Source organism: Lampetra planeri, chromosome 45 (assembly GCF_965212315.1).
Source record: "Lampetra planeri chromosome 45, kcLamPlan1.2.h2, whole genome shotgun sequence".
NCBI classification, from domain to species: Eukaryota; Metazoa; Chordata; class Hyperoartia; order Petromyzontiformes; family Petromyzontidae; genus Lampetra; species Lampetra planeri.
The window spans coordinates 7965089-8037177 of record NC_136151.1 but is presented as its reverse complement, the minus strand read 5'-3'; the positions used below and the strand labels follow the sequence as shown (position 1 = coordinate 8037177).

General features: G+C 47.0%; 2 protein-coding genes across 2 annotated transcripts in view; both read right to left on the bottom strand.

Moving 5' to 3' along the window:
- Nucleotides 1-18527, bottom strand: part of LOC144733196 (prolyl 4-hydroxylase subunit alpha-1-like) — a 20283-nt gene extending 1756 nt beyond the window's left edge. Inside the window, exons 1-6 of the mRNA XM_078614988.1 lie at nucleotides 18362-18527; nucleotides 12862-12940; nucleotides 8561-8657; nucleotides 4692-4843; nucleotides 2347-2484; nucleotides 329-661 (exon numbers count right to left, since the gene is read on the bottom strand). Coding sequence (XP_078471114.1) covers nucleotides 329-661; nucleotides 2347-2484; nucleotides 4692-4843; nucleotides 8561-8657; nucleotides 12862-12928 — 787 coding nt within the window. The 5' untranslated portion in view covers nucleotides 12929-12940; nucleotides 18362-18527. The remainder of the gene's footprint in view (nucleotides 1-328; nucleotides 662-2346; nucleotides 2485-4691; nucleotides 4844-8560; nucleotides 8658-12861; nucleotides 12941-18361) is intronic.
- Nucleotides 18528-27296: 8769 nt separating this feature from the next.
- LOC144733223 (E3 ubiquitin-protein ligase TRIM11-like) lies at nucleotides 27297-61444 on the bottom strand. The gene is made up of 6 exons (XM_078615018.1): nucleotides 60859-61444; nucleotides 60299-60394; nucleotides 52932-53165; nucleotides 52051-52073; nucleotides 51563-51666; nucleotides 27297-28245 (listed from the first exon to the last, which is right to left on the bottom strand). The coding sequence occupies exons 1-6, from the start codon at nucleotides 61414-61416 to the stop codon at nucleotides 27701-27703; spliced, it is 1560 nt and encodes a 519-aa protein (XP_078471144.1). The 5' UTR covers nucleotides 61417-61444; the 3' UTR covers nucleotides 27297-27700.
- Nucleotides 61445-72089: the final 10645 nt, after the last annotated feature.

Genomic DNA, 72089 nt, shown 5'->3' with positions numbered 1-72089 from the left:
CTCACCCCACCCGCTCACCCACCCGCTCACCCACTCGCTCCCTCACCCACCCGCTCACCCACTCGCTCATTCACCCACCCACTCACCCACCCACTCGCTCACCCACCCGCTCCCTCACCCACCCGCTTATTCACCCGCTGAGCCACTCGCTCACCCACTCGCTCACTCGCTCATTCACTCACTCATTCACTCGCACATTCGCTCATTCACTTATTCACTCGCTCACGTACTCGCTCACCCACCCGCTCACCCACCCGCTCACCCACCCGCTCACCCACCTGCTCACCCGCCCGCCCACCCCCCCACCCCCCCCTCACGTCACTCGTACCCAGCTTGAGCAGCTGCTTAGTGAGCGCGTACGCTTCCTCCGTCTTGCCCTGCTGAAACGCCACGAAGCTCAGGTGGTCCAACACGTCCACCTCATCCACCACCGTCGCCCCCGTCAGCCACTCCACCCCCTCCACCGCCGATCCTCCACCCCCCGGTGTCGCCTCCGCTTGTCCACCCTCCGCCCCATGTCTCTCCCCCCCTCCTCCTCCGTGCATCATGCGCAGCGCCTGCCGCATCCAGAGCTGCGTGTGGCGGTAGTCGCCCTCCGTGTAGGCGACGCGGCCCAGGTCGTAGCAGTCGCGGGCAGACAGAGCGTCGCGGTACATCGCACCTTGGACACGCGCACAGACACACGCACACAGGGAGAGAGACCGTGGGTGAGGGTGGGGCGGGGTGGGGAGAAGGGTTACGAGACTCGGAGACTCGGGGATTGGAGACTCAGAGACTGAATGAGCGAGCGAGCGAATGAGCGAGGGGTGAGCGAGTGGGTGAGCGGGTGAATGAGGGAGCGAGCGAGCGAATGAGCGAGTGGGTGAGCGAGTGGGTAAGCAGGTGAATGAGTGAGCGAGCGAATGAGCGAGTGGGTGAGCGAGTGGGTGAGCGGGTGAATGAGGGAGCGAGCGAGCGAATGAGCGAGTGGGTGAGCGAGTGGGTAAGCAGGTGAATGAGGTGAGCGAGCGAATGAGCGAGTGGGTGAGCGAGTGGGTGAGCGGGTGAATGAGGGAGGCGAGCGAGCGAATGAGCGAGTGGGTGAGCGAGTGGGTAAGCAGGTGAATGAGTGAGCGAGCGAATGAGCGAGTGGGTGAGCGAGTGGGTGAGCGGGTGAATGAGGGAGCGAGCGAGCGAATGAGCGAGTGGGTGAGCGAGTGGGTAAGCAGGTGAATGAGTGAGCGAGCGAATGAGCGAGTGGGTGAGCGAGTGGGTGAGCGGGTGAATGAGGGAGCGAGCGAGCGAATGAGCGAGTGGGGTGAGCGAGTGGGTAAGCAGGTGAATGAGTGAGCGAGCGAATGAGCGAGTGGGTGAGCGAGTGGGTGAGCGGGTGAATGAGGGAGTGAGCGAGCGAATGAGCGAGTGGGTGAGCGAGTGGGTAAGCAGGTGAATGAGTGAGCGAGCGAATGAGCGAGTGGGTGAGCGAGTGGGTGAGCGGGTGAATGAGGGAGCGAGCGAGCGAATGAGCGAGTGGGTGAGCGAGTGGGTAAGCAGGTGAATGAGCGAGCGAGCGAATGAGCGAGTGGGTGAGCGAGTGGGTGAGCGGGTGAATGAGGGAGCGAGCGAGCGAATGAGCGAGTGGGTGAGCGAGTGGGTAAGCAGGTGAATGAGTGAGCGAGCGAATGAGCGAGTGGGTGAGCGAGTGGGTGAGCGGGGTGAATGAGGGAGCACACAGGGAGAGAGACCGTGGGTGAGGGTGGGGCGGGGTGGGGAGAAGGGTTACGAGACTCGGAGACTCGGGGATCGGAGACTCAGGGACTCGGGGATTGGAGACTCAGAGACTTAGAGACTCAGAGACTGAATGAGGGAGCGAGCGGGTGAGCGAGTGGGTGAGCGAATGGGTGAGCGGGTGAATGAGGGAGCGAGCGGGTGAGCGAGTGGGTGAGCGAGCGGGTGAGTGAGCACACAGGGAGAGCGACGGTGGGTGAGGGTGGGGCGGGGTGGGGAGAGGAAGGGTTACGGGGTCCAGAGACTCAGGGACTCAGGGTTTAGAGACTCAGGGACTCAGGTTCTGAGACCCGGCCCAGGCAGTAGCAGCCACAGACATAGAATGTCTCACAGAGTGAGTCTCTTTCGATGTAAAGCTGTCCGTGACTGCGGGGATTCATCTTCTTGGTTCTTTCGGTAAAGTCGCCACGTAGAAGGGAAATCATAAAATAATAAAAATGAAATCTATTATATTCTTTTATGATGTTGAATATTTTTTTTATTTTATTATTTCCCTTCTACGTGACTTTACCGAAAGAACCAAGAAGAAGAGTGGGTCTCTTTGTGATCCTGCGAGTACGCTCTTGTGCGCGCGAGTACCTGGTAGGTTCCCGTCTGCGATGTCGCGCGTGCGCAGCCTGTACGTGTCCTGGAGACGCATCAGAGCCTTGGCTGCCCCCGTCACGTCCTCCTCGGTGGGCAGCCGCAGACGCTGGGCGGATATGTTCGCTAGGAACTCTGGGTGAGAGGGAGACGGAAACAAACCGCAGCTCTGGGTGAGTGAGCGAGCGGGTGTGTGAGCGCGTGGGTGAGCGAGTGGGTGAATGAGCGAGTGGGTGAATGAGCGAGTGGGTGAGCGAGGGGGTGAGCGAGCAAGTGAGCGAGTGGGCGAGAGGGTGAATGAGCGAGTGAGCGAATGACCGATTGGGTAAGCGAGTGGGTGAGCGGGTGAATGAGTGAGTGAGTGAGCGAGTGGGTGAGCGAGTGGGTAAGCGAGTGGGTGAGCGAGTGGGTGAGCGAGTGGGTGAGCGGGCGAATGAGCGAGAGGGTAAGCGAGTGAATGAGCGAGCGGATGAACGAGTGGGTGAATGAGCGAGCAAGTGGGTGAGCAAGTGGGTAAGCGAATGAGCGAGTGAAGAAGCCAGCGAGTGAATGAGCAAGTGGGTGAGCGAGTGGGTGAATGAGCGAGTGAGCAAGTGGGTAAGCGAATGAGCGAGTGAGGTGAACGAATGAGCGAGTGAATGAGCGAGTGAGTGAATGAGCAAGTGGGGTGAGCGAGTCGGTGAGCGGGTGAATAAGCGAGTGAGCGAATGAGTGAATGACTGAGTAAGCGAATGAATGAGCGAGCGAGTGAATGAGCAAGCGAGTGAATGAGGGAGCGAGTGAATGAGCGAGTGAATGAGCGAGTGAATGAGCGAGTGAATGAGCGAGCGAGTGCAAGCTGAGTGATTGAGCGAGTGAGTGTAAGCTGAGTGAATGAGTGAGTGTAAGCTGAGTGAATGAGTGAGTGTAAGCTGAGTGAATGAGTGAGTGGAAGCTGAGTGAATGAGTGAGCGAGTTCAAGCTGAGTGAGTGAATGAGTGTAAGCTGAGTGAGTGAGTGAGCGAGTGAGTGTAAGCTCAGTGAATGAAAGCTGAGTGAATTAGTGAGCGGGTGTAAGCTGAGTGAGTGAGTGAACGCTGAGTGAGTGAGTGTAAGCTGAGCGAGTGGAAGCTGAGTGAATGAGTGTAAGCTGAGTGAGTGAATGAGTGAGTGAGTTTAAGCTGAGTGATTGAGCAAGTGAGTGTAAGCTGAGTGAATGAGTGAGCGAGTGAATGAGTGAGTGAGTGTAAGCTGAGCGAGTGGAAGCTGAGTGAGTGAATGAGTGGAAGCTGAGTGAGTGAGCGAGCTTAAGCTGAGTGATTGAGCGAGTGAGTGTAAGCTCAGTGAATGAAAGCTGAGTGAATGAGTGAATGAGTGTAAGCTGAGTGAATGTGTGAGTCTAAGCTGAGTGAGTGAGTCTAAGCTGAGTGAATGAGTGAGTCTAAGCTGAGTGAATGAGTGAGTCTAAGCCGAGTGAGTGTAAGCTCAGTGAATGAAAGCTGAGTGAATGAGTGTAAGCTGAGTGAATGAATGAGTGAGCGAGTGTAAGCTGAGTGAATGAGTGAGTGAATGAAAGCTGAGTGAATGAGTGTAAGCTGAGTGAATGAGTGAGTGAGCGAGTGTAAGCTGAGTGAATGAGTGAGTGAATGAAAGCTGAGTGAATGAGTGAGTGAGCGAGTGCGGCTTGCTTGCTACCCACCTGTGGCCGGGTTCATGATGGCTGAGTGAATGAATGAGTGAGTGAGTGAGCGAGCGAGTGAGCGAGTGAATGAGTGAGTGAGTGAGTGTTAGCTAAGTGAATGAAAGCTGAGTGAATGAGCGGGTGCGGCTTGCTTGCTACCCACCTGTGGCCGGGTTCATGATGGCTGAGTGAGTGAATGAGTGAGTGAGTGAATGAGTGAGTGAATGAGTGAGCGAGCGAGTGAGTGAGTGAGCGAGCGAGTGAGTGAGTGAGCGAGCGAGTGAGTGAATGAGTGAGTGAATGAGTGAGTGAATGAGTGAGCGAGCGAGTGAGCGAGTGAATGAGTGAGTGAGTGAGCGAGTGCGGCTTGCTTGCTACCCACCTGTGGCCGGGTTCATGATGGCTGAGTGAGTGAATGAGTAAGTGAGTGAGTGAGTGAATGAGTGAGTGAGCGAGTGAGCGAGCGAGTGAGCGAGTGAGCGAGCGAGTGAATGAGTGAATGAGTGAATGAGTGAGCGAGCGAGTGAGTGAGCGAGCGAGCGAGTGAGCGAGTGAGTGAGCGAGTGAGTGAGCGAGCGAGTGAATGAGTGAGTGAGTGAATGAGTGAGTGAATGAGTGAGCGAGCGAGTGAGCGAGTGAATGAGTGAGTGAGTGAGCGAGTGCGGCTTGCTTGCTACCCCACCTGTGGCCGGGTTCATGATGGCCGTGTCGTCCAGCGTCCGCCATTGCTGCCCCAGCCGCTTGAGTAGCCGGTAGGCGTTGACCGGATTGCCCAGGAACCCTTCCGGGTCGAGGGTCGCGGCGCGGCGGACTTCCTGTATAGACTCCGCCCACCTGCGAGGGAGAGCGCGGGGAGAGCGGTGGGGGGGGGGGGGGACGGTGGGTTTTGTGGGTGGCTGGGTGTGTGGGTGGGTTGGTGGGTGAGTGGGTGAGTGAGTGGGTGAGTGGGTGGGTGGGTGGGTGGGTGAGTGGGTGGGTGGCTGGGTGAGTGAGTGAGTGAATGAGTGAGTGAGTGGGTGGGTGAGTGAGTGAGTGAGTGGGTGGGTGGGTGGGTGGGTGGGTGAGTGAGTGAGTGAGTGAGTGAGTGAATGAGTGAGTGGGTGGGTGGGTGGGTGAGTGAGTGGGTGGGTGAGTGGGTGGGTGAGTGGGTGGGTGAGTGGGTGAGGGGGTGGGTGGGTGGGTGAGTGGGTGAGTGGGTGAGGGGGTGGGTGGGTGGGTGAGTGAGTGGGTGGGTGGCTGGGTGGGTGAGTGAATGAGTGGGTGGGTGAGTGAGTGGGTGGGTGAGTGAGTGGGTGGGTGAGTGAGTGAGTGAATGAGTGGGTGGGTGGGTGGGTGAGTGAGTGAGTGGGTGGGTGGGTGGGTGAGTGGGTGGGTGAGTGGGTGGGTTGGGTGGGTGAGTGGGTGGGTGAGTGGGTGAGTGAGTGGGTGGGTGAGTGGGTGAGTGAGTGGGTGGGTGAGTGGGTGGGTGAGTGAGTGGGTGAGTGGGTGGCTAGGTGAGTGGGTGGGTGGGTGAGGGGGTGGGTGGGTGGGTGGGTGGGTGAGTGGGTGGGTGAGTGAGTGAGTGAGTGAGTGGGTGGGTGGGTGGGTGTGTGGGTAGGTGGGTGGGTTGGTGGGTGGGTGAGGGGGTAGGTGTGTGGGTGAGTGAGTGAGTGGGTGTGTGGGTGAGTGAGTGGGTGGGTGGGTGGGTGGGTGAGTGGGTGGGTGGGTGGGTGAGTGGGTGGGTGAGTGGGTGGGTGGGTGGGTGAGTGAGTGAGTGGGTGGGTGGGTGAATGGGTGGGTGGGTGGGTTGGTGAGTGGGTGGGTGGGTGAGTGGGTGGGTGAGTGGGTGGGTGAGTGGGTGAGTGGGTGGGTGAGTGGGTGGGTGAGTGGGTGGGTGAGTGGGTGGGTGGGTGAGTGGGTGGGTGAGTGGGTGGGTTCGAGTGGGTGGGTGCGTGAGTGAGTGGGTGGGTGAGTGGGTGGGTGGGTGGGTGAGTGGGTGGGTGAGTGGGTGGGTGAGTGGGTGGGTGAGGGGGTAGGTGGGTTGGTGGGGTGAGTGGGTGGGTGAGTGAGTGGGTGGGTGGCTAGGAGATGTGAACTACATCGCCTGGTATGCAGGAGGTTGTGGGTTCAATCCCGACCCTGATGTCTGCTGCTGTGTATTTGGAGATTGCATGCGGCGACATGTAAACTGCCTTGCCCGGTGTACAGGAGGTCGTGGGTTCGATCTCGACTCTGACAATGTCTGTGTATTTGGAGTTTGTGTGTCTCTCCCCCCGCAGTCGCTGATGACGATGCTGCTGATGACAATGCTGATGATGACAATGCTGCTGATGACAATGCTGCTGATATTGATGTTGCTGATGACGATGCTCCTGATGACAATGCTGCTGATATTGATGTTGCTGATGACGATGCTGCTGATGACAATGCTGCTGATATTGATGTTGCTGATGACGATGCTCCTGATGACAATGCTGCTGATATTGATGTTGCTGATGACGATGCTCCTGATGACAATGCTGCTGATATTGATGTTGCTGATGACGATGCTGCTGATGACAATGCTGCTGATATTGATGTTGCTGATGACGATGCTGCTGATGACAATGCTGCTGATATTGATGTTGCTGATGACGATGCTGCTGATGACAATGCTGCTGATATTGATGTTGCTGATGACGATGCTGCTGATGACAATGCTGCTGATATTGATGTTGCTGATGACGATGCTCCTGATGACAATGCTGCTGATATTGATGTTGCTGATGACGATGCTCCTGATGACAATGCTGCTGATATTGATGTTGCTGATGACGATGCTCCTGATGACAATGCTGATGATGACAATGCTGCTGATATTGATGTTGCTGATGACGATGCTGCTGATGACAATGCTGATGATGACAATGCTGCTGATATTGATGTTGCTGATGACGATGCTCCTGATGACAATGCTGCTGATATTGATGTTGCTGATGATGATGTTCCTGATGACAATGCTGCTGATATTGATGTTGCTGATGACGATGCTGCTGATGACAATGCTGATGATGACAATGCTGCTGATATTGATGTTGCTGATGACGATGCTGCTGATGACAATGCTGCTGATATTGATGTTGCTGATGACGATGCTCCTGATGACAATGCTGATGATGACAATGCTGCTGATATTGATGTTGCTGATGATGATGCTCCTGATGACAATGCTGCTGATATTGATGTTGCTGATGACGATGCTCCTGATGACAATGCTGATGATGACAATGCTGCTGATATTGATGTTGCTGATGACGATGCTCCTGATGACAATGCTGATGATGACAATGCTGCTGATGACGATGCTGCTGATGACGATGCTCCTGATGACAATGCTGATGATGACAATGCTGCTGATATTGATGTTGCTGATGACGATGCTGCTGATGACAATGCTGATGATGACAATGCTGCTGATGACAATGCTGCTGATATTGATGTTGCTGATGATGATCATGATGCTGCTGATGACGATGCTGCTGCTGATGTTGCTGCTGATGATCATAATGTTGATGCTGCTGATGCTGCTGATGACAATGCTGTTGATGCTGCTGCTGATATTGATATTGCTGCTGATGATGTTGCTGATGATCATAATGTTGATGCTGCTGCTGATATTGATGTTGCTGCTGATGATCATGATGTTAATGCTGCTGCTGTTGATGCTGCTGCTGATGATGACGATGCTGCTGATATTGATGTTGCTGCTGATGATGTTGTTGATGATCATAATGTTGATGCTGCTGCTGATATTGATGTTGCTGCTGATGATGTTGTTGATGATCATAATGTTGATGCTGCTGATGACGATGCTGCTGATATTGATGTTGCTGCTGATGATGTTGTTGATGATCATAATGTTGATGCTGCTGCTGATATTGATGTTGCTGCTGATGATGTTGTTGATGATCATAATGTTGATGCTGCTGATGACGATGCTGCTGATATTGATGTTGCTGCTGATGATGTTGTTGATGATCATAATGTTGATGCTGCTGCTGTTATTGATGTTGCTGCTGATGATCATGATGCTGCTGATGATCACGATGCTGCTGCTGATGATGACGATGCTGATGATGATGATGCTGCTGATATTGATGTTGCTGATGATCATAATGTTGCTGATGCTGCTGCTGCTGCTGCTGATGCTGCTACTGCTGATGCTGCTGCTGATGCTGCTGCTGATGATGTTGCTGATGATCATAATGTTGATGCTGCTGATGACAATGCTGTTGATGCTGCTGCTGATATTGATGTTGCTGCTGATGATGTTGCTGATGATCATAATGTTGATGCTGCTGCTGATATTGATGTTGCTGCTGATGATGACGATGCTGCTGCTGACGACGATGCTGCTGATGATGATGTTGCTGATGATCATAATGCTGATGATGACGATGCTGCTGCTGCTGCTGATGCCGCTGCTGCTGATGCTGCTGCTGATGCTGCTGATGATGCTGCTGATGATGCTGCTGATGATGCTGCTGCTGATGCTGCTGATGCTGCTGCTGCTGCTGCTGATGCTGTTCTCACGCTCTCAGGCTGTGCAGGCGTCTGTGCTGCACGGCGATGTACGAGTCGAGAGCGCGCAGGAGGTCCGATTCGGTGTCGAGCAGCTCGCTCATGTGTCCTGAGACGGACGGAGACAGAGGGAGGGAGTTGCAAAAACACAACAACACACAGAGACACACACAGAGACACGCACAGAGACACGCACAGAGACACGCACAGAGACACGCACAGAGACACGCACAGAGACACGCACAGAGACACGCACAGAGACACGCACAGAGACACGCGCAGAGACACGCGCAGAGACACGCACAGAGACACACGCAGAGACACGCACAGAGACACGCACAGAGACACGCACAGAGACACGCACAGAGACACGCACAGAGACACGCACAGAGACACGCACAGAGACACGCACAGAGACACACACAGATACACACAGAGACACCCACAGAGACACCCACAGAGACACCCACAGAGACACACACAGAGACACGCACAGAGACACGCACAGAGACACGCACAGAGACACCCACAGACACACGCACAGAGACACGCACAGAGACACGCACAGAGACACACACACAGAGACACACAGACACACACACAGAGACACACACAGAGACACGCACAGAGACACGCACAGAGACACGCACAGAGACACGCACAGAGACACGCACAGAGACACGCACAGAGACACGCACAGAGACACCCACAGACACACGCACAGAGACACGCACAGAGACACGCACAGAGACACGCACAGAGACACGCACAGAGACACACACAGAGACACCCACAGAGACACGCGCAGAGACACGCGCAGAGACACGCGCAGAGACACGCGCAGAGACACGCGCAGAGACACGCGCAGAGACACGCGCAGAGACACGCGCAGAGACACGCACAGAGACACGCGCAGAGACACGCGCAGAGACACGCACAGAGACACGCACAGAGACACGCACAGAGACACGCACAGAGACACACACAGAGACACCCACAGAGACACACACAGAGACACACACACAGAGACAACAACAACAACCGCCATTCGCCACTAAGTGGCGGTGACGTCACCACGACGCTTGTGCCAGGCCACGTGCACCTTGAGGCTACCACGTGAAGTGTTGAACGCCCGCTGGCAGGAGGTCACAGGGCAGACCCTGCAGGTGCCATGGGTTGACTGCTGTGCCAGGCTAGGTGCAGGAGGAGGAGGTCACGGGACAGACCCAGCAGGTGCCATGGGTTGACTGCTGCTGTGCCAGGCTAGGTGCATGAGGAGGTCACGGGACTGACCCAGCAGGTGCCATGGGTTGACTGCTGTGCCAGGCTAGGTGCATGAGGAGGTCACGGGACTGACCCAGCAGGTGCCATGGGTTGACTGCTGCTGTGCCAGGCTAGGTGCATGAGGAGGTCACGGGACTGACCCAGCAGGTGCCATGGGTTGACTGCTGCTGTGCCAGGCTAGGTGCATGAGGAGGAGGTCACGGGACAGACCCTGCAGGTGCCATGGGTTGACTGCTGTGTCAGGCTAGGTGCATGAGGAGGAGGTCACGGGACAGATCCTCCAGGAGCCATCGGTTGACTGCTGCTGCTGTGCCAGGCTAGGTGCATGAGGTCACGGGGCAGACCCTGCAGGTGCCATGGGTTGACTGCTGCTGTGCCAGGCTAGGTGCATGAGGAGGTCACGGGGCAAACCCTGCAGGTGCCATGGGTTGAGTGCTGCTGTGCCAGGCTAGGTGCATGAGGAGGGCACGGGACAGACCCTGCAGGTGCTGTGGGTCTACTGACTGAGATGACCGGTAGATGCACCACCACCAGCTGTACCCCCCCTACTGTGCCAACTTGCTGCGTTTTATCCACCCGGCGCTCCGCTCGTTGTTGTGAGCGTTGCTCCTCCGCCCTCCGTTGTTGTTGCTGGAGGGCGACAACCTCCAACTGCCCAGTAGCCTCAAGGTGCACCTAGCCTGGCACTGCCTAGCAGCAGCAGCGTCCTTCACGAGCCTCCTCCACAGAGGCCGATCTTGACACCGCTGGTACCGCTCATCGGCAAGTCCACTCAGCTCCACAAACACACACAGAGATTCATATTCTTGGTTCTATCGGTAAAGTCGTCACGTAGAAGGGAAATAATAAAATAATATAAAACAATAAAAATTCTCACGACGTTTCGACTGCAACACAAGCAGCAATCGTCATCAGGTGTGAAATCCACGACAAGAAAATTTGAAAAAAAAAATTATTGCCGTGGACTTCACACCTGATGACGATTTTAGATTTGAAGCTTTTCGTGACTGCAATGATTCATGCTCTTAGTTTTTTTCGGTGAAGTCACCGTGTAGGTAAAAAAATGAAATGAAAATTAATAAAAATAAAAGAATAAGATACAGATATTTTGCTGTGACGGTTTCACCTGAAGACGGAAGCTTGTGTTGCCTCCGAAACGTCGTGATTTTTATTGTTTTATTTTTATTAATTTTAATTTCATTTTTTTACCTACGTGACTTTACTGATGATGATTGCTTGTGTTGCAGTCGAAACGTCGTGAGAATTTTTATTGTTTTATAATTATTTTATTTTATTATTTCCCTTCTACGTGACTTTACGGAAAGAAAGAACCAAAAATATGAATCCCTGCAGTCACGAACAGCTTGAAATCAAGACACACACAGAGATGTACAACAGGGTGCTAAAACAAAAAATGTGTTTCAGGCTTCTGAGAATCTGCAACGACAGATAAGAGGAATGTGCCTCCGGGCTCAGGAGACCACCTGGGTAAGATGGCGAAACAGGCGGGGAGACTTTTTCGACCTTTTGAAGTTATTAACGTGACATTCCTTCCATTGGAACCTCATTTTCCAGTAAAAAATATGATAATTGTTTTTTTACCCTTCTATCTGGCAACAAAACTGACACCTTTTTTTACAAGGAGTCATGTTTGCATAGACCACAATACCTGCAGCCATAATGCAAAAAAAACATAACTGATAATATATGCACTGTCCTTGAAGTTGATTGGTCCACACCCGAGACAGCTTTCAACTTCAAGGACAGTGCATACATTATCAGAGTTATGTTTTTTGTTTGCATTACGACCGCAGGTATTGTGGTCTATGCAAACATGACTCCTTGTAAAAAAAAGGTGTCAGTTTTGTTGCCAGATAGAAGGGTAAAAAAACAATTATCGCGACATTCGCTATTGAGTCTGCAACTTTGGAGTATTATTATCCGTTATTTTTCCATTAAAAAAAACCGATAGTCGCCATATAAGCGTTAAAACATTGTTTTGCAGCACCCTGTATTGTACATCATCTGGAGCAGTGGTTCTTAACCGCTTACCAGAGGTCGCAACCGGGTACCCGATACCCGTACCCTACCCGATACCCGGCTACCCGTACCCGTCTGGGTACGGGCACGGGTACCCATTTGCGACCCTGGTGCGGCCAGGTACGGGTAGGCCGTGAGTCACTGGTGAGTCACCGTTTGTCACTCATTTCGGGTAGGGTACGGGTAGGGAACGGGTACCCGTACCCGGCCGGGTACGGGTATGGTTACCTATTTGCGACCCTGGTGCGGCCGGGTACGGGTAAGGAATCAAAACCCGTTTGCGACCTCTGCCGCTTACTGCAGCAGCCTGGACCCACCCTCCACACCCCACTCCACCTTGGTTCCCGGTCGTAAAAAAACAAAAAAAAACAAAAAAAAATAAAAAATGATAATGTTCATAGATAAGTTTGAAGTAACAAAGTGGCTGTGCTCGTGTGCTCGCGTGCCCGTGCTTAATTTAACGTTTTTGATTATTTACCTTCGAAAAAAGAAAGAAATCCGGCTAACAGCGCTTGCCCCGACAGTCTGTTAAAGGCTACACAAGGGACCTTTGTCTTTGTTTGTGTGCGTTTGTGCGTGTTTGCGTGTGTTTGCGTGTGTGTGTTTGCGTGTGTGTGCATGTTTGTGCGTGTATGTGTGCGTGTATGTGTGCGTGTTTGCGTGCGTGTTTGCGTGCGTGTGTGTGCGTGTGTGTGTTTGCGTGCGTGTTTGTGTGCGTGTTTGCGTGCGTGTTTGTGCGCGTGTGTGCGTGCGTGCTTGTGTGCGTGTTTGTGTGCGTGTGTGCGTGCGTGTTTGTGTGCGTGTGTGCGTGCGTGTTTGTGTGCGTGTTTGTGTGTGTGTGTTTGTGCGTGTTTGTGTGCGTGTTTGCGTGCGTGTTTGCGTGCGTGTTTGTGTGCGTGTGTGCGTGTGTGCGTGTATGCGTGTGTGCGCGTTTGCGTGTTTGTGTGTGCGTGCGTGTTTGTGCGCATTTGCGTGCGTGTGTGCGTCACCTATTGATGTGAACACCTCCATCAGCGCAGGCCGAAACACCAGCACAAGCAGCAACAGCCGAAGCATGATGGCCAACTCCTGAAACACACGGGACAGACACACAGACAGGGAAAACAATTCAGCAAATCGTCGCAACTGCTACTACTACTGACAGCAGACACACACAGGGACAGCTGCCACTGGGGGTGCCCCTAGGCTATAGGATCACACAGCAGCAGTAGCAGCAATCATCACTACCCCTACTACTACTCCTGACAGCAGACTCACACACAGGGACAGCTGCCACTGGGTGTGCCCCTAGGCTATAGGATCACACACATCAGCAGCAGCAATCATCGCTACCCCTACTACTACTACTGGCAGCAGACACACACAGGGACAGCTGCCACTGGGGGTGCCCCTAGGCTATAGGATCACATAGCAGTAGTAGCAGCAGCAGTCATCGCTACCCCTACTACTACTACTAACAGACTCACACACAGGGACAGCTGCCACTGGGTGTACCCCTAGGCCAGGGGTCGGCAACCTGCGGCTCCGGAGCCGCATGCGGCTCTTTTGAACCTTGACCGCGGCTCCGGGGCGGATGCTAGCGAGGGGAGGAGGCGCACTGTGACACCTGCTCTGGCGTTGCCGCTGCTGACAGGTCGCCGCTCCGCTCCACACTGCCCGCCCGGTGACAGGCAATAACGTTGCCGTTGCTTTGTCACATGTTTGGAAGAAGTAAAAACCTTCCTGGGCAGCAAAGAGCTCACCTTTGCTGAGCTGGAACAGCCAGAGTGGCTGGAAAAATTACATTTTATGGTAGACATGACAGCACATCTAAACACGCTAAATACAACCCTTCAGGGGAAAGGAGGCACAGCCCTGCACATGCTGGAGGAGGTTTTGGCATTCGAGCGCAAGTTGACAGTGTTTGTCAAAGATTTACAGAGAGGTACACTGTCTCACTTTCCCTCTTTGAGAGAGTTCAAACAAAGTCATGATACGATAAATTTGGAATATTTCAAGTCTGCAATCACCACAATGCAAAGTTCGTTTGGGAAACGATTCTGTGAGTTCAGAGAGGAAAAAACGACATTATCCTTCCCTGTCACTCCCCTGGCGATCGATCCATCCCTATTGAATATGACTGCATTTGCAGGTGTAAGTCAACCTGATCTTGAGATGGAACTGGCCGATATAGCCGACAAAGATATATGGGTGTCCAAGTTCAAATGCTTGACCGCTACTCTTGAGGATGTTGCCCGTCAGAAGGCCATTCTGGCTCAGAATCATAAATGGAGTGATATTGAAAACCTTCCCAAACAGGACAAACTTGTATTCGAAACATGGAATGCCATCCCCAACACTTATATAAACATGAAAAAGTATGCATTTGCAGTCCTGTCGATCTTCGGCTCCACATATGTATGTGAGCAGGTCTTCTCCAACATGAACTATATTAAAAACAAACATCGATCACGCCTCACAGATGACAGCTTGCAAGCCTGTGTGAAAATGAAGGTGACGTCTTACAGCCCTGATGTGCAGACACTGTGCACTGAGGTTCAGGAGCAAAAATCCCATTAACCAGGTAATTTAGCTATTAATTTGCAAAAATATATTTTACATTGTTAAGTGAAAAAGTCCTTTTTTTATTCAGATTGACAGCTGACTGCACGATCCTGTATATAGCAATAAGGTAAGAAACAATATATGCAGTGTTATATTTGTTTTAATAGTTGCAATGGTTTTGCGGCTCCCAGTTTATTTTTTCCTTCGGAAACGGGTCCAAGTGGCTCTTTATGTCTTAAAGGTTGCAGACCCCTGCCCTAGGCTATAGGATCACACGGCAGTAGTAGCAGCAGCAATCATCGCTACCCCTACTACTACTACTGGCAGCAGACTCACACACAGGGACAGTTGCCACTGGGGGTGCCCCTAGGCTATAGGATCACATGGCAGCAGTAGCAGCAGCAATCATCGCTACCCCTACTACTACTACTACTGGCAGCAGACTCACACACAGGGACAGCTGCCACTGGGTGTGCCCCTAGGCTATAGGATCATACGGCAGTAGCAGCAGCAGCAATCATCGCTACCCCTACTACTACTAACAGACTCACACACAGAGATAGCTGCCACTGGGTGTGCCCCTAGGCTATAGGATCACACATCAGCAGCAGCAATCATCGCTACCCCTACTACTACTACTACTGGCAGCAGACTCACACACAGGTACAGCTGCCACTGGGTGTGCCCCTAGGCTATAGGATCACACGGCAGTAGTAGCAGCAATCATCGCTACCCCTACTACTACTACTGGCAGCAGACTCACACACAGGGACAGTTGCCACTGGGTGTGCCCCTAGGCTATAGGATCATACAGCAGTAGTAGCAGCAGCAGTCATCGCTACCCCTACTACTACTACTGGCAGACTCACACACAGGGACAGCTGCCACTGGGGGTGCCCCTAGGCTATAGGATCACATAGCAGTAGTAGCAGCAGCAGTCATCGCTACCCCTACTACTAACAGACTCACACACAGGGACAGCTGCCACTGGGTGTGCCCCTAGGCTATAGGATCATACAGCAGTAGCAGCAGCAATCATCGCTACCCCTACTACTGACAGCAGACTCACACACAGGGACAGCTGCCACTGGGTGTGCCCCTAGGCCAGGGGTCGGCAACCTACGGCTCCGGAGCCGCATGCGGCTCTTTACGGGCTGTTTCTTGACAATATGTACGTATGTACAGTATGTACTCAGATGCATTGCGGCTCTTGAAATACTGAATTTTGTACCGAATTGGAAAGAAATGGCTCTTCTTGTTATTTTGGTTGCCGACCCCTGCCCTAGGCTATAGGATCACACATCAGTAGTAGCAGCAGCAATCATCGCTACCCCTACTACTACTGACAGCAGACTCACACACAGGGACAGCTGCCACTGGGTGTGCCCCTAGGCTATAGGATCATACGGGGCAGTAGCAGCAGTCATCTCTACCCCGACTACTACTACTGGCAGCAGACACACACACAGGCACAGCTGCCACTGGGTGTGCCCCTAGGCTATAGAATCACACATCAGCAGCAGCAATCATCGCTACCCCTACTACTACTGGCAGCAGACTCACACACAGGGACAGCTGCCACTGGGGGTGCCCCTAGGCTATAGGATCATACAACAGTAGTAGCAGCAGCAGTCATCGCTACCCCTACTACTACTCCTGACAGCAGACTCACACACAGGGACAGCTGCCACTGGGTGTGCCCCTAGGCTATAGGATCATACAACAGTAGTAGCAGCAGCAGTCATCGCTACCCCTACTACTACTACTGGCAGACTCACACACAGGGACAGCTGCCACTGGGGGTGCCCCTAGGCTATAGGATCACACATCAGTAGCAGCAGCAGCAGTCATCGCTACCCCTACTACTACTCCTGACAGCAGACTCACACACAGGGACAGCTGCCACTGGGTGTGCCCCTAGGCTATAGGATCATACAACAGTAGTAGCAGCAGCAGTCATCGCTACCCCTACTACTACTACTGGCAGCAGACACACACAGGGACAGCTGCCACTGGGTGTGCCCCTAGGCTATAGGATCACACATCAGTAGTAGCAGCAGCAATCATCGCTACCCCTACTACTACTACTACTGGTAGCAGACTCACACACAGGGACAGCTGCCACTGGGTGTGCCCCTAGGCTATAGGATCATACGGGGCAGTAGCAGCAGCAATCATCGCTACCCCTACTACTACTAACAGACTCACACACAGAGATAGCTGCCACTGGGGGTGCCCCTAGGCTATAGGATCATACAGCAGTAGCAGCAGTCATCGCTACCCCTACTACTACTCCTGACAGCAGACTCACACACAGGGACAGCTGCCACTGGGTGTGCCCCTAGGCTATAGGATCACATAGCAGTAGTAGCAGCAGCAGTCATCGCTACCCCTACTACTACTACTGGCAGCAGACTCACACACAGGGACAGCTGCCACTGGGTGTGCCCCTAGGCTATAGGATCACACGGCAGTAGTAGCAGCAATCATCGCTACCCCTACTACTACTGACAGCAGACTCACACACAGGGACAGCTGCCACTGGGTGTGCCCCTAGGCTATAGGATCACACATCAGCAGCAGCAATCATCGCCATCGACACAAACACCATCACGATCATCATCATCATCAGCACCACGGTGTTGGAAATGACGCTGCTGATGATGACACTGCTGAGTGACGCTACTGCTGATGCTGCTGCTACTGCTGATGATACTGCTGCTACTGCTGATGCTGCTGATGCTGCTACTGCTGATGATGCTGCTGCTACTGCTGATGATGCTGCTGCTACTGCTGATGATACTGCTGCTACTGCTGATGCTGCTGATGCTGCTGCTGCTACTGCTGATGATGCTGCTGCTACTGCTGATGCTGCTACTGTGTGACGCTGCTGCTGATGCTGCTGCTACTGCTGCTGCGGCTACTGCTGATGCTACTGCTGCTGATGCTACGGCTACTGCTGATGCTGCTGCTGTGTGACGCTGCTGCTGATGGCACTGCTGATGAAGTTGCTGATGACACTGCTGATGACACTGCTACTGCTGTTGAGTTTATGCTGATGACGCTGCTGATGACGCTGCTGCTGACGCTGCTGCTGATGACGCTGCTGCTGATGACGCTGCTGCTGATGACGCTGCTGCTGATGACGCTGCTGCTGATGACGCTGCTGCTGATGACGCTGCTGCTGATGACGCTGCTGCTGATGACGCTGCTGCTGATGACGCTGCTGCTGATGACGCTGCTGCTGATGACGCTGCTGCTGATGACGCTGCTGCTGATGACGCTGCTGCTGATGACGCTGCTGCTGATGACGCTGCTGCTGATGACGCTGCTGCTGATGACGCTGCTGCTGATGACGCTGCTGCTGATGACGCTGCTGCTGATGACGCTGCTGCTGATGACGCTGCTGCTGATGACGCTGCTGCTGATGACGCTGCTGCTGATGACGCTGCTGCTGATGACGCTGCTGCTGATGACGCTGCTGCTGATGACGCTGCTGCTGATGACGCTGCTGCTGATGACGCTGCTGCTGATGACGCTGCTGCTGATGCTACTGCTGCTGCTGCTACTGCTGCTGCTACTGCTGCTGATGCTACTGCTGCTGCTGATGCTACTGCTGCTGCTACTGCTGCTGATGACACTACTGCTGATGACACTACTGCTGCTGACACTGCTGCTGACACTGCTGCTGCTACTGCTGATTGTGAGGATGATGCTACTGCTGCTGCCATTTGATCGTCAAAGTAACTTTTCAAACTTTTTTTCACCCCTCCCCCTATAGGCCTCCGACGGGCTCTCGGGCCCCCCGCGCTCGCCTAGAATCCCCTACCGACCAGGGCGACAGGCCCCGGGCACCCCGGTGACCGGCGAACGCCGCCGCGAACGCCGTAACTTTTTTGTTAATTTAAATTAATTCAACGATTTTGCGCAACGTTCAAAGTTTACCGAATTGAAGTCCCGATCGCCCGCGCGCCGTCTTCGGAAGCGTTCACACGAAGCCAACGCCTGCTGATTGCTGCCTGCTGATTGCTGCCTGTTGCCTGCTTCTTGCTGCCTGCTGTTGCGTGACCTGAAGCGACTGAGCAATGGTGGATGTGGTGGTGAGAGGGGGGGAGAGGAATCGATTCCTCCGATAAATTCGAAGCAATTCGATTCCGTGGAATCGACGCAACATGCGGGGGGGGGGTTAGTGGCGGTTGGTGGTGCAACTCCTCGACTTACGAACACTTTTAGCCCCTCCCACCCTCCTCCCCAATGCGTTCCATTTTCCATTTCTTAGGTTTTTTCGGTAAAAGTCACGGAGGTAAAACATTTAAATTAATAAAAGTAAAATAAAAATAAAATAAAAATCACGACGCTTGTGTTCCCTCCGAAACGTCGTGATTTTTATTTTACTTTTATTAATTTTAAATTTTCACCAACGTGACTTTACCGAAAAAACCTAAGAATATGAATCCTTGCAGTCACGAAAGTTTCAAATCTAGAATTACGTTCCATTCATTGGCTACCACACTCCGATAAGCTCTTCCCCCCCCCCCCCCTTTAACTTGTATTTAAGAACTTGTATCTTGGATTCTTTGCCTCACTTGATGCAGCAAATCTGGCTGTGACGGTCCCACATGATGACGGAGACTTGTGTTGCCTCCGAAACGTCGTGATTTATTATTTTATTTTATTTCTGTTATTACTTTTATTAATTTATATTTTTTACTCCACGTGACTTTACCGAAAAAACCTACGATTGTGATTCCTTGCAGTCACGAAAGCTTCAAATCCAGAACAAATCAAGTTCAAGTTCATGTATTAGCTATAGCCCTGTGAGCCATTCGGCTCTTGAATCGGGTGCAACCGCAACAAACAAAAAACAAAAACATGAACAAAAAACATCTTAAAGTGACTACGTGACTGAGTGCAAACAGAAATCCAAGAAAAGACAGCAAAATATTGCAGAAAAAAATCACAGTACACCAACGCTGTGTGCAAAAATCCCAGTGGGATGCAAGTCAAACAACCAACAACAACCACAAGACAACTTAGATTAAGGCCATCAGTCTAACTCTGTACTACAACAACACAAACATGGCTAAACCAATATACAAATGTTGGCAGGGGGGTGACAGATTTCAGAAATGATACGGGGTAGGGAAATCTCATCTCTCATCACTATAGGGGCCGTCCATAAATGACGTCACGCGATTTTTGACGATTTTTGACCCCCCCCCCCCCGAGTCACACGGCGTCACAAAAAGTGAGACCCCCCCCTCAAATATGACGTCACAAAGCTCTGCCCCCCCCAAAATAAAACATGCTTCAAATCGCTTTAAACTATTGTCATTGTAGTGCGTATTTAATGTGGCACTGCACAATGATGTTGTAGGAGAAAACATGTATTAAAAAGTCTATTTAATTAAGTAGAACGTGTTGTATATATTTATTTAAAGTTGCGCATTTTTATGTGACGTCACATTTCTCAAACCCCCCCCCTTCTCGTCACACATCGTCACAAATGTCTGACCCCCCCCCCCCCCCCAGGTGCGTGACGTCATTTTATCTCTCATCATTGCATTTCTCACTGCTTTATCTTTAGTAATATATTTTTACCCTTTTAACTGGTACAAAAACTGACACCTTTATACAAGGCATCATGTTTGCAATAACGACAACACAAGCAGTCAAAATGCAAACAAAAATAAACAACTATGAACAAAAAACACACTGATAATATATGCATTGTCCTTGAAACTGATTAGCCCACACCAGAGACAGCTTTCTTTTGAGCCTAGTCTCAATTGGTGCCTTTTGGCGTCCTCTGGTCGAGCACCAATTGAGACAAGGCTCAAAAGAAAGCTGTCTCTGGTGTGAACCAATCAGTTTCAAGGACAATGCATTTATTATCAGTGTGTTTTTGTTTGAATTTTGACTGAAAGTATTGTGGTTAATGCAGACATGAATCCTTGTAAAAAGGTTACAGTTTTGTTGGCAGAAAAAAGGGGAAAACCCCCCTATTATTATATTTTGGTACCGGCAAAGGAGGCCTAAGAATGTAGGTGAAGAACAGGTCTGTCGGAAAGACAAGACACCTGAGGACGGCTGCTTGCGTTGTGGCCAAAACGTCGTGAGAATTGTATTTTATTATGTTTTATTTTTATTATTTTATCATTTCCCTTCTACGTGACTTTACCGAAAGAACCAATAAGATGAATCCCTGTAGTCACGAAAGCTTTAAATCGAAATTTAATGGAGCAGTAGACAATGGGGGTAGGAAGGGGGTAGAGATCGGGGGAGAAAGAGGGGGGTAGAGATCGAGGGGGGGGGGCATTGCACCTTCCTACACACATCCACACTACTGAAGGTAGAGGTTGACACGAAAACACAAATCAAGCCGCCATCTTGAACATCGCGGCAGAGAGGCGGCCGTGCGCTGCCATCTCAGAGGCGCCGCGTGGTGTGCATCCTGCTGCTGAGCAGCTGTTTTGCGGGAAGGAGCCGCAAGGAGAGGACGCCGACGCTGCTGCTGCTGCCGGGGCGGGAGCACCCCCGTCCTGGCTCGTGTGCGAGACACCGGAGCAGTCGCGGGAGGACGCCGCGCTCACCGTCCGAGTTCTTCGAGGCGTCTCAAGTCACCACCCTGCCGTCCTCGGCTCGCTGCAGCCCCGGGCAAGTCGTGACGATATGCACCCGGCCCTAACACACACCTCACCCATCTTGCTTGTGCCGGGGTGCGATTGTTTGTTATGTCTCGAGCATGCGGAGCGCGGGTCGGGCTGTGTGTGTGTGTGTGTGAGGATGGACGCGCTGTCTGCTTGTGTTTGCTCTGTGTCAAATAGTGTTTATGCGTTGCGGCATGGGGATGTTATCTTGATGGCGAAGTTAATTATTAATTCGGTTGCGTCGAGTGTCCCGCGCTGTTACCATCCCGTGGGTTGCCGTGTGCGACTTGGTTATTTTGATGATTTTTTTTGCTGCAAGGTACGACAGGGTTAACGGTGTGTGTCTGCCTGCAGCTCTGCTTGCGATTGTGCATAATGTACGACCTGTGTGGAACTTTGCTGCTTGTAATCGCGATATGCGACTGCACGTACTGTAGAGACTGTCTTTCTGTACGGATACGGAGTGCGCTACATTGTTTGACCATTGGGTTCGGGATTGTTATTAGTTGTGCGTACCTGTTCGGAAATTGGTCGATTCGTGGGGGACCCTAATTTTTGGTTGTATGGGTGTTCGTGCACACGAGCTTGCATGTGTGTTCATAGGAAATTGCGAGTGTTGAGAGACGAGGGTGTTGTTGGTGGCTCTGCCGTGAAGGGTGATGGGGCCGTAAATTACCGCCAAGTGGCGTCGCTCTTTCCGTTGATTGCGTGCGGCCAGGGGATGCATTGCGAGTTGGTGTGTATGAGCAATGTGTCTTGGTCAACTATGGGTTAAAAATTCCCCCGATATGACTGCTGTGCGCAGCGAGCTGCGGCTATGCGTCGTATCATTGGGGGTTGTTAAAACGTGACAGGGGATGTGTGTTGTGACCCCCAGCAAGGGGCAGCTGGGGTGCACGCACGGGAAAAACTGGTGGTCGCACGTAGGGCCGCCATTTTGGCTAGCGCGGGAAATCGCGGGGATGCGCTCGGCGCATGGGGCCGCCATTTTGAGCGCGAGGGGAAAACCTCGGTGGGGCGCTTTGCGCGTGACGCCGCCATTTTGAGGGGATGCGGTTAATGGATCTCATCCCTTGACTCTCGTGTTGCGCTCTAACTTGTGTGCGTGCATTGCGTGTTGTGCGCAATGCTGGCGTGTTGGCGCCCATCGGGGTAAAGGGAGCATAGTGGCCCGTGTCTGACTAAGGGGGGGCGTGTCATTGCACCAGCATTTTGGGACTGAGCTGCTGGCTGGGTTCTATTCTGGGGCAAATATTTCACCAGTATACGCCTGCCATTGTTGAGTGGGGGATGCACGAGTTGTGGTCACATCGGCCTATGACCGATGGCTGACCTGGCAGCCCGGAGGCGAGACACTCCGTGGTATGTCTCAAACTAATGGGCCGTGTGCTCATATGGCTCGGGAAGTCGGGGTTCCGTCATGCGGTGGCAGACTGTAAACCTGGTGGGCCGGGGGCTCACGGAATTCAGGAGTAGAGGTTCCGTTACGTTGCAGCGAATGGGGAGACCTGGCTAGCATGGGGCGGGGATTCCCCTTGCGGGTCCTCCAGCGGGAAGGGCCGCGGATTTGTTCCGCTCTGGGTTATGACGTTATTGAATGTATAGGGGAACTAGTCCTGAAAATCCTATTCGGGGATGTGGATATTGTGGGGGTTCAAGCGAATGGAATATGGCCTAGGTTAGCGGAATGCGACGGGTCCGAGGTAATTGCTAGGATGGCAGTGCGGACACGTGCTAGACAGCGGGTTCAGCCTATTGGTGATAGTAAGCCTAATTTGTTCAGAATACGTGTTGGGGAGTGCGACTCCATATCGTCAAGATATTGGCTAGGGAACATTGCCCCGTGGGGGGTCGATGGGGTCTGGCCTTGCCAAGGGATGAACCTTCCCTTGTCTGTAAAGCGTCACACTATAAGATGCTGGGGTGTGTCCATTGGTGATGGGATAGTACGGGATGGAACGTGGCTGAGTCATTGCGATGTGCCATTGTCTCGTCCCCGAAATTGCACTGGTCAAGTGGATGGCCAGTGAATGTTGCTGTGGTTGGACGACCACGGTGCGGCCGAAGGCAGGTTAAATGTTGCCGCTGGGGAGCGTGGCTCTCTCCACGCGAGGGTGTGCGGCCGGGGGCTGTGTTGAGAGTGACAGTGGGTAGATGCTGTGTACGTGAGATGTCTGTGCTGGTCCTCAAGAGAGGACTGCTGATGGGCAAGAGCAGGAAAATGTTTGTTGTCACGTGTAAATAATATTTTTTAGTTAAAATGTAGATACTGGGGCGTCCATCGCGTCGATTTTTGGGTATTTATTGGGTTTCTCCTTACGCGGGGCGGATTTCGATCATCTCCACTACCCTGGGGCCGGGTGGCTGTCGTGTACGACATGCGGATGTGCGTTTCGTGGTGCTGTGCCTCAGGGGGTTGGGTTCTCTTTCTCGTCACAGATCTTCGGCGCCTGACACACTGGGTGTCACCAGTTGTATTAACCGGATGTGGACTTGAAGGGGGAGTGGAGCGCCTGTTCGTCACTCCTGCTCTACCAGTTGTTCTCTGAAGTTGGACTTGAGCCAGGCGGATGGACCAACAACACGGACACGCATTCCTGATTATGCGCGTCTGCCGTTCTTGCATGTCGGTGACCGTTGTTGTGCATTACTTTCTATTCGTAAATTCTTCTTGCTTGTTGCACGGAGGACGGGCCGGTGTTCCGTACCGGATCCTGATCCCTTCCCTTTCGTTAATTGTGTTTGTCGTTGTACTCTCCATTGTGTCTGGGGTGATTCCTGATTGTGATGCCGTCCTATTGCAGCCGGGATGGCTGGATTTTTCATCAGGGGGGGGGTCATGTAATGCGAGCATAAATGGGGTTGCTGCTGGGCTCTGGCCCAATCACACGGCCCGGGGTATTGGGGGCGGAGCCCGGTATGGGGGGCGTGTGGGAGGGGTCGCCGTTCACCTCGGCTCCAATGGGAAGCGAGGTGAATGGGGGTGGAGCCAGCGGGGCAGTATGGGAAGGCCGGATCTGACGATCCGGAAGGGGAGGAGTCAGGGTCACGTGGGAGAGACGATATAGAGGGGAGCCCGGAAGAGATCGGGGTCAGTTGGTGGAGTGAAGAAGCGGGACCACGTTGGGTGGCCGCAGCGCCATCAGCCACGTGGCTGATGGGGCTTCGGCGGCACACCGTCGGCCAGCGGTGTGCAGAGCGGGGAGGAGCGGAGCGACTGACGGGAGAGGAGCTGATGGGAGAGCGCGTGCGGGGCGCGCGCGAGGAGGAGCTAACGGAGGAGCGTGCGGGGCACGCGAGAGGAGCGTGCGGGGCACGTGAGAGGAGCGTGCGGGGCACGCGAGAGGAGACGCTGGTCCCTTGTCAGGACCAGCAGGGTGTGAGGACGAGTGGAGGAGCTGAGGAGGAAGTGCGTGCGGGGGCGCGCGCGAGACGACGCTGGTCCGCGGAGACCAGCGGGGTGCGGAGAAAGAACTTGAATTAAAGACCAACGGAGACCAGCAGTGCCTGACGGAGTCTTTTATTACAATAGGATGGGGGGTAGTAGGTTAGGGAGTGGCAGGTGTCGGGTAAGAGAGTGTTGGGTGCAGGTGAGTGGGTGGTGGTCATCATTACCAAGCGTTGCCATGTCATTATCATCATCATCGTGCTCTTCATCATCATCCATCAGTCAGGATCCATTCATCATCATAGCTCATGGTGACGAGGAACAAGCAAACTGACTGAGAGTGCAGCTATAAATACCACGAGATGCGCCATGGAATGTGGCCCAAGGCTACAGACAGCACTTACCTGTGAAGGCGTGAGCTGAAGATTTACAAACTGTGCCCGGTTTTAATCTCCAATACTATAACATCTATACAAACAAAACAACAGTAACCATCCCAAAAAAATACATGTTACACAAGTCAGTCTCAGCTATGAGAGAGTCACATTCACAGCCTAGATGACAATCTTGACAATAGATTTTCAGATTTTATTTTTTATTCACCCAGAACACATTGACCCTTGACCCACAATACAATGTGATTACAATTCACAGGTAACCCAGAACACAATCAAGTCTATGTATATTTACGCGATCTAACCCAATAAACCTTTATCATTGATAATATTGGTCGCGAAAGCTTACGTGTTAAAGTCGATTTGTTTAACCAGGTGAGAACTCAAGAAACCAGGATGAGTCTCGGTTGCACGGAGTGATGATAATGATGCTGATGCTGCTGATGATGATTCCATTATTATTGATGTTACTGGTTCTACTCCTGATGCTGATGATGATTATGATGGAGCTACTGCTGTTGATTCTGTTGCTCCGGTTGTTAATTCTGCTGCTGATGATACTTCTGCTGATGAAGATCGAGTCGAGATAAATTTAAATTTAACGAGGTGAGAACTCAGGAGATCAGGATGAGTGTCATTGACAAGAATGACCTGGGTCACAAAAATGAAAAAAGCAAAACAAGTCAAACCCATGCCAGCAATGAAGCAAATATAAATCTCACCCACAGCCCAGAACACAATGCGATTAGCGTTCACACAAGTACACAACTGGTACGATATAATCAATGCGTTACAAATAATATACGTGTTGCTAGACACCCTGAGACTCGAGGTTGGGTTCACACCGTATTGGTGTCTCACGTTAAGGAGGAACGCCGTTGTGGCTAGGATATGTTAACTCCCTCGCCTGGTATGCAGGAGGTCATTGGTTGGATTCCGACCCTGACAGTTGCTGGAAATTTGGAGTTTGTGTTGTCTCTATCCCTGTAATAACACACAGTGTCTTTGTGTTATTAATGCGTGTTGAGACAATATTAGTCGTGTCGTATTGTAAGGTAGATCCTCACTCTAGATATATATCAGGTGCTTAATAACTTTAACCCACTTCAACGTCAAAACACAGTTCCCATTGTTGTCAGCAGAAGCGTTATCCCATAAATCGAAAGTTGTGGCTTCAGGTCTAAAAGTCTGACAGCAGATAATTAAAATATTAATCAAAACAAACCTTTACGAATAATATTGGTGGCGAAAGACCTCCTACTACTACTATGTTTTAATTGGCTTCTCTCTCGCTATGCCCTGTAAAATAAAACTAGTTTGGGTGGGGGGGTCATTCGACCCCTGGTTATAACAAAAATGTTTTAGCCCAGTGACGCTCAGCACACACCACGAGTAGTCCCCCCCTAGTGATGCCATCCCATTCCCACCCCGGGTTTATCACCCAACGAGCGAGTGACCGCGAGGGGGACGGCGCGCATCACCCCGCAGCGTCACGTGACGCGTGTTCCCAGCACGCCCGCGGTGGAGCTCCGCCCTCTGGGCGTTGAGCGCCACGTGGCGCGCGGTGCGAGGGACGATGACGTCAGAGAGAAGCTTGGCTCCCCCCGCCCTCCCCCACCAGTGCGCTAACCACTGCACCACCGCTCCACCCCACACTACGCACATGGCTCTCTATACGCTAAAGACAAAGATCCCCCGTGTAGCCTTAACAGACTGTTGGGGCAAGTGCTGTTCGTAGCGAGTAGCAACTATGAAGGCCGGCACTGTGACACACGAGGGAGTGGGTAGGCAGCACCACGCCCAGAAATACACAAAGACACGCACAGACACAGAAACAAAGACACAAACACAATATCAAAGACACACAAAGACAAAGATACGCACAGACACAGTAACAAAGACACAAACACAAGAACAAAGACACGCACAGACACAGTAACAAAGACACACACACACAAAGGCGTACAGACCAAAAAACTAACCCAAAGAAAATTATCCCCGTGTAGCCTTAACAGACTGTAGAGGCAAGTGCTGTTTGCTAGAAGCACCTATGAAGTCCGGCACTGTGGCACACGAGGGGGTCGGTGACCAGCACCACGCCCGACCCGCCTTTGTCTCCCCAGTGGCGATGTTTACACATCGCAGCAGGTACTCATTTGAGGCTCAGTCGACCTAGGGGAGAGCCTGGACCGATTCTGATAATCGTCACTGGTGTTGGTGAACCGGTCATGGGTCTCCCCTAGGTCGAATCAGCCTGAAAAATAGTTCCTGGTACGGTGTGTAAACATCACCACTGGGGAAACAAAGGCGGCCGGGCGTGGTGTTGGCCACCCACCCCCTAGTGTGCTGTGCCGGCCTTCATAGGGGCCGTCCATAAATGACGTCACGCGATTTTTGACCCCCCACCCTTCGTCACACGGCATCAGAAAAGTCAGACCCCCCCCTCAAATATGACGTCACAAAGCTCTGCCCCCCCCCCAAAAAAAAAATGCTTCAAATCGCTTTAAACTATTGTCATTGTAGTGCATATTTAATGTGGCGCTGCACTCTTATGTTGTAGGAGAAAACATTTATAAAAAAAGTTTATTTAACTAAGTAGAACGTGTTGTCTATATTTATTTAAGTTGCGCATTTTGACGTGACGTCACATTTTTCAACCCCTCCCCCCATCGTCACAAATGTCTGCCCCCCTCCCCCCAGGTGCGTGACGTCATTTATGGACGGCCCCATAGGAGCTCGCTAACAGCCCTTGCCCCAACAGCCTGTGAAGGCTACACGGGGGATCTGTGTCTTTGTGTGCGCGAGTCTGTGCGTTGTGCCCGTTTCTCTGCGCTGCTCACACTCCGTGCTCTCAGCACGCACGACTCAGATCCAGAATCCTCACTGAGTCATCACGATACACACCCAGTGCGGGGTAGAGCGGTTGACTAAACGAGTGGTGGACGGAGTGCAGCAGCTCCATTGAGTCGGCGCGGTAGAACGACAGCAGCCCCGCCTCCCAGTGCAGGTGACACCCGACTCTCCGGGGAGGATCCCTCACCGGCACTGACGTCGCTACACCACCATGAAGCACTGAGCAGCTGTTGTTATTTTTATATAAAACCCAGGATGAGTCGTTCTGTCCCAGCCCGCACTCTTTACCACTCCCTTTCCGTGCGATCGTCCCGTACGCGACTCCAACCGCACAGCCCCCCGCCGCACCCCCCACGTCCACCTCCCAGTAGTGCTGACCCGACGAGAAGCTCTCGGAGCACAGGGCTTGTGCACAGCCATCAAAGCGGTGCGGGTGATCGCGGCGACCCTGGGAGACAGCGGTCCACGTCACCGTCCTGAGATCCGAGGAAATCTGGAGTTTGTGGTAGGCCGAGTTTGGGTCCACAGTCGGTGAGCGTCCGTCTGCAGTAACGATAATCACAGTAGCCGTGTAACAACAGCACCACTATAACAACAGCACTCGTGCACTAACACGCACGTACACTGCAATAGAGCAATTCATAATGAGCATTGTTATGCAACGTTGTAATGCGTAGCTATCGGTGTGATGACATGTAACGGGCACTTTGTAAATCCGCTGCTGGATGAGGGCCTCGCTACGCCGTGCGGGTTGCGGGGACATTTGACCATACTTCACCACGCCGGTCACCGCGCGTTGGCGAAGGCAGGCGGCGCAGCTGGCGAGAGCACAGAAGTACAGTACAGCGGTGCGTTTGTCTGCCCCGTCATCTACATTTTTAAAAGTCCCGCTTCAGTTCAATATTCACTGTGTAGTAGATGTAAAACATGTGATGATACCATCAAAATGTGAACTGCTCTATATATTCTAATGCAAGGCTGAAAACTTAAAATGTATTAATTGCTTTCAACATGTATTTGTTAAAAAATTTTATTTAAATAGAAAGATCAAACATGGAGCAATTGTTAAGTTTTTTCGGTAAAGTCACGTACGTAAAATAATAATAATAAAATAAAGTGATACCGTACATTTAGCTGTGACGGTCCCACCTGAAGACGGAGACTTGTGTTGCCTTCGAAACATCGTGATTGAATTGAGTTATTTTCATTTATTATTATTTTATTTTATTATTATATTTTACCAACGTGACTTTACCGAAACAACCTCAGAGTATGAATCCTTGCAGTCACGAAAGCTTCAAATCTAGAATTGTTAAGTTAAATCAATGAAGTTCTAATAATAAAAAATAAAACACTTTTCAAAAATCGCAGCTTTTGCGATTTGCTAATCGCATTGTTTCAAATTGCGACTTCGATTTGGAATCGATTCATCGTTCAGCCCCACTGTGCGGAAGTGCCCGTGGGAGGCAGTGGATCACAGCAGCAGCAGCGTGGATATCAACACCGCCGCAGCGTCTCTGTGTGTGTACAACAAACACAAACATCTCCCGTGTGTCACCTTTCACAGACTGTAGGGGCAAGTGGTGTTGGTGAGCACCTGTGAAGGCCGACACGGCACACGAGGTGGGTGTGATAGTGTAGTGATGTACACTCGTGTGTGTGTGTGTGATAGTGTAGTGATGGACACTCGTGTGTGTGTGATAGTGTAGTGATGTACACTCTGTGTGTGTGATAGTGTAGTGATGTACACTCGTGTGTGTGTGATAGTGTAGTGATGTACACTCGTGTGTGTGTGTGTGTGTGATAGTGTAGTGATGTACACTCGTGTGTGTGTGATAGTGTAGTGATGTACACTCGTGTGTGTAATAGTGTAGTGATGTACACTCGTGTGTGTGATAGTGTAGTGATGTACACTAGTGTGTGTGTGATAGTGTAGTGATGTACACTAGTGTGTGTGTGATAGTGTAGTGATGTACACTAGTGTGTGTGTGATAGTGTAGTGATGTACACTCGTGTGTGTGTGTGTGTGATAGTGTAGTGATGTACACTCGTGTGTGTGTGTGTGAGTGTAGTGATGTACACTCGTGTGTGTGTGTGTGTGATAGTGTAGTGATGTACACTCGTGTGTGTGTGAGTGTAGTGATGTACACTCGTGTGTGTGTGATAGTGTAGTGATGTACACTAGTGTGTGTGTGATAGTGTAGTGATGTACACTGTGTGTGTGATAGTGTAGTGATGTACACTAGTGTGTGTGTGATAGTGTAGTGATGTACACTCGTGTGTGTGTGATAGTGTAGTGATGTACACTCGTGTGTGTGTGTGTGTGATAGTGTAGTGATGTACACTCGTGTGTGTGTGTGTGAGTGTAGTGATGTACACTCGTGTGTGTGTGTGTGTGAGTGTAGTGATGTACACTCGTGTGTGTGTGAGTGTAGTGATGTACACTCGTGTGTGTGTGATAGTGTAGTGATGTACACTAGTGTGTGTGTGATAGTGTAGTGATGTACACTGTGTGTGTGATAGTGTAGTGATGTACACTCGTGTGTGTGTGTGTGATAGTGTAGTGATGTACACTCGTGTGTGTGTGTGATAGTGTAGTGATGTACACTCGTGTGTGTGTGTGATAGTGTAGTGATGTACACTCGTGTGTGTGTGTGTGTGTGAGTGTAGTGATGTACACTCGTGTGTGTGTGTGTGAGTGTAGTGATGTACACTCGTGTGTGTGTGTGATAGTGTAGTGATGTACACTCGTGTGTGTGTGAGTGTAGTGATGTACACTCGTGAGTGTGTGATAGTGTAGTGATGTACACTCGTGTCTGTGTGTGATAGTGTAGTGATGTACACTCGTGTGTGTGTGTGATAGTGTAGTGATGCACACTCGTGTGTGTGTGTGTGATAGTGTAGTGATGTACACTCGTGTGTGTGTGATAGTGTAGTGATGTACACTCGTGTGTGTGTGTGATAGTGTAGTGATGTACACTGTGTGTGTGTGTGATAGTGTAGTGATGTACACTCGTGTGAGTGTGTGTGATAGTGTAGTGATGTACACTGTGTGTGTGTGTGATAGTGTAGTGATGTACTGTACACTCGTATGTGTGTGTGTGTGTGATAGTGTAGTGATGTACACTCGTGTGTGTGATAGTGTAGTGATGTACACTCGTGTGTGTGTGTGATAGTGTAGTGATGTACACTCGTGTGTGTGTGATAGTGTAGTGATGTACACTCGTGTGTGTGTGTGATAGTGTAGTGATGTACACTGTGTGAGTGTGTGATAGTGTAGTGATGTACTGTACACTCGTATGTGTGTGTGTGATAGTGTAGTGATGTAGACTCGTGTGTGTGATAGTGTAGTGATGTACACTCGTGTGTGTGTGTGATAGTGTAGTGATGTACACTCGTGTGTGTGTGTGATAGTGTAGTGATGTACACTCGTGTGTTTGTGATAGTGTAGTGATGTACACTCGTGTGTTTGTGATAGTGTAGTGATGTACACTCGTGTGTGTGTGTGTGATAGTGTAGTGATGTACACTCGTGTGTTTGATAGTGTAGTGATGTACACTTGTGTGTGTGATAGTGTAGTGATGTACACTCGTGTGTGTGTGTGATGGTGTAGTGATGTACACTCGTGTTTGTGTGATAGTGTAGTGATGTACACTTGTGTGTGATAGTGTAGTGATGTACACTCGTGTGTGTGTGTGATGGTGTAGTGATGTACACTCGTGTTTGTGTGATAGTGTAGTGATGTACACTCGTGTGTGTGATGGTGTAGTGATGTACACTCTGTGTGTGTGTGTGATGGTGTAGTGATGTACACTTGTGTGTGATAGTGTAGTGATGTACACTCGTGTTTGTGTGATAGTGTAGTGATGTACACTTGTGTGTGATAGTGTAGTGATGTACACTCGTGTGTGTGTGTGATGGTGTAGTGATGTACACTCGTGTGTGTGTGATGGTGTAGTGATGTACACTCGTGTGTGTGATAGTGTAGTGATGTACACTCTGTGTGTGTGATAGTGTAGTGATGTACACTCGTGTGTGTGTGTGATGGTGTAGTGATGTACACTCGTGTGTGTGATGGTGTAGTGATGTACACTCGTGTGTGTGATGGTGTAGTGATGTACACTCTGTGTGTGTGATAGTGTAGTGATGTACACTCGTGTGTGTGTGTGATAGTGTAGTGATGTACACTCGTGTGTGTGTGTGTGATAGTGTAGTGATATACACTCGTGTGTGTGATGGTGTAGTGATGTACACTCTGTGTGTGTGATAGTGTAGTGATGTACACTCGTGTGTGTGTGTGATAGTGTAGTGATGTTCACTCGTGTGTGTGATAGTGTAATGATGTACACTCGTGTGTGTGTGTGTGATAGTGTAGTGATGTACACTCGTGTGTGTGATAGTGTAGTGATGTACACTCGTGTGTGTGTGATAGTGTAGTGATGTAAACTCGTGTGTGTGTGTGATAGTGTAGTGATGTACACTCGTGTGTGTGTGATAGTGTAGTGATGTACACTCGTGTGTGTGTGATAGTGTAGTGATGTACACTCGTGTGTGTGTGATAGTGTGGTGATGTACACTCGTGTGTGTGATAGTGTAGTGATGTACACTCGTGTGTGTGATAGTGTGGTGATGTACACTGTGTGTGTGATGGTGTAGTGATGTACACTCGTGTGTGTGTGTGATAGTGTAGTGATGTACACTCGTGTGTGTGTGTGTGTGATAGTGTAGTGATGTACACTCGTGTGTGTGTGATAGTGTAGTGATGTACACTCTGTGTGTGTGATAGTGTAGTGATGTACACTCGTGTGTGTGATAGTGTAGTGATGTACACTCGTGTGTGTGTGTGTGTGATAGTGTAGTGATGTACACTCGTGTGTGTGTGTGATAGTGTAGTGATGTACACTCGTGTGTGTGATAGTGTAGTGATGTACACTCGTGTGTGTGTTAGTGTAGTGATGTACACTCTGTGTGTGTGTGTGATAGTGTAGTGATGTACACTCGTGTGTGTGATAGTGTAGTGATGTACACTCTGTGTGTGTGTGTGATAGTGTAGTGATGTACACTCGTGTGTGTGTGTGTGGTAGTGTAGTGATGTACACTGTGTGTGTGTGGTAGTGTAGTGATGTACACTGTGTGTGTGTGATAGTTTAGTGATGTACACTCGTGTGTGTGTGTGTGTGGATAGTGTAGTGATGTACACTCGTGTGTGTGTGTGTGTGATAGTGTAGTGATGTACACTCGTGTGTGTGTGTGTGATGGTGTAGTGATGTACACTCTGTGTGTGTGTGTGATAGTGTAGTGATGTATACTCGTGTGTGTGTGTGTGATAGTGTAGTGATGTACACTCGTGTGTGTGTGTGTGTTAGTGTAGTGATGTACACTCGTGTGTGTGTGTGTGATAGTGTAGTGATGCACACTCGTGTGTGTGTGTGTGTGATAGTGTAGTGATGTACACTCGTGTGTGTGTGTGTGATAGTGTAGTGATGTACACTCGTGTGTGTGTGTGATAGTGTAGTGATGTACACTCGTGTGTGTGTGTGTGATAGTGTAGTGATGTACACTCGTGTGTGTGATAGTGTAGTGATGTACACTCGTGTGTGTGTGTGATAGTGTAGTGATGTACACTCGTGTGTGTGATAGTGTAGTGATGTACACTCGTGTGTGTGTGTGTGTGATAGTGTAGTGATGTACACTCGTGTGTGTGTGATAGTGTAGTGATGTACACTCGTGTGTGTGTGTGATAGTGTAGTGATGTACACTCGTGTGTGTGATAGTGTAGTGATGTACACTCGTGTGTGTGTGTGTGTGATAGTGTAGTGATGTACACTCGTGTGTGTGTGATAGTGTAGTGATGTACACTCGTGTGTGTGTGTGATAGTGTAGTGATGTACACTCGTGTGTGTGATAGTGTAGTGATGTACACTCGTGTGTGTGTGTGTGTGATAGTGTAGTGATGTACACTCGTGTGTGTGTGATAGTGTAGTGATGTACACTCGTGTGTGTGTGTGATAGTGTAGTGATGTACACTCGTGTGTGTGTGTGATAGTGTAGTGATGTACACTCGTGTGTGTGTGTGATAGTGTAGTGATGTACACTCGTGTGTGTGTGTGATAGTGTAGTGATGTACACTCGTGTGTGTGTGTGTGTGATAGTGTAGTGATGTTCACTCGTGTGTGTGTGTGATAGTGTAGTGATGTACACTCGTGTGTGTGATAGTGTAGTGATGTACACTCGTGTGTGTGTGTGTGTGATAGTGTAGTGATGTACACTCGTGTGTGTGTGATAGTGTAGTGATGTACACTCGTGTGTGTGTGTGATAGTGTAGTGATGTACACTCGTGTGTGTGTGTGATAGTGTAGTGATGTACACTCGTGTGTGTGTGTGTGTGATAGTGTAGTGATGTACACTCGTGTGTGTGATAGTGTAGTAATGTACACTCTGTGTGTGTGTGTGATAGTGTAGTAATTTACACTCTGTGTGTGTGATAGTGTAGTGATGTACACTCGTGTGTGTGTGTGATAGTGTAGTGATGTACACTCGTGTGTGTGTGTGATAGTGTAGTGATGTACACTCGTGTGTGTGTGTGATAGTGTAGTGATGTACACTCGTGTATGTGTGTGATAGTGTAGTGACGAACACTCGTGTGTGTGTGTGTGTGAAAGTGTAGTGATGTACACTCGTATGTGTGTGTGTGTGATAGTGTAGTGATGTTCACTCGTGTGTGTGTGATAGTGTAGTGATGTACACTCGTGTGTGTGATAGTGTAGTGATGTACACTCGTGTGTGTGTGTGTGTGTGATAGTGTAGTGATGTACACTCGTGTATGTGTGTGATAGTGTAGTGATGTACACTCGTGTATGTGTGTGATAGTGTAGTGATGTACACTCGTGTGTGTGTGTGTGTGTGATAGTGTAGTGATGTACACTCGTGTGTGTGATGGTGTAGTGATGAACACTCGTGTATGTGTGTGATAGTGTAGTGATGTACACTCGTGTGTGTGTGTGATAGTGTAGTGATGTACACTCGTGTGTGTGTGTGATAGTGTAGTGATGTACACTCGTGTGTGTGATAGTGTAGTGATGTACACTCGTGTGTGTATGTGTGTGATGGTGTAGTGATGTACACTCGTGTGTGTGATAGTGTAGTGATGTACACTCGTGTGTGTGTGTGAGAGTGTAGTGATGTACACTCGTGTGTGTGATAGTGTAGTGATGTACACTCGTGTGTGTGTGTGATAGTGTAGTGATGTACACTCGTGTGTGTGTGATAGTGTAGTGATGTACACTCGTGTGTGTGTGTGTGATAGTGTAGTGATGTACACTCGTGTGTGTGTGTGTGTGTGATGGTGTAGTGATGTACACTCGTGTGTGTGATAGTGTAGTGATGTACACTTGTGTGTGTGTGTGTGATGGTGTAGTGATGTACACTCGTGTGTGTGTGTGTGTGATAGTGTAGTGATGTACACTATGTGTGTGTGATAGTGTAGTGATGTACACTCGTGTGTGTGTGATAGTGTAGTGATGTACACTCGTGTGTGTGTGATAGTGTAGTGATGTAAACTCGTGTGTGTGTGTGGTAGTGTAGTGATGTACACTGTGTATGTGATAGTGTAGTGATGTACAATCGTGTGTGTGTGTGATAGTGTAGTGATGTACACTCGTGTGTGTGTGATAGTGTAGTGATGTACACTCGTTTGTGTGTGTGTGATAGTGTAGTGATGTACACTCTGTGTGTGTGTGTGATAGTGTAGTGATGTACACTCGTGTGTGTGTGTGTGATAGTGTAGTGATGTACACTCGTGTGTGTGATAGTGTAGTGATGTACACTCGTGTGTGTGTGGTAGTGTAGTGATGTACACTGTGTGTGTGTGGTAGTGTAGTGATGTACACGGTGTGTGTGTGATAGTTTAGTGATGTACACTCGTGTGTGTGTGTGTGTGATAGTGTAGTGATGTACACTCGTGTGTGTGTGTGTGTGATAGTGTAGTGATGTACACTCGTGTGTGTGTGTGTGATGGTGTAGTGATGTACACTCTGTGTGTGTGTGTGATAGTGTAGTGATGTATACTCGTGTGTGTATGTGTTAGTGTAGTGATGTACACTCGTGTGTGTGTGTGTGTGATAGTGTAGTGATGCACACTCGTGTGTGTGTGTGTGTGATAGTGTAGTGATGTACACTCGTGTGTGTGTGTGATAGAGTAGTGATGTACACTCGTGTGTGTGTGATAGTGTAGTGATGTACACTCGTGTGTGTGTGTGATAGTGTAGTGATGGACACTCGTGTGTGTGATAGTGTAGTGATGTACACTCGTGTGTGTGATAGTGTAGTGATGTACACTCGTGTGTGTGATAGTGTAGTGATGTACACTCGTGTGTGTGTGTGTGATAGTGTAGTGATGTACACTCGTGTGTGTGATAGTGTAGTGATGTACACTCGTGTGTGTGTGTGTGATAGTGTAGTGATGTACACTCGTGTGTGTGTGATAGTGTAGTGATGTACACTCGTGTGTGTGTGTGTGTGATAGTGTAGTGATGTACACTCGTGTGTGTGTGTGTGATAGTGTAGTGATGTACACTCGTGTGTGTGTGTGTGATAGTGTAGTGATGTTCACTCGTGTGTGTGTGTGTGTGATAGTGTAGTGATGTACACTCGTGTGTGTGATAGTGTAGTAATGTACACTCTGTGTGTGTGATAGTGTAGTGATGTACACTCGTGTGTGTGTGAGATAGTGTAGTGATGTACACTCGTGTGTGTGTGTGATAGTGTAGTGATGTACACTCGTGTGTGTGTGTGTGATAGTGTAGTGATGTACACTCGTGTATGTGTGTGATAGTGTAGTGATGTACACTCGTGTGTGTGATGGTGTAGTGACGAACACTCGTGTGTGTGTGTGTGAAAGTGTAGTGATGTACACTCGTGTGTGTGTGTGTGATAGTGTAGTGATGTTCACTCGTGTGTGTGTGTGATAGTGTAGTGATGTACACTCGTGTGTGTGATAGTGTAGTGATGTACACTCGTGTGTGTGTGTGTGTGTGATAGTGTAGTGATGTACACTCGTGTGTGTGTGTGATAGTGTAGTGATGTACACTCGTGTGTGTGATAGTGTAGTAATGTACACTCTGTGTGTGTGTGTGATAGTGTAGTAATTTACACTCTGTGTGTGTGATAGTGTAGTGATGTACACTCGTGTGTGTGTGTGATAGTGTAGTGATGTACACTCGTGTGTGTGTGTGATAGTGTAGTGATGTACACTCGTGTGTGTGTGTGATAGTGTAGTGATGTACACTCGTGTATGTGTGTGATAGTGTAGTGACGAACACTCGTGTGTGTGTGTGTGTGAAAGTGTAGTGATGTACACTCGTATGTGTGTGTGTGTGTGTGATAGTGTAGTGATGTACACTCGTGTGTGTGATAGTGTAGTGATGTACACTCGTGTGTGTGTGGTAGTGTAGTGATGTACACTGTGTGTGTGTGGTAGTGTAGTGATGTACACGGTGTGTGTGTGATAGTTTAGTGATGTACACTCGTGTGTGTGTGTGTGTGATAGTGTAGTGATGTACACTCGTGTGTGTGTGTGTGTGATAGTGTAGTGATGTACACTCGTGTGTGTGTGTGTGATGGTGTAGTGATGTACACTCTGTGTGTGTGTGTGATAGTGTAGTGATGTATACTCGTGTGTGTATGTGTTAGTGTAGTGATGTACACTCGTGTGTGTGTGTGTGTGATAGTGTAGTGATGCACACTCGTGTGTGTGTGTGTGTGTGATAGTGTAGTGATGTACACTCGTGTGTGTGTGTGATAGAGTAGTGATGTACACTCGTGTGTGTGTGATAGTGTAGTGATGTACACTCGTGTGTGTGTGTGATAGTGTAGTGATGGACACTCGTGTGTGTGATAGTGTAGTGATGTACACTCGTGTGTGTGATAGTGTAGTGATGTACACTCGTGTGTGTGATAGTGTAGTGATGTACACTCGTGTGTGTGTGTGTGATAGTGTAGTGATGTACACTCGTGTGTGTGATAGTGTAGTGATGTACACTCGTGTGTGTGTGTGTGATAGTGTAGTGATGTACACTCGTGTGTGTGTGATAGTGTAGTGATGTACACTCGTGTGTGTGTGTGTGTGTGATAGTGTAGTGATGTACACTCGTGTGTGTGTGTGTGATAGTGTAGTGATGTACACTCGTGTGTGTGTGTGTGATAGTGTAGTGATGTTCACTCGTGTGTGTGTGTGTGTGAGATAGTGTAGTGATGTACACTCGTGTGTGTGATAGTGTAGTAATGTACACTCTGTGTGTGTGATAGTGTAGTGATGTACACTCGTGTGTGTGTGAGATAGTGTAGTGATGTACACTCGTGTGTGTGTGTGATAGTGTAGTGATGTACACTCGTGTGTGTGTGTGTGATAGTGTAGTGATGTACACTCGTGTATGTGTGTGATAGTGTAGTGATGTACACTCGTGTGTGTGATGGTGTAGTGACGAACACTCGTGTGTGTGTGTGTGAAAGTGTAGTGATGTACACTCGTGTGTGTGTGTGTGATAGTGTAGTGATGTACACTCGTGTGTGTATGTGTGTGATGGTGTAGTGATGTACACTCGTGTGTGTGATAGTGTAGTGATGTACACTCGTGTGTGTGTGTGAGAGTGTAGTGATGTACACTCGTGTGTGTGATAGTGTAGTGATGTACACTCGTGTGTGTGTGTGATAGTGTAGTAATTTACACTCGTGTGTGTGTGATAGTGTAGTGATGTACACTCGTGTGTGTGTGTGATAGTGTAGTGATGTACACTCGTGTGTGTGTGTGATAGTGTAGTGATGTACACTCGTGTGTGTGTGTGATAGTGTAGTGATGTACACTCGTGTATGTGTGTGATAGTGTAGTGACGAACACTCGTGTGTGTGTGTGTGTGAAAGTGTAGTGATGTACACTCGTATGTGTGTGTGTGTGATAGTGTAGTGATGTTCACTCGTGTGTGTGTGATAGTGTAGTGATGTACACTCGTGTGTGTGATAGTGTAGTGATGTACACTCGTGTGTGTGTGTGTGTGTGATAGTGTAGTGATGTACACTCGTGTATGTGTGTGATAGTGTAGTGATGTACACTCGTGTATGTGTGTGATAGTGTAGTGATGTACACTCGTGTGTGTGTGTGTGTGTGATAGTGTAGTGATGTACACTCGTGTGTGTGATGGTGTAGTGATGAACACTCGTGTATGTGTGTGATAGTGTAGTGATGTACACTCGTGTGTGTGTGTGATAGTGTAGTGATGTACACTCGTGTGTGTGTGTGATAGTGTAGTGATGTACACTCGTGTGTGTGATAGTGTAGTGATGTACACTCGTGTGTGTATGTGTGTGATGGTGTAGTGATGTACACTCGTGTGTGTGATAGTGTAGTGATGTACACTCGTGTGTGTGTGTGAGAGTGTAGTGATGTACACTCGTGTGTGTGATAGTGTAGTGATGTACACTCGTGTGTGTGTGTGATAGTGTAGTGATGTACACTCGTGTGTGTGTGATAGTGTAGTGATGTACACTCGTGTGTGTGTGTGTGATAGTGTAGTGATGTACACTCGTGTGTGTGTGTGTGTGTGATGGTGTAGTGATGTACACTCGTGTGTGTGATAGTGTAGTGATGTACACTTGTGTGTGTGTGTGTGATGGTGTAGTGATGTACACTCGTGTGTGTGTGTGTGTGATAGTGTAGTGATGTACACTATGTGTGTGTGATAGTGTAGTGATGTACACTCGTGTGTGTGTGATAGTGTAGTGATGTACACTCGTGTGTGTGTGATAGTGTAGTGATGTAAACTCGTGTGTGTGTGTGGTAGTGTAGTGATGTACACTGTGTATGTGATAGTGTAGTGATGTACAATCGTGTGTGTGTGTGATAGTGTAGTGATGTACACTCGTGTGTGTGTGATAGTGTAGTGATGTACACTCGTTTGTGTGTGTGTGATAGTGTAGTGATGTACACTCTGTGTGTGTGTGTGATAGTGTAGTGATGTACACTCGTGTGTGTGTGTGTGATAGTGTAGTGATGTACACTCGTGTGTGTGATAGTGTAGTGATGTACACTCGTGTGTGTGTGGTAGTGTAGTGATGTACACTGTGTGTGTGTGGTAGTGTAGTGATGTACACGGTGTGTGTGTGATAGTTTAGTGATGTACACTCGTGTGTGTGTGTGTGTGATAGTGTAGTGATGTACACTCGTGTGTGTGTGTGTGTGTGATAGTGTAGTGATGTACACTCGTGTGTGTGTGTGTGATGGTGTAGTGATGTACACTCTGTGTGTGTGTGTGATAGTGTAGTGATGTATACTCGTGTGTGTATGTGTTAGTGTAGTGATGTACACTCGTGTGTGTGTGTGTGTGATAGTGTAGTGATGCACACTCGTGTGTGTGTGTGTGTGATAGTGTAGTGATGTACACTCGTGTGTGTGTGTGATAGAGTAGTGATGTACACTCGTGTGTGTGTGTGATAGTGTAGTGATGGACACTCGTGTGTGTGATAGTGTAGTGATGTACACTCGTGTGTGTGATAGTGTAGTGATGTACACTCGTGTGTGTGATAGTGTAGTGATGTACACTCGTGTGTGTGTGTGTGATAGTGTAGTGATGTACACTCGTGTGTGTGATAGTGTAGTGATGTACACTCGTGTGTGTGTGTGTGATAGTGTAGTGATGTACACTCGTGTGTGTGTGATAGTGTAGTGATGTACACTCGTGTGTGTGTGTGTGTGATAGTGTAGTGATGTACACTCGTGTGTGTGTGTGTGTGATAGTGTAGTGATGTACACTCGTGTGTGTGTGTGTGTGTGATAGTGTAGTGATGTTCACTCGTGTGTGTGTGTGTGTGATAGTGTAGTGATGTACACTCGTGTGTGTGATAGTGTAGTGATGTACACTCTGTGTGTGTGTGTGTGATAGTGTAGTAATGTACACTCTGTGTGTGTGATAGTGTAGTGATGTACACTCGTGTGTGTGTGAGATAGTGTAGTGATGTACACTCGTGTGTGTGTGTGATAGTGTAGTGATGTACACTCGTGTGTGTGTGTGTGATAGTGTAGTGATGTACACTCGTGTATGTGTGTGATAGTGTAGTGATGTACACTCGTGTGTGTGATGGTGTAGTGACGAACACTCGTGTGTGTGTGTGTGAAAGTGTAGTGATGTACACTCGTGTGTGTGTGTGTGATAGTGTAGTGATGTTCACTCGTGTGTGTGTGTGATAGTGTAGTGATGTACACTCGTGTGTGTGATAGTGTAGTGATGTACACTCGTGTGTGTGTGTGTGTGTGATAGTGTAGTGATGTACACTCGTGTATGTGTGTGATAGTGTAGTGATGTACACTCGTGTATGTGTGTGATAGTGTAGTGATGTACACTCGTGTGTGTGTGTGTGTGATAGTGTAGTGATGTACACTCGTGTGTGTGATGGTGTAGTGATGAACACTCGTGTATGTGTGTGATAGTGTAGTGATGTACACTTGTGTGTGTGATGGTGTAGTGATGTACACTCGCGTGTGTATGTGTGTGATGGTGTAGTGATGTACACTCGTGTGTGTGTGAGAGTGTAGTGATGTACACTCGTGTGTGTGTGTGATAGTGTAGTGATGTACACTCGTGTGTGTGTGTGTGATATTGTAGTGATGTACACTCGTGTGTGTGTGTGTGTGTGATAGTGTAGTGATGTACACTCGTGTGTGTGTGTGATATTGTAGTGATGTACACTCGTGTGTGTGTGATAGTGTAGTGATGTACACTCGTGTGTGTGTGTGATAGTGTAGTGATGTACACTCGTGTGTGTGTGTGTGTGATAGTGTAGTGATGCACACTCGTGTGTGTGTGTGTGATAGTGTAGTGATGTACACTCGTGTGTGTGTGTGTGATAGTGTAGTGATGTACACTCGTGTGTGTGTGTGATAGTGTAGTGATGTACACTCGTGTGTGCGTGTGATAGTGTAGTGATGTACACTCGTGTGTGTGTGTGATAGTGTAGTGATGTACACTCGTGTGTGTGTGTGTGTGTGATAGTGTAGTGATGCACACTCGTGTGTGTGTGTGTGATAGTGTAGTGATGTACACTCGTGTGTGTGTGTGTGATAGTGTAGTGATGTACACTCGTGTGTGTGTGTGATAGTGTAGTGATGTACACTCGTGTGTGTATGTGATAGTGTAGTGATGTACACTCGTGTGTGTGTGTGATAGTGTAGTGATGTACACTGTGTGTGTGTGTGATAGTGTAGTGATGTACACTCGTGTGTGTGTGTGATAGTGTAGTGATGTACACTCGTGTGTGTATGTGATAGTGTAGTGATGTACACTCGTGTGTGTGTGTGATAGTGTAGTGATGTACACTGTGTGTGTGTGTGATAGTGTAGTGATGTACACTCGTGTGTGTGTGTGATAGTGTAGTGATGTACACTCGTGTGTGTATGTGATAGTGTAGTGATGTACACTCGTGTGTGTGTGTGATAGTGTAGTGATGTACACTGTGTGTGTGTGTGATAGTGTAGTGATGTACACTCGTGTGTGTGTGTGTGATAGTGTAGTGATGTACACTCGTGTGTGTATGTGATAGTGTAGTGATGTACACTCGTGTGTGTGTGTGATAGTGTAGTGATGTACACTGTGTGTGTGTGTGATAGTGTAGTGATGTACACTCGTGTGTGTGTGTGATAGTGTAGTGATGTACACTCGTGTGTGTGTGTGATAGTGTAGTGATGTACACTCGTGTGTGCGTGTGATAGTGTAGTGATGTACACTCGTGTGTGTGCGTGTGATAGTGTAGTGATGTACACTCGTGTGTGTGTGTGTGATAGTGTAGTGATGTACACTCGTGTGTGCGTGTGATAGTGTAGTGATGTACACTCGTGTGTGTGTGATAGTGTAGTGATGGACACTCGTGTGTGTGTGTGTGTGATAGTGTAGTGATGTACACTCGTGTGTGTGTGTGTGATAGTGTAGTGATGTATTCTCGTGTGTGTGTGTGTGATAGTGTAGTGATGTACACTCGTGTGTGTGTGTGATAGTGTAGTGATGTATACTCGTGTGTGTGATAGTGTAGTGATGTACACTCGTGTGTGTGTGTGTGTGTGATAGTGTAGTGATGTATACTCGTGTGTGTGATAGTGTAGTGATGTACACTCGTGTGTGTGTGTGATAGTGTAGTGATGTACACTCGTGTGTGTGTGATAGTGTAGTGATGTACACTCGTGTGTGTGTGTGATAGTGTAGTGATGTACACTCGTGCGTGTGTGATAGTGTGGTGATGTACACTCGTGTGTGTGTGTGTGATAGTGTAGTGATGTACACTCGTGTGTGTGATGGTGATAGTGTAGTGATGTACACTCTTGTGTGTGTGATGGTGATAGTGTAGTGATGTACACTCGTGTGTGTGTGATAGTGTAGTGATGTACACTCGTGTGTGTGTGTGTGATAGTGTAGTGATGTACACTCGTGTGTGTGTGTGATAGTGTAGTGATGTACACTCGTGTGTGTGTGTGTGATAGTGTAGTGATGTACACTCGTGTGTGTGTGTGTGTGATAGTGTAGTGATGTACACTCGTGTGTGTGATAGTGTAGTGATGTACACTCGTGTGTGTGTGATAGTGTAGTGATGTACACACGTGTGTGTGTAATAGTGTAGTGATGTACACTCGTGTGTGTGTGATGGTGTAGTGATGTACACTCGTGTGTGTGTGTGTGATAGTGTAGTGATGTACACTCGTGTGTGTGTGTGTGATAGTGTAGTGATGTACACTCGTGTGTGTGATAGTGTAGTGATGTACACTCGTGTGTGTGAAATAGTGTAGTGATGTACACTCGTGTGTGTGTGATGGTGTAGTGATGTACACTCGTGTGTGTGTGTGTGATGGTGTAGTGATGTACACTCGTGTGTGTGTGTGATGGTGTAGTGACGTACACTCGTGTGTGTGTGTGTGTGATAGTGTAGTGATGTACACTCGTGTGTGTGATAGTGTAGTGATGTACACTCGTGTGTGTGTGATAGTGTAGTGATGTACACTCGTGTGTGTGTGTGATAGTGTAGTGACGTACACTCGTGTGTGTGTGTGATAGTGTAGTGATGTTCACTCGTGTGTGTGTGTGTGTGATAGTGTAGTGATGTACACTCGTGTGTGTGTGTGTGTGATAGTGTAGTGATGTACACTCGTGTGTGTGATAGTGTAGTGATGTACACTCGTGTGTGTGATGGTGTAGTGATGAACACTCGTGTGTGTGTGTGATAGTGTAGTGATGTTCACTCGTGTGTGTGTGTGTGTGATAGTGTAGTGATGTACACTCGTGTGTGTGTGATAGTGTAGTGATGTACACTCGTGTGTGTGTGTGTGATAGTGTAGTGATGTACACTCGTGTGTGTGTGTGATAGTGTAGTGATGTACACTCGTGTGTGTGTGTGTGATAGTGTAGTGATGTACACTCGTGTGTGTGTGTGTGATAGTGTAGTGATGTACACTCGTGTGTGTGTGTGTGTGATAGTGTAGTGATGTTCACTCGTGTGTGTGATGGTGTAGTGATGAACACTCGTGTGTGTGATGGTGTAGTGATGAACACTCGTGTGTGTGTGTGTGTGATAGTGTAGTGATGTACACTCGTGTGTGTGTGTGTGATAGTGTAGTGATGTACTGTACACTCGTGTGTGTGTGTGTGATAGTGTAGTGATGTACTGTACACTCGTGTGTGTGTGTGATAGTGTAGTGATGTACACTCGTGTGTGTGTGTGATAGTGTAGTGATGTACACTCGTGTGTGTGATAGTGTAGTGATGTACACTCGTGTGTGTGATAGTGTAGTGATGAACACTCGTGTGTGTGATGGTGTAGTGATGAACACTCGTGTGTGTGTGTGATGGTGTAGTGATGTACACTCGCGTGTGTGTGATGGTGTAGTGATGTACACTTGTGTGTGTGATAGTGTAGTGATGTACACTCGTGTGTGTGTGTGATAGTGTAGTGATGTACACTCGTGTGTGTGTGTGATAGTGTAGTGATGTACACCCGTGTGTGTGTGTGATAGTGTAGTGATGTACACTTGTGTGTGTGATAGTGTAGTGATGTACACTTGTGTGTGTGATAGTGTAGTGATGTACACACTGTGTGTGTGATAGTGTAGTGATGTACACTCGTGTGTGTGTGTGATAGTGTAGTGATGTACACTCGTGTGTGTGTGAGTGTAGTGATGTACACTCGTGTGTGTGTGAGTGTAGTGATGTACACTCGTGTGTGTGTGTGTGTGATAGTGTAGTGATGTACACTCGTGTGTGTGTGTGTGTGTGATAGTGTAGTGATGTACACTCGTGTGTGTGTGTGATAGTTTAGTGATGTACAATCGTGTGTGTGATAGTGTAGTGATGTACACTCGTGTGTGTGTGTGATAGTGTAGTGATGTACACTCGTGTGATGGTGTAGTGATGTACACTCGTGTGTGTGTGATAGTGTAGTGATTTACACTCGTGTGTGTGTGTGATATTGTAGTGATGTACACTCGTGTGTGTGTGTGTGATAGTGTAGTGATGTACACTCGTGTGTGTGATAGTGTAGTGATGTACACTCGTGTGTGTGTGTGATATTGTAGTGATGTACACTCGTGTGTGTGTGATAGTGTAGTGATGTACACTCGTGTGTGTGTGTGTGTGATAGTGTAGTGATGCACACTCGTGTGTGTGTGTGTGATAGTGTAGTGATGTACACTCGTGTGTGTGTGTGTGTGATAGTGTAGTGATGTACACTCGTGTGTGTGTGTGATAGTGTAGTGATGTACACTCGTGTGTGCGTGTGATAGTGTAGTGATGTACACTGTGTGTGCGTGTGATAGTGTAGTGATGTACACTCGTGTGTGTATGTGATAGTGTAGTGATGTACACTCGTGTGTGTATGTGATAGTGTAGTGATGTACACTGTGTGTGTGTGTGATAGTGTAGTGATGTACACTCGTGTGTGTGTGATAGTGTAGTGATGTACACTCGTGTGTGTGTGTGATAGTGTAGTGATGTACACTCGTGTGTGTGTGTGATAGTGTAGTGATGTACACTCGTGTGTGTGTGTGATAGTGTAGTGATGTACACTCGTGTGTGCGTGTGATAGTGTAGTGATGTACACTCGTGTGTGTGTGATAGTGTAGTGATGGACACTCGTGTGTGTGTGTGTGTGATAGTGTAGTGATGTACACTCGTGTGTGTGTGTGATAGTGTAGTGATGTATTCTCGTGTGTGTGTGTGTGATAGTGTAGTGATGTACACTCGTGTGTGTGTGTGATAGTGTAGTGATGTATACTCGTGTGTGTGATAGTGTAGTGATGTACACTCGTGTGTGTGTGATAGTGTAGTGATGTATACTCGTGTGTGTGATAGTGTAGTGATGTACACTCGTGTGTGTGTGTGATAGTGTAGTGATGTACACTCGTGTGTGTGTGATAGTGTAGTGATGTACACTCGTGTGTGTGTGTGATAGTGTAGTGATGTACACTCGTGCGTGTGTGATAGTGTAGTGATGTACACTCGTGTGTGTGTGTGATAGTGTGGTGATGTACACTCGTGTGTGTGTGTGTGTGTGATAGTGTAGTGATGTACACTCGTGTGTGTGATGGTGATAGTGTAGTGATGTACACTCTTGTGTGTGTGATGGTGATAGTGTAGTGATGTACACTCGTGTGTGTGTGATAGTGTAGTGATGTACACTCGTGTGTGTGTGTGTGTGATAGTGTAGTGATGTACACTCGTGTGTGTGTGTGTGATAGTGTAGTGATGTACACTCGTGTGTGTGTGTGTGATAGTGTAGTGATGTACACTCGTGTGTGTGTGTGATAGTGTAGTGATGTACACTCGTGTGTGTGATAGTGTAGTGATGTACACTCGTGTGTGTGTGATAGTGTAGTGATGTACACTCGTGTGTGTGTAATAGTGTAGTGATGTACACTCGTGTGTGTGTGATGGTGTAGTGATGTACACTCGTGTGTGTGTGTGTGTGATAGTGTAGTGATGTACACTCGTGTGTGTGTGTGTGTGTGATAGTGTAGTGATGCACACTCGTGTGTGTGTGTGTGATAGTGTAGTGATGTACACTCGTGTGTGTGTGTGTGTGATAGTGTAGTGATGTACACTCGTGTGTGTGTGTGATAGTGTAGTGATGTACACTCGTGTGTGCGTGTGATAGTGTAGTGATGTACACTGTGTGTGCGTGTGATAGTGTAGTGATGTACACTCGTGTGTGTATGTGATAGTGTAGTGATGTACACTCGTGTGTGTATGTGATAGTGTAGTGATGTACACTGTGTGTGTGTGTGATAGTGTAGTGATGTACACTCGTGTGTGTGTGATAGTGTAGTGATGTACACTCGTGTGTGTGTGTGATAGTGTAGTGATGTACACTCGTGTGTGTGTGTGATAGTGTAGTGATGTACACTCGTGTGTGTGTGTGATAGTGTAGTGATGTACACTCGTGTGTGCGTGTGATAGTGTAGTGATGTACACTCGTGTGTGTGTGATAGTGTAGTGATGGACACTCGTGTGTGTGTGTGTGTGATAGTGTAGTGATGTACACTCGTGTGTGTGTGTGTGATAGTGTAGTGATGTATTCTTGTGTGTGTGTGTGTGTGATAGTGTAGTGATGTACACTCGTGTGTGTGTGTGATAGTGTAGTGATGTATACTCGTGTGTGTGATAGTGTAGTGATGTACACTCGTGTGTGTGTGATAGTGTAGTGATGTATACTCGTGTGTGTGATAGTGTAGTGATGTACACTCGTGTGTGTGTGTGATAGTGTAGTGATGTACACTCGTGTGTGTGTGATAGTGTAGTGATGTACACTCGTGTGTGTGTGTGATAGTGTAGTGATGTACACTCGTGCGTGTGTGATAGTGTAGTGATGTACACTCGTGTGTGTGTGTGATAGTGTGGTGATGTACACTCGTGTGTGTGTGTGTGTGTGATAGTGTAGTGATGTACACTCGTGTGTGTGTGATGGTGATAGTGTAGTGATGTACACTCTTGTGTGTGTGATGGTGATAGTGTAGTGATGTACACTCGTGTGTGTGTGATAGTGTAGTGATGTACACTCGTGTGTGTGTGTGTGTGATAGTGTAGTGATGTACACTCGTGTGTGTGTGTGTGATAGTGTAGTGATGTACACTCGTGTGTGTGTGTGTGATAGTGTAGTGATGTACACTCGTGTGTGTGTGTGATAGTGTAGTGATGTACACTCGTGTGTGTGATAGTGTAGTGATGTACACTCGTGTGTGTGTGATAGTGTAGTGATGTACACTCGTGTGTGTGTAATAGTGTAGTGATGTACACTCGTGTGTGTGTGTGATAGTGTAGTGATGTACACTCGTGTGTGTGTGATAGTGTAGTGATGTACACTCGTGTGTGTGTGATAGTGTAGTGATGTACACTCGTGTGTGTGTGTGATAGTGTAGTGATGTACACTCGTGCGTGTGTGATAGTGTAGTGATGTACACTCGTGTGTGTGTGTGATAGTGTGGTGATGTACACTCGTGTGTGTGTGTGTGTGTGATAGTGTAGTGATGTACACTCGTGTGTGTGATGGTGATAGTGTAGTGATGTACACTCTTGTGTGTGTGATGGTGATAGTGTAGTGATGTACACTCGTGTGTGTGTGATAGTGTAGTGATGTACACTCGTGTGTGTGTGTGTGTGTGATAGTGTAGTGATGTACACTCGTGTGTGTGTGTGTGATAGTGTAGTGATGTACACTCGTGTGTGTGTGTGTGATAGTGTAGTGATGTACACTCGTGTGTGTGTGTGATAGTGTAGTGATGTACACTCGTGTGTGTGATAGTGTAGTGATGTACACTCGTGTGTGTGTGATAGTGTAGTGATGTACACTCGTGTGTGTGTAATAGTGTAGTGATGTACACTCGTGTGTGTGTGATGGTGTAGTGATGTACACTCGTGTGTGTGTGTGTGTGATAGTGTAGTGATGTACACTCGTGTGTGTGTGTGTGTGATAGTGTAGTGATGTACACTCGTGTGTGTGTGTGTGTGATAGTGTAGTGATGTACACTCGTGTGTGTGATAGTGTAGTGATGTACACTCGTGTGTGTGTAATAGTGTAGTGATGTACACTCGTGTGTGTGTGATGGTGTAGTGATGTACACTCGTGTGTGTGTGTGTGATAGTGTAGTGATGTACACTCGTGTGTGTGTGTGATGGTGTAGTGACGTACACTCGTGTGTGTGTGTGTGATAGTGTAGTGATGTACACTCGTGTGTGTGATAGTGTAGTGATGTACACTCGTGTGTGTGTGATAGTGTAGTGACGTACACTCGTGTGTGTGTGTGATAGTGTAGTGATGTACACTCGTGTGTGTGTGTGTGATAGTGTAGTGATGTACACTCGTGTGTGTGATAGTGTAGTGATGTACACTCGTGTGTGTGTGATAGTGTAGTGATGTACACTCGTGTGTGTGATAGTGTAGTGATGTACACTCTGTGTGTGTGTGTGTGATATTGTAGTGATGTACACTTGTGTGTGTGATAGTGTAGTGATGTACACTCGTGTGTGTGTGTGTGTGTGATGGTGTAGTGATGTACACTCGTGTGTGCATTTATTTTAATTTATGTATGCATTTTAGTAATACGTTAAGTCTAATTCTTATTTTATACAACCCCATTAATGTATATTATGCCATATTAAATATAATTTCTTATACTCTGGAAGGGATTATTTTCTTTTCCTTTATTTCTTATAGGAAAAATTCGTTTGGTATACGTCATTTTTGGTATAAGTCCTACCTTCTGGAACGAATTAACGACGCATACCGAGGTACCACTGTAAACTGAATTACTGGAAAGTTCTTGAATGTTCTAGAAGTTACTACAAGTTACTACTCAGCACTGAATCTATCTGGAATTCCCATTGAAAATTTGTAAATTTCAAAATATCACTGTCTTGGTCACAAAAGCAAAGTTTGTGGTGAGTAATAGCCATTTTGTGTACATTTGAGGCATAAGCAATTATAAAATAACACTTACTACCCAGGGACAATTTTTATTTATTACACAGTGTAATGAATCTTAATAATATCAGCCACAGCCTGTTTGTGTCAAAGACTCAGTGCCGTTGATGCTGAGAACTTCAGACTTTAACACAGAACCCTAAGAATCCTAACTGTGTCTGAGTCTGTATCACGCTGCCTCAAGCACTAATAATGAATCCTAAGAATATCAGCCATAGTGTCTCTGTGTAAAACACTCACACGCAGAATAGCAACAGCATCCTCACTCAATTATACACACGTGTAGGGTTAATATAGCTCATGTAATACTCCTTTACACTCGTGTGTGTGCTGTATGTGAGCGTAGAGGTATTGCAATACATGGGCAATAGCAATGTATCTGTTTGCACAGTGATACATGTGGTCAGCCACAGCGATAGCCCAGTCTGGCTCTGTGAGCCTCAGGTATTAGCATTGAACCCCAATAATCCTTAAGATGCCTTAGTAGGGATATAGCAGCCTCAAGCACATTATGAATGAACAATGAGAATCCTTAGGTTGCCTTAGTCTGGATATGAGCCTACATCATTAACAATGAAATCCTGCGCATCACTACGGTGATGTAGTCTGGCTCGAGTCTGATGATGACATCCATTACAGAGAAGACTTATACTCGTAGGTTCATCTGCTACAATGGTTACTTTGGCCAACAGCATCCTTACGGATAATACACGCGTGTAATATCAATGGAACTTATGTAATAGTGAAATACACTCGTGTGTGTGCTATATATTATTGTCTAATGAATACATTACAGTCGTAAAGTTGATGTTTGCACGTGCAGTGTAGTGATAGACAAGGTCGACCAAGATTATGCCTTAGTCTCGCTCTGTGAGCCTCAGCCATTAACTGGGGAACCTAAGAATCCTAAAAATGCCTTAGTTTGACTGAGTATCAGGCTGTGGACATGAAGCCTAAACATCTTCAACGTGTCTTAGTCTGGATGTATGATCCTTGGGCATGAACAATCAACCCTAAGTTTATATAATCCATAATAGAGGTTTTTTGGGGTTAGATTGCGTAAATATATAAATGTGTCGTTAAAACCCGCCACCACCCGACACAGACAACTAGTAAGGGTTGTCACGTAAACAGAACGTGCCAATTCGTCACTAGTACAGCACGCCGGTGTGTTGGAGAGCCAAGCCACAACATTATTGAAATTTATATTGATGTAGTTATAAAATCTATTTCACCATATGAATTCTGCAGGCCGATTTTGTGTCCGCAGTGCTGATGCTTACAGAACGTACCCGGTACTCGTTTAAGATAAGGGTTCATCTGGGAGAGGCTCAGAATTGGTTCTGAATCAACTCACCATTGATGATAGCCATGGCCGTGAGTCACGTGTAGGTGACCATGTTTGTAGCTCAGTGCTCAGAGCATCCCATCATCATTGCACATCCGTACTCACTCTCGCTCATCTACACATACGTATACAAACAGACGCAATTACAAGACCCCCCGTATAGCCCAAACAGGCTGTAGGGGCAAGAATTGTTAGCGAGTGACACTTCAAGGCCGGTATGGAACATGAGGGGGTGGGTGGCCAGCACCACGTAAGGCCGCCTTTGTCTCCCTAGTGGCAGTTTTTACACACTACACCAGGTAGTCATTTGATGCCGAGTCGACCTAGGGGAGGCTCATGACCGGTTCAGAAAATTGTCACTGGTGTTGGCTGTGAACGGGAATCGAATTTGTGTTGCCAGGTTCATATTGTAGCACGTTAACCACTATGCCACCGCTCCGCAACGTACACACAAGACACAATTAGACGCACAATAACACACACGCACAGGTGGTAAGAGTCCGTGGAACTCACACATGAATGCCAGCAGGTTGACCACAGCTCCGTGCAGGGCGCTGATCGTGGCGATGTCTTTTTTGCTGAGAGATGTGGGTGGATCTCCCTTCTGAGCGTCTCTCCTGTGAGACAAAAACCAGCAGTGACACACAGCATCATTACACACAGCATAATCACACACAGCATCAGCATACACAGTATCATACTACACATAATCACATACAACATCATCACCCACCATCATCACACATACCATCATCACACATGGCATTATCACACATGGCATTATCACACACGGCATCACAAACGGCAACATCGTGCACAGCATCACAGGACACAGCATCACACAACCCTCGTCTTACACAGCATCATGCCACACATCAGCACACAACATAACACAGCATCATCACACATCATCAGCATCACACATACTCATCATTACTCAGCCCATGTTCCACACAAGGCATCACCCCGTGTGTTAATCTGTGCAAGTTCATAGTCCATACCGGTTTGTCTCTTTCAGGTGAACCTGCAGGAGTCAGACACAGGGGGCGTGAGTCAGTTCACCTCCAGCCACGTTAACCACATGGTGATTGGTAGACGCGATGAGGCTGCACTCAGACATTCGCGTGGCCTAGTGTTGTTGTCTGTAATCAAGACAAAGCCATGGATGCATTAGGACTCAATGATTCTCATCAGTAAGGTGTCGCCTCTAAAACTGTTGCCACTCGGTACCTGATGTCATGGCAAGAGGCGTCCGTGGCACTTGACATCGAGTTGCAGTGATTGTGAACCAACAATCAAAATAATGATCCACTGCGAGCGTGAATTACAACCAGAGCGTGGTGTTACCAGAGTCCATAATTTAGCAGGGTGAACATTTGTTGAGGCAAGCAATCTCGGGATTTGTTTCAACTTTCAAAGACTCATCAGCAGTGAATGCTGAAATATAACTGCTTCTGGCTTTCCTGATGTTAAAAACCCTTCCGTGTTCAGCATTACTAATGGTTGGTATACATTTGGTAAAATGAAAAATTTAAATGTAGTGTCAAGTGGCCCCAATCTGATGTACATTACAGGATGATGCGGTTACGATTTGTAATGCCAATGTCTGCATATATTACCAACCAATTAACTCGAGGAATTTGTGTGTTAATAGTTTTTTTTTTATTTGGAAAATTTAGCGCTAGTTTATATTTGTATTACAATATACAAATCCAAGTTGGTGAACTTGACTCTACATTTACTTTCAGAACCCATGGGCTATATGCTGTCTTGACAATGGAAGTGGCGTTATCCTGTTTTGTGTTGCAACACATCTGCCAAGTTTACCAACGTAATGAACACGCGAACTGGGGCACTTGCCCTGGCTCCGTGAGCGCTCTACCTGCAGGAACGTGAGTGAGTCCCTCTCCTCCTGCAGAGTGCGCAGGCGCGTGGCTGCTGCCTGGAGCTCGCTGATCTCGCGCTCGTAATGAGCGATGTTCTCCTCGATCCGGGACAGCAGCTCGCGCCCCTTCACGTCCACGCGATCCAGAGCTGCCCTCTCGTCCTCATCCAGCGTCACCCTCATACGGGTGAACTCGCCTGAGATGCGAGCCTTGGTCTGGACCATGGAATCCTGCAAGGGGCATGCAGTGGATTATATAAATTAATATTCCATGCTGTTAAGACAAAAGCCAAATTGTTTTCCGGTTACTCCAAACCTATTTTTCCCTGCCTTCACGTTATGTCTTTAGACTCACATCCCATTGAACAGGTCGATAACTTTAGGTATTTAGGTGCTATCTTGCCCTTCAATTTGATCATATCGTTTAATAAACAAAATCTTCTATATAAATAAACACATTGTCTCACCTCGGCTCCATCTTCATATAGTCCAAGCCGCCATCCTCCCCATCTTTGACTCCTGTGAAATCATCGACTGCCTCGCCTCTTGTTCCATTATACCACCTGGCCGCCCACTTTGACCTTGATGCCTCCATATCAACACATTATTGCAACCTCTGTATCACCTCCAATTTATCTCCCCTGGATATGTTTAGAGACCACCACAGGGCTGTCTTCATCCTAATATTCCTTTAAAACAAATCCGCCAAGTATGTAAGCACCTCCTAACTCTGCAAATTCCCAGTCGCAACCTCAACAAGTACCTCCCTGTTCTCTCTAAAATTACCAGAAATTAAAACTAGGTTTTGCGACGCGTCCTTCCACGCTGCTGTTACTACCCCACGTTACTGGCGTGTCCTTGCCTCAGCCTAGGCTGGGCTCCCTCCCCAGCCTCCAACACGATTAGAGGGCTGCGTAATGATTGAGATATGAACCAGTGCTGGACTCTACCTTCACAAACCTGCACTGACCCACGCAACTAAGTATGGCCAACTAGCCTCAATGATCAACACGATGTTGTGGAACCTTCGTCCAGAAGTGTATTGTTGAGGATCTGTAAATTATTTACCAAAACAGATAGGCACATGTTCTTGGTCCTTTCGGTAAAGATAAGCACATGATTCACCTTCTGCATAGATTCATCATTAAAAGTATTTTGTACACAATCTATTTGCCCCATGGCGTTTTGGGACTGAATTATTTTATCAGTACTGGCAGACCTCGCTAAATGCTCAGTATGCTTCCTGAAGTGAGTGCTTATCGAATAAGCGCAAAAATGGGCCATTATACTGTTGTATATATCAGGATGTGTTCCCGTCAGCGTTATTGCTTTCGGATGACCAATATATGAGGGCTTCATTGGAGTATAGGTAAAAGCACCAAAAATACAGATGGTAAACATTTAATGAATAAAAAATAATTATAATAACCATATTAAGTATGACATGCTGTGCATAATACTGTACTCCTGCTACCATGGCAGCAGTGGGAGACGAGGGTGGAGCAGCTGCTGCACTCCCAGTCTGGGGTCATTCTCAGAGAAGAGCTCCAGGACCTCTGTGAACTTAGCAGTGCCCTCAGTCTACATTTCTGTGACGAGGTATCTTTTAGATGGAGCCTGGAACTCTATCCTGGTCGAGTGAGTTCTCACCTCGCTAACATAAAAAAAATGGATTGTTATAATTTTTTTATAAAAATCGTGATAATAGAATCATGGGGGGTGGGGTCTGGTTGGCTCAGCGTGCGTCACTCTCATTGGCTGAGCGAATGATTAGGGGTGGGTACGTTTCCTAAGCCAGCACTGCTGCGTGTTCCCACTCGTAAGGGCTTAATACGAGACTAGCTGTACCTGGTGAAACATTCACTGATCTAGCAGATCTTAATTAAACATTCACGCGTTTTTGTTACTCATATTTTTCAACAAAGATTGATATAAATACACAATTGCCATATTCTGGGTTTTTTTCCGACACTAGATTAAGTGAATCACACGATATGACTCTTGATCGAGCTAGATATAATTGTATACTCTTTGGTTTTTTCGGTAAAGTCACGTAGGTAAAAAATCAAATAAAAATAAATTAAATCACGACGTTTCGGAGGCAACACAAGCTTCCGTCTTCAGGTGGCAACGTCACAGCAAAATTACTGTATCACTTCACTTGATACAGTAATTTTGCTGTGACGGTGCCACCTGAAGACGGAAGCTTGTGTTGCCTCTGAAACATCGTGATTTAATTTATTTTTATTTAATTTTTTACCTACGTGACTTTATCGACAAAACCAAAGAGTATGGACCCTTTCAGTCACGAAAACTTCAAATCTAGAAAAGATATAATTGTCCTTGACTAAAAACAGACTTAGGTAAGTTAATGCATTTTTCATCAAACGTTTGACATTGTGACTTATTGATTGTAAATAGAAAAAGCCAATCGTATGGGGAATTGTTAGCGTATGAAACTGAATGTTAAATTAATATCTAATAGAATAAGTACCCTGTCGGAGGTTGCTCCATCGATAATTTTTGCTTCGATTATGCAAGTTTGTATTTGAGTAAAAGTAAGTCTTGTACCATTAAGTAGTCCTCACAATGACATTAGGTTTCTAAGGAGCATGATAACGGCTCCTACTTTAAGTTTCAGTTCATGAGAAGGCATTCCGGTTGGAGTAAGACTTTAACAATTCTTCCGGGATTGCAAGTTGATCAGCAGTATCATCACTCACAATAGTATCCACGCACTAGAAAAGCACTCAGCTCCATTGTTGAGATAAAAAAAGTCTGCATTTGTAACATTCAGTATTGCGCTTCATTTAAGCTGTTCAGGAGTAATCGTAGAAAAGTAAATGTCACCGTATAGTTGCACAAATGTATCTTGATTTTCTGGATAGCAGTGTGAGTGTAATGTTGCTGTATCGTCTGTTTTTCCATCAACAACGTCCAGGAGCTATTCCACAAGTTCCGTTTCACTTTCCAGAGCTCGCAAATTCTGTTTCAGCTTCAGCACCTGTAATTCTCCCCAGAAACGATGCTTCTTTATACAAGAGGTCGTGATCCACGTAAAGTAACCAGTAGGACTTGCCTCCAAATTGTTTACATTTAACTGTTCGATAACCCAATAAGCTATCAACAGCCTGGCATACGTGTGTGCTTCATCCCAGACAATTAGTTTCGATTGGAATATATTTGTGGCTTCGTGTTTGGCTTTATATTGCAAGTCAATGTTGCAGTTATTTTCAAAGGGATTTTAGAGACTGAATGAGCAGATCAGCCTCCAGCTAATAGTTTTGCTGGTATTCCTGTTGACGTAACTGGTGTTGCTATATCCCCTTTACCTCTAATAGTAGAGTGACATAGTGCTGACTCTTGTACAGCAGCTGCAACTGTAGGTGGGCCGTTAGCACACACGCCATTGAGCATATATGTGTAGGACTTGAGTTATAGCGCGCCACACATTCTCTTCCACTGTTGCTATGCGAGCGAGCAGAGTACAGTGGGGGGTATGTGAGGACAGGGTTGTTGTTGTGGGATTAGGTGAGGGGGTCGTTAAGTGTTGAGACAGGTGTTCGGGGTAGCCGGGGGGACACAGGCCAGCGATTGGCTAAGAGGGTAATTGGGTATTAGCTGGCATCGCGCTGGCGGCAAAAACAAGGTCACGTGAGACCGGGGGCCAGGGGGCGAGTAATAAGCGGGGGGTTGAGATAATTAATGGGGATTAATTGGTATGGGGATATAAACCACAACGCGACAGCGAGAGGGGGTCTTCTGGTCGGCGTCTTGGATGGAGCTGCAGCGACGGTGCCCGGGGAATCGCAGAGCAGGCGGTGACGGTAGTAGAGCAGAGAAAGAGTGGGTTAGCAGCGACAGACGGAGTGGAGATAGAGAGACAGTGATAGCGAGAACGCAGTGTGCGAACAGGGGTAGCCATGCATCTGAAGGATGCAGTGTAGAATAGCAGTAGAGTCGACAGATCTAGCGAGAGAGAGACGCGGAGGAGACGCGGCGCGGCGAGAGAGAGACGCGGAGGAGACGCGGCGCGGCGAGAGAGAGACGCGGAGAGACGCGGAGCGGAGTGAGGGCACGGAGTGACGCGGAGCGGAGTGAGGGCACGGAGAGACGCGGAGCGGTGGCGCGGCGGAGGTGGACTCTTAAGCGGAAAATAAAGAGAACAGAAAGACAGCCGAGTACGAGTCCTACATATGCGCGTGTGCCGGTAGGGTGGAGGAACTGGGGCAAGGGTCACGGTAGACCTCGTGGGGAAGCCCCAAGAATGATTCAGACGCTGTCGCCTCGACAGACCTGGTTTTCACCGTGAGGACGGCTGCTTGCGTTGTGGCCGAAACGTCGTGAGAATTATTTTATTATGTTTTATTTTATTATTTTATTACTTCCCTTCTACGTGACTTTACCGAAAGAACCAAGAAGATGAATCCCTGCAGTCACGAAAGCTTTAAATCGAAATTTAAACTGAACATCATAAGAACATGTGTGTTCAGTACAGCTTTGTATGCTTGCGAGACTTAGACATTAACAAATACTGACAGACATAAGATATTGGTACTCGAAATGTATTGCTATAGAAGGATACTGCATCTAAGCTGAACCCAAAGAGTGACCAACGTAGAAGTAAGAAAAATATGGCACACAGAAGAAGACCTGATGATGCAGCAATGATAAGGAAACTGGCACTACACATATGTAGTATGGAAAACAACAGGCAAATGAAAACTATGTTGTTGTTCAGAAATATGGAAGGAACCGGAAAGAGAGTTAGACCTCACAGATAATGGATTGACATTAAAGATTGGTACCAGAAAGATGTGGCACTACTAGAGTATATTGACAAGACAGAGAGAGGAAAGTGGAAACCAATGACGACATTGGCAGTAGACACTACGGGCTATCTGCCCATGGATCGTCATGATGATGTTCACCAGGTAGGGCAGTGGTGGTGTGGTGGTCATCAAACTGTGTGGTGAGTCATTTATGAATGGGTACTGGGCTGTCTTCACCAACCCACATTGACCAGCATGGTAATGTATTGTTAAGCAATCTGCTAGCATGAAGGTTGTGGCAAGGCCTCAATGTTACACTGGTTTAACAAAGGGTATAATTTATCCATAAGAGTTCTTTGTAATACATGTGTAGTGTAATAATGCCGGCTGGTGGACAGCGGCGGAAACTGAGGTGGACAAACAGTACACACGCCGATGAGGGTGTGCACGGTGTGTTGGCAGAGAGGAGGAACTCCGGCAAGGGTCATGGAGGACCCCATCTGGACGCCCCTGGAACCTGCTAGCAGGTTTGAGAAGGGAGGTGCGGTCAGGGCGGAGCCAGGCCGCTCTGGGAGCATAAAAGGAGCCGAAAGCGGGGTCTCGGGGCTGCCGGTTCTGGGAGTGGACTTGTCTCGTTGTTGCTGTCAATTCGTTGCCGTCATCACTGCCGTCTTCACTAGATATTGCGCTGCTAAAAGTTGTTGGCTCAGTCGGCATGGTCAGTGTTTGACCGTTAGTGTTGTGTACAGGGTAGGCTAAGCAACTGTGGAGAGTGTGTGGACAAAACTGTGGAAGTTGATAAACAAAAGGTGCCTCCTACGAACCTTGTCTCCGAATCATTGAAACTACAAATGCACAATGTACATACATGATATATATCTTGTGTGTTGATTAACTGTGAATAACCCAACCAATAGTAGATATCAATTGTAATTTATATAAATACACGAACCCCTCCCCCATCCCCTGGTCTCCGAACCTGATTGGCTCACAAGTGATGACATCGCATTTATTTCTTTATTTAAGAACAATTCTCGCTGTGGCCTGATGAAGCTGGTTGCTATTACCGGTGAAATGTCACTCAAATTGTAAATGTTGTGGGTTTCCTCTCCAACACACCGGTTTGCTGAACTAGTAATATCTAATTGGCATGTTTTGTTTATGTGACAAACCTTACAAATTGGCTGTGTTGGGTGGTGGTGGGTTTAATGACACATTCATATTGTCACGATCTAACTCCAAAAAAAACTCTAATTTGGATAATAATAGTCGCATAAGCCTAAGTGTTAACCTGGTGTAAATTATTATTACCATCACAAGGTGACTTGATGGAGGATATAAATCAATCTTTAGCAGGCCGGGGTGTAGCAATGCTCATGACACATTGCCAGGCAACTCTGTCCTGGGTTACACACCATGCGGAGTGCAGGCCGCCTAGATTACAATGCCTGAGATCGGCCTCAATCGTGCGCGTTCAGGTCAGCCTCGGCCTGCCCCTGGGCCACCTCCAATCCTGAGTAAGGCCATCAATGATTGCACACAGTGCTCTGGTGGGATGATCCAATGCGTCAGCCCTGCAATGTGTTCACAGAGCCAGATCCTCCTGGCTGTGACTGCTTCAGACAGCAACTGGCATGCTGTTCATCGATGGACTCCGGTATTTGAGATACATTCCCAGAGTGAATGTGAAGTCTCCGTCACAAGCAACACTGGTCAAAGGCGTCCAGTTCTCTATATGAGGATACGCCCTATTCTAGTTCATATATTTAGTTAGAATGTAAATCCATGCAGTTGATAACAAATAGGCTCAAACCCATTCCTTGCAGAAATGTTAAAAGTATACGCAATTGCATCATTATCGGATGCCTTATACCAGGAGTGGGGAACATTTTTTCTGCCAAGGGCCATTGGACATTTATAACATCATTCGCCGGCCATGCAAAAGTATCAACTTAAAGATTATCCCGTTATATTTGGTCAACACATTTAATTAACTCACCCCTAATGTGATGGCTGGAACTGCCAAATGATTTCGCGAGTTTTATGCGGCCCGCGGGCCGGACGTTCCCCACCCCTGCCTTATATGCACAACACCAAGATTCAGTCATTAATACATCACAATGAATGCAAACTGAAATGCAAGTAAAACAAGTTTTAACATTCCATTACGTATGAATTGTCTATTGTATACTTGGGTGTGTGATGAAATAGTTTTCCCTGCGTTCCCTGTCATATATCTTCAAGTCAACTCTTGTGTTCTAGAATTAAAGAGCTAAGATTTTCTATGAAATTGTATCACAATCTTTACTTCTTTTAAGTGTTAGTTTTTAATCCAATGCACTTTTATATTATCAAACCCATAGAAAGTAATTCAATTTATCCCATATACAACTTTGCAGTGGTACTAAAAATAACTTGTTTGTTATAAACGTTACATTTTAAAATCCACATTCAAGCAGCAATATAAATAATGTATTGCTATTTCCAATGATACTGAAGGCTCACTTGAATCTACGGAGTTGTCCTCATAGAGAGAGTCACAGACTTTACGCAGGGTGGGGGCAACGAGGTCACAGAGCCCAGACGTCGTACCTGCACGTCTTTGCGAGTGGCCTTCATCTGTCCCACAGATGCCTCCGCTTTCTTCCTCTTCTCATCCACCGCTCGCGTCTCTTCTCCGACTCTACTCTGTAAGAGACGAAGTCACCAGAGGAGACTCCACTCCTTGAGCGGCTCCCTCTCAGCCCCACTCCACACAGAGCCCTCCACAGTGACAGCTCTAGAATTGCCCACCAGAAGTGCCACGGAAGTCAGCCTGGACTGACTTAACAGTCTGTAAGCAAGAAGGCACAATGAAGAGAGAATAATAACTTCACGTTTTCTTTAATGCGATGTGGAAGTTGCGAATTTGTCAGCTCGTGTCCAGGTGTTGTAGAGGCCACAGCAGGGACAGGGACATGATCGTTCAACACAATGTCTCTTCACTTCACGAGCAACGTCCAAACACGGCCTTCCTCCAGCACGGCTCACTCAAAAAGCCTCGACCCACCCTCCTCCTCCTGCACTCAAAACTCCTGTCCCTTCCTTTCCCTGCCAACACCGAATGGCTACCTTGAACTGAAGCGATCCCATTCTCACACAGAGGTACTCACCTTCCGTGTCTCATGCTCATCCTCCAGTGTGTCGACATCATGCCCTCTATGTTCTCCGGTAATGGTACAGGCAATGCACACCAGGCTCGCGTCCTGCTTGCAGTAGAATTTGAGCTCCTCTTTGTGCTTCTTGCATCTTCTTTCCTCCAGGCTGACAATGGGAGCTACTAGGACGTGGTCCTTCAACTTGGGGTTAATCATGTGAGGCTTCAGGTGGGACTCACACAGGGACATCTCACACCTGAGGCAGGTCTTCACTGCAGGAGTCTCCCCATCACCACAGCCGTCACAGAAGACAACTCCGGCCATCCTCTTTCCAACTCTGAGCTGGTCCACCAGGTTGGCGAGCGCCACGTTCCTCTTCATCTGGGGCCGCTCAGGGAAGGCCGCTCGGCACTGCGGGCAGCTGAAGCTGCTCGCTCTCTCCCAGACACCGTCCAGACACCGGAGGCAGAACGAGTGTCCGCAGCTCAGCGTGGAGGGGCAGTCAAACGTGCGCAGGCAGATGGGGCAGCTCAGCTCACTGTCTACACAATCACTGGGAGACGCGCTCGCCATGGCCCATGGCTTCACTAGGACTCAGTCGCTCGCCGCGGCTCACAGAGGGAGCTATCGCAGCAGCAGCTGCTCACACAGCGGAGACGAACAAGGAAATGAACTGACTTCACCTGCAGTTAAGTTATAAATACCTCGAGACACGCCCTGGAATGTTCCACACGGCGGCTGGGCTCACCTGTGTAGACGTGACGTTACAGTCACGCACTGTGTAATAGCTAAAACTGACTTTTGTGTTTAGTTTGTTGTCCTTCCCCTGCACTTCCAATCATCACGGTTGGCTACGAACGGTGTGGAAGAAGTCCAACAAACATACATAGCTTTGACCAGTCTCAAGTGATATAATATTTGTACAAACAAAACCCAGCAGCAGCAACCCGGGACACAGCAATAATGGTTTGTCCCACAGGCTGATTGACCGGCTAGGTCAGGCTGTGTGCATTGCACAATGGAACCGCACCTTGTACAAACATTCTGATGTAAAGGTGAACTTGTTTTTTTCCATCTGTGTCTTTATCCATTTTTTTCTTGCAAGGATTTTTTAAAGTTCGCAGTCTGTAATCGTCTTCCACCTTTATCAACTAATATTTTAACTACTGGCTTCATGCATCCTCTGTTCATCTGTCAATCATTTTTTAGTTTTTTTATTCCCACGACACCGTTTTATTCTGGATGGATGGTGTATGTTGAACTTCTTTTTCACCGTACGTAGTCAACCGTGCTAATCGAAGGTGTGTGGGTGTGTGGGTGAGTGGGTGTGTGGGTGAGTATGTATGTTGAACATATTTCGCAGCGTACGTAGCCACTCGTACTAATCTAAGGTGCGAGTGAGTGGGTGGTGGAGTTTGAGTGAGTAAGTGGGGGGGGGGGGGTTATTTGGTGAGAGGGGAGACAGATGGGCAGGAGGATGGCGTGAGGGTGGGCGAGCAGGTGGTGAGGGAGGGCTGGAGGAAGGGTGGCTGGGAGGGCCTGCGGTTGAGTGGTTGGGTCCCTGGGTGGGTGGCCTCACGCATTACAACAGCGAACAGCCTCTGGTTAAACAAACATCGTGGTTCATTTAAGCTTATTATCTGTATGACTTTCACCGTCCATTTTCCTATTATGCGTAAAAAAATCGAGGATTTAAATCTTAATAACCTAACAAATATATATTCATCACCTATTGTTAATGTTAAGATTTTACATCCTGGAATCGCTGAGTTTAGACGATTCTATATAAAAAAAGAATTTTACCAGGTAAGGCCCACTGAGGTTTATAGCTCTTTTCAGAAGCGACCTGGCCACAATTGATAGCTCAACGACGTGGCTTATTACGTGGACATTTCTAGCAGCCAAACACTCTAAACGCACTTTTCTAAGTGTGAAGGGAATAATCGGAGGATCCGGAGAAAAATTCACGCGACTACGGGGAGAGAGACAAGCAAACATATTCTTAGGTTTTTTCGGTCAAGTCAAGCAAACTCCAAGTACATGTACAGGCGTCAGGGTCGGGATCGAACCGACGACCTCCTGTATACCAGGCGAGGTAGTTAACATCTTCCAGCCACCGCGACGAGATGTAAAAAAATCACAGCAGAACAACGAACAAGGAAACGAGCTGACTTCACCTGCAGTAAAAATATAAACACCACAAGACGCGCCCTGGAATGTTGCACGCGCAGCCCGCACTCACCTGTGTAGACGTGGCGTCACATTCACACACACAGTGTCAAGGTTAAAGAGTCGCAATTGTTCTTCTTGGTTCTTTCGGTAAAGTCACGTAGAAGGGAAGTAATAAAATAATAAAAATAAAACATAATAAAACAATTCTCACGACGTTTCGGCTACAACGCAAGCAGCCGTCTTCAGGTGAAGAATGAGACACTGCCAAGCTAGGAGCTTATATATCATATATATCATATATATATCATATATATCATATATATAAGCTCCTAGCTTGGCAGTGTCTCATTCTTCACCTGAAGACGGCTGCTTGCGTTGTAGCCGAAACGTCGTGAGAATTGTTTTATTAGGTTTTATTTTTATTATTTTATTATTTCCCTTCTACGTGACTTTACCGAAAGAACCAAGAAGATGAATCCCTGCAGTCACGAAAGCTTTAAATCGAAATTTTAGTCGCAATTGATATATTTTTACAAAAACCCCACGGTAACCATGAAAACGGTGATGGTTTGTCCTACAGACTGGTTACACCCGCTTGGGTGAGGCTGTGTTTTCCACTGTAAACCTCACCGTGTAAATTCTTATTAAAGATTTAAAATAATAAATAGGCTATCGCGACAAATATTATCCATTAAACGTATTTTTGGATTAGATCGCGTAAATATGAAAGTGTCGTAAAACTCGCCACCACCCGACACAACCAATGAGTAAGGGTTGTCACGTAAACAAAATAATATTTAAAAATATTATATATTTTATAAACACGCTTTAATGAAATGTACCATACTCGGAATGGCAGAACTCGACGACTCCAGGAAGTGACCCCGAAGCTTGCCACAACGTAAGGGACCGTGGTGATTTACAGCAAACGTTAGTTGAGCGTGGACAATTAGACCCAAGCCAAAACAAAACATATAAAAATGTCTTAAAATACTTTTTATATAGAATATAGTATTGTCATCAGTATGACATAAGTATACCAAGTTTGCAGTCGATACCACATTGGGAAGTGGGTTAAAATTGAGTTACAAGATTTGAGGATACGACAACAACAGTGAGTTCAATAAAAGCGTGTAATAATAATAAAAACATTCCCGCTAGGGTGAGGCTGTGCGTTTTGCCCAGCAAACCACACAGCTGTCAGTTCGTATTCAAGGTTTAACAAAAAAAGATTCCCCTAAACCAGGGGGTTCAGAAACCAAAACAACAAGGAGAGACATTTTTTCTTATTTTTTACAATTCGGTAAGTAAAAGAGAAACCAAACAACTCGTTATTTCAAGAGCCGCAATACAACGTGGTGTGTGTACGAGAGAAGGTGATGGTCCTTGATAAATAAGAACGTGGTGTGAGTACGAGAGACCGTGGTGGTGGTGGTCCGTGATGAATAAAAACGTCTCACGAAGCAGCCGTCCCTCAAAGAGCCGCACGCCGCTACGGAGCTGCAGGTTGCCGACCCCGTGCCCTGAACCAACTGGCGTGACCGTCAAGTAATAATACTTTCATTAGTATAATGTTATAATAATAATTAAATTATTACTTAATTTGAAATAGATAATAATAAAATGACGATTCAGCTATTTTTTTATGTATTATTAATTTAATTATAATTAAATAACTGAAATACTGACACCTAAACAATAATTAAATAAAAAATAAATGGTTGTGCTATAATACTTTGACGATAATAATGCAACAATAGTATTTTTATAATAAAATAATACATTTCTACTGATTACATAATCATTCAGTAATGGTAATATAATAATTAACATTTACAAAGCGCCGTTAAACAATCGCTCCCGGGGTGCTATGCGTGGTAAGTCAGAAAATAGTAAACATCACCCAATGAAAGAAGTGAGAAGGACATTTGAACATCACTAAAGGGAGAAAGCCATTTTAAACAGAGACGGCTTTAGAGGAGATGTGAAGTTGAGCAGTGCCTCGGAAGTCCTCTTGACTCGAAGGGCAACGAGTTCCAGAGTGTAGGTGCCATAATTGCCAACTCACCTCCACGTGTGTAGCCTGGAGACGGTGGGACGGTGAGGAATGCACAAGCTGAGGATCTTGACGATCTTGATAGAATATTCGTGGCTGAAGGAGATCATGAATGTAGGAAGGAGCAAGTCCATTTAATTTATTGGTTCTTTCGGTAAAGTCACGTAACTTTACCGAAAGAACCAAAAAATTATAAAAATATAACAATTATTTTATTATGTTTTATTTTTTATTATTTTATTACTTCCCTTCTACGTGACTTTACCGAAAGAACCAAGAAGGTGAATCCCTGCAGTCACGAAAGTAATAAAATAATAAAAATTAAACATAATAAAATAATTATGTTTTATTTTTATTATTTTATTACTTTCCTTCTACGTGACTTTACCGAAAGAACCAAGAAGGTGAATCCCTGCAGTCACGAAAGTAATAAAATAATAAAAATTAAACATAATAAAATAATTATGTTTTATTTTTATTATTTTATTACTTCCCTTCTACGTGACTTTACCGAAAGAACCAAGAAGATGAATCCCTGCAGTCACGAAAGCTTTAAATCGAAAAAGTCCGTTTAAGGTGAAGGCGAGTTGGTTGGAGCTGCCTTTTTCTCGTTTGTGTCATTGCCTCTTCCTTCTGCAAGGATTTGTTTTTACACTTTGCAGTTCTTACTTGGTCTCATTATCTTCATCAGAATATCTGCGAAACGGGTTTATTCCTGGGGGAGATGTTCCCCCTGGTTAATGGCGGCTGGTGAGTAGTGTGTGTGGATGGTGAGTAGTGTGTGGATGTTGAGTGGTGAGTAGTGTGTGCTTATGAGATGGTGAGTAGTGTGGATGGTGAGTGGTGTGTGGATGGTGAGTGGTGTGTGGATGTTGAGTGGTGAGTAATGTGTGTATGGTGAGTGGTGAATAGTGTGTGTGGATGGTGAGTGGTGAGTAGTGTGTCTGTATGGTGAGTGGTGAGTAGTGTGTCTGTATGGTGAGTGGTGAGTAGTGTGTGTGGATGGTGAGTGGTGAGTAATGTGTGTGGATGGTGAGTAGTGTGTGTGGATGGTGAGTGGTGAGTAGTGTGTGTGGATGGTGAGTAGTGAGTAATGTGTGTGTATGGTGAGTGGTGAGTAATGTGTGTGTATGGTGAGTGGCGAGTAGTGTGTGTGGATGGTGAGTGGTGAATAATGTGTGTGTATGGTGAGTGGTGAATAATGTGTGTGTATGGTGAGTGGCGAGTAGTGTGTGTGGATGGTGAGTAGTGTGTGTGTGGTGAGTAGTGTGTGTGGATGGTGAGTGGTGAATAATGTGTGTGGATGTTGAGTGGTGAGTAGTGTGTGTGGATGGTGAGTGGTGAGTAGTGTGTGTGTATGGTGAGTGGTGAGTAATGTGTGTGTATGGTGAGTGGCGAGTAGTGTGTGTGGATGGTGAGTGGTGAATAATGTGTGTGTATGGTGAGTGGTGAATAATGTGTGTGGATGGTGAGTAGTGTGTGTGTGGTGAGTAGTGTGTGTGGATGGTGAGTGGTGAGTAATGTGTGTGGATGTTGAGTGGTGAGTAGTGTGTGTGGATGGTGAGTGGTGAGTAGTGTGTGTGGATGGTGAGTGGTGAGTAGTGTGTGTGGATGGTGAGTGGTGAGTAGTATATGTGGATGGTGAGTAGTGTGTGTGGATGGTGAGTGGTATTTTGTGTGGATGGTGAGTGGGGAGTAGTGTGTGTTTGCATATGAGATGGTGAGTAATGTTTGTGGGTATCGGCTAGTTTGTCGTGTGTAGATGGTGAGTGGTGAGTATTTGTATCAGTGCTCGCAGACAGACAAGAAACAAGGATGTAAAATTACTTTACACGGGGTTACAAACCTCACGAGGTACCCCCATGGAATGTGCTCAGATGTTTAAGGAATGTAAAAACAAGCCCCGCATCACAAAAACATACAAACTTGTCTAGATGTACCTGTAGATTCGCGCCGTTGGCTTTAACAAGTACCAGCGTGTGTCACGCTAGCGCTCATTATTTCCTACCTGTTGATTTGCCAAAACAACATTTACAATCTGGGATGTGTAAACGAAAAAAAGTGTTTCTATATTTCAAAGTTTAAATACAATAACATGTTTAAAACATACTTGAAAGTTTGATTACAATTTAATAAAATAATTTGTCTTGCGATGACCCCTGGAGAGAGAAACCATTACCAACCACAGGGGTGATTCTATTCCATTATTTCACAATGTTACGACTAAAACTTTACCATATTCCGTCGATTCAAATTGTAATTTGTTAATCATTTTATAATAATAGTTACAGTGATTTTATAATGCTGTATCTTGCTTTGTATGTTTATGTTTTAAAGTAAAAGTTGATGCAAAATTGTTACTACCCCCCCGCTCCCGCTGAGTGAGTGGTACATTCCGAACAGCCCAACAGCTACGGTGAGCAATGTGGATCAAAGCAGATACCGGTAACGCGATTTGTTATTATCACAGATGTTAATTTGGCCTCTTTGCACTGACGTACATCAGAATCGGAATATTTATACTGCAGGAGGAATCCGATGACCTGTAAAGCTCTTTGTAACAGATGTCCAGTAGGAGCACGGGGTAAGAACGTTACAACAACAAACAGAACACAAACATGATAGTAGCGCAAGTACAAGGAAAGTTAACACATCACCATAACACATCCACAGTATTTTAACACCATAACACACCTAACTGTATTCTTCGTTTTTTCGGTAAAGTCACGTAGGTAAAAATTCTAAATAAAAATTAATAAAAGTAAAATAAAAATTTAATAAAAATCACGACGTTTCGGAGGCAACACAAGCTTCCGTCTTGCCTCCGAAACGTCGTGATTTTTATTTTATTTTACTTTTATTACTTATAATTTTTTACCTACGTGACTTTACCGAAAAAACCTAAGAATATGAATCCTTGCAGTCACGAAAGCTTCAAATCTAGAACACCTAACAGTAGTTTAACACGTAAAGCTTTCGCGACCAATAACCATTATACAGTTTTAATGGCGGTTAACCATCTTTCCCAAACAACCTGCATTATGGACATCTACAGTATATATATAAATATAAAAGTTAGTAGTTCCCTGCGTCTTGTTGACATTCGGGGCGATTGCCACAAAGTGCTTTGCTTTATCCACCGCTTTCTTTGTTGTCGGAGTGCAGCGACGACTTCGCCTTGGCTCCGTGTCGCCATGGACTGCGTCTGTAGCGCGTTGTGGCGAACGGCGTGCGGGTGGTGCAGGTCGTTGACGCACAGCAGCAGCTGCTGCTGTTGTTGTTGTTGTACAACATTAATGGTTGACGCCTCATCAATGTCTCTTTCAATTCACTACGCATGTTTTAATCGCCGATGTGACTTTTTTACTTTGACGACGTAATTCTTGATTTGAAGCTTTCGTGACTGCAGGCATCCATACGCTTTGGTTGTTTCGGTAAAAATATCTACGTGACTTTTACCGATAGAACCGATGAGTTTACTTCTCATAATTTTCTCACAATAACCTCGCCTTAAAGCTTTCGTGACTGCAGGGATTCATCTTCTTGGTCAGGTCTGTCTCCTCGACAGACCTGTTCTCCACCTGAGGACGGCTGCTTGCGTTGTGGCCGAAACGTCGTGAGAATTATTTTATAATTTTTTTATTATTATTTCCATTCTACGTGATTTTACCGAAAGAAGCGAGGAGTTTACTTCTCATAATTTTCTCACAATAACCTCGCCTTAAAGCTTTCGTGACTGCAGGGATTCATCTTCTTGGTCAGGTCTGTCTCCTCGACAGACCTGTTCTCCACCTGAGGACGGCTGCTTGCGTTGTGGCCGAAACGTCGTGAGAATTATTTTATTATGTTTTATTTTTTTATTTTATTATTTCCATTCTACGTTACTTTACCGAAAGAACCAAGAAGAATAACCTCGCCGTTGACTGTTTACAGCTCAGATCTAGCACGTGGTGTGGGAATGCAGAGCTGTCAACCCCTTGTCAGCGCCCTACTTTGTTACGGACCAATCCAGACGTGATTGGTCACCCCGCGTCCCTTTTAAATCTCAGCGTTCATGCTACAAAGTCCCATCACGAGGGAGAAACACAAAGAAATAGACAAACACAATGTTTTTACTCAATTTCCCTGTACAGGAATACGGGTAAACCCGTATGGGTTGACAGGTTTGGGTATGAAACAGCATTACACATCACACTATGCACTGTCTGTAAGTCAGCTATAGTGCATGGTGAGGGTATGTAACAACATTACACATCACACTATGCAGCACACTATGCACTGTCTGTAAGTCAGCTATAGTGCATGGTGAGGGTATGTAACAACATTACACATCACACTATGCAGCACACTATGCACTGTATATAACTCAGCTATAGTACATGGTGAGGGTATGTAACAGCATTACACATCACACTATGCAGCACACTATGCACTGTCTATAACTCAGCTATAGTACATGGTGAGGGTATGTAACAACATTACACATCACACTATACAGCACACTATGCACTGTCTATAACTCAGCTATAGTACATGGTGAGGGTATGTAACAGCATTACACATCACACTATGCAGCACACTATGCACTGTCTATAACTCAGCTATAGTACATGGTGAGGGTATGTAACAGCATTACACATCACACTATACAGCACACTATGCACTGTATATAACTCAGCTATAGTACATGGTGAGGGTATGTAAGAACATTACACATCACACTATGCAGCACACTATGCACTGTCTATAACTCAGCTATAGTACATGGTGAGGGTATGTAACAACATTACACATCACACTATACAGCACACTATGCACTGTATATAACTCAGCTATAGTACATGGTGAGGGTATGTAACAACATTACACATCACACTATACAGCACACTATGCACTGTCTATAACTCAGCTATAGTACATGGTGAGGGTATGTAACAACATTACACATCACACTATACAGCACACTATGCACTGTATATAACTCAGTTATAGTACATGGTGAGGGTATGTAACAACATTACACATCCCACTATACAGCACACTATGCACTGTATATAACTCAGCTATAGTATATGGTGAGGGTATGTAGCAACATTACACATCACACTATACAGCACACTATGCACTGTCTATAACTCAGCTATAGTACATGGTGAGGGTATGTAACAACATTACTCATCACACTATACAGCACACTATGCACTGTATGTAACTCAGCTATAGTACATGGTGAGGGCATGTAACAACATTACACATCACACTATACAGCACACTGTGCACTGTATGTAACTCAGCTATAGTACATGGTGAGGGTATGTAACAACATTACACATCACACTATACAGCACACTATGCACTGTATGTAACTCAGCTATAGTACATGGTGAGGGTATGTAGCAGCATTGCACATCACACTATACAGCACACTATGCACTGTATGTAACTCAGCTATAGTGCATGGTGAGGGTATGTAACAACATTACACATCACACTATACAGCACACTATGCACTGTCTATAACTCAGCTATAGTACATGGTGAGGGTATGTAACAACATTACACATCACACTATACAGCACACTATGCACTGTCTATAACTCAGCTATAGTACATGGTGAGGGTATGTAACAACATTACACATCACACTATACAGCACACTATGCACTGTCTATAACTCAGCTATAGTACATGGTGAGGGTATGTAACAACATTACACATCACACTATACAGCACACTATGCACTGTATGTAACTCAGCTATAGTACATGGTGAGGGTATGTAACAACATTACTCATCACACTATACAGCACACTATGCACTGTCTATAACTCAGCTATAGTACATGGTGAGGGTATGTAACAACATTACACATCACACTATACAGCACACTATGCACTGTATGTAACTCAGCTATAGTACATGGTGAGGGTATGTAGCAACATTACACATCACACTATACAGCACACTATGCACTGTCTATAACTCATTACACACACACGTGTACTATATCTGAGCTGTACACAGTAGATAGTGTGATGTGTCATGTTATAGACAACCTCATTGCTTGGGTCCGGGTAACGGCCCCCCAGATAGTAAATATAAACACACCCTGACATAGCTACTCATTGGTGTGAGTCACTCTCTTTCATTTAGATACAATACTGACGCATTTACAACTCATTCAAAAATATTAATATAAACACAAAATCACATAGCTACTCAGTGGTGTAAGTTACACTCTCATAGACACACGAAGAAACCGAAATGCACACAAATATTGTTACGTGCAAATTCACACGTAGTACATCGTTTTATGGAAGTTTAAAGGCATGTGTCACTTGATACCGTGGACACCCTTGCTAATGAGAAGTTCAATCGAAGGACTTTCCAATTATACTATTTTATTTTAACCATCAACATCCTGGGGGCTCACAACATCGGAGATGAACAAGGAAGCCAACATTACTTAGCACGAGGTTACAAACCTCACGAGACACTCCGTGGAAATGTGCTCAGATAATCAAGGTCACAGACACGAGCTTCGTATCGCACGCAGCTGTCTAGACGCAACGTGAGACACGTTACACGGTCGGCTTTGACCACTTCCAGACGGGAGCCAGGTCCACTCGCTACGCTCTCAGTGGGAGCTGCGCTCGCCACGACTCTCAGTGGCTTCTCACCGAGAGCCGCTCGCTGTGGCTGAGAGACGCTGTCCCTGGGGCGCACACGGCGGCGACGAACCAAGACACGAATCGACTTTCACCTGCGTAGACAGGAGCGTTGCATTCACACCGCGGTGTTGGGGTTTACAGGTCGCGATTTGTTAGAAAACCCAGAGTGGCCAGGCAAACGGGGATGGTTTGTCCCTGGGACTGATGTCGTCGGCTATGGTGAGGCTTCGTGGGATTCTGCACCAAACCGTACCGTGTAAAAAAATATTAATAAAGTTAAAAAAAAAAGTATGTCGTCTCTATCATTGCCATTATTTTAGCATGACAGTTTCAAATTATCTTTAAAA

Excerpts from the sequence above, each read along its gene's own strand:
- LOC144733223 (XM_078615018.1), bottom strand. The coding sequence starts at position 61,416 with ATGGCGAGCGCGTCTCCCAGTGATTGTGTAGACAGTGAGCTGAGCTGC. Across the intron at positions 60,395-60,858 it reads ATGAGCATGAGACACGGAAG|AGTAGAGTCGGAGAAGAGAC; the intron begins GTGAGTACCTCT and ends CGTCTCTTACAG. Across the intron at positions 53,166-60,298 it reads CCACTCGCAAAGACGTGCAG|GATTCCATGGTCCAGACCAA; the intron begins GTACGACGTCTG and ends TGCCCCTTGCAG.